The sequence below is a fragment of the Pocillopora verrucosa genome, chromosome 3, assembly GCF_036669915.1.
Source record: "Pocillopora verrucosa isolate sample1 chromosome 3, ASM3666991v2, whole genome shotgun sequence".
Classification (NCBI taxonomy): Eukaryota; Metazoa; Cnidaria; class Anthozoa; order Scleractinia; family Pocilloporidae; genus Pocillopora; species Pocillopora verrucosa.
In genome coordinates this window covers 2,620,702-2,692,577 of record NC_089314.1, presented here as the reverse complement: position 1 = coordinate 2,692,577, position 71,876 = coordinate 2,620,702, and the positions used below count along the sequence as shown (strand labels likewise).

Genomic DNA, 71,876 nt, shown 5'->3' with positions numbered 1-71,876 from the left:
ATGGCAATTATTCCTATATGTATTTTTACGGCATATATCTTTGGGGGCATAGAACTTGGAGCTCTAACAGCCGGCACCTGAAGTCTTTGTAGGACTTTTTCCAATGAAAGTGTTTTAACCTTTGGTTTATCACGGCGACGCACGTTCCACTGGACGCGTTTACAAAATGCATTCACACTTATCCATGACAGATGAGTGGTAGGAGTACCTCATTAAAAAAAAAAAAAAAAAAACACAGCCACTTCAGAGAGCATTAATTCCGCTCTCTTGATTCTTCGTTAAGTGTAAAACACTTCTGAAACTGATTCCGAAATATCCTACAACGTTCTTAGTAGGCGGCTGTTAATTATGTTGTAATCATGATTGCAAATGAAAGCGCCTTTATGGAAAATTATTCATAGAAATAGTTTGGGGAATGTCTTTAAAGGTAATTGCACTCTTTGAAGCGGAACTTTCAATTTTTTTTCTTGCGAACAAGGGCTTTTCTGGTCCTCTTGTAGTTTTTCATAAACGACTGAGCGTCACCTCTAATCAGCTAAAAGCGTTTTATGCTAATTTGTTATGAATTTAGGAAAAAAAATCTTATGTTCGAGGATAGCAAATAAGTTGCTGATTACATCACAGGCATCAGAAAGAGAAACTCAGGGGAAAGTTATTCTGCTTTAGAAGCTGGCTGTTGACAAACGGAAAGTCGAATAAAATTAATTTATTTTCCATTTAACCATCAAGCCCTTGGATCTGAAAAAGCTTTGACGTTATAGATAGAAAAATTTTGAAGAAGCAAAAGGTTATACTGAACGATTTTATCATCGTGTTTGCCATTAGATTACAATCTGGTATTCAAATTCAATTGCAATTCATTGTATTTTCACCGCACGCATGGCAAAATCTATCCAGTTCTTACTCACAACCACACAATTTAGAAGTGAACTGATGCCGTTTTCTCGTGTTCAGCACTAGGCAAGGAGAAGTCACCATAAATAGTTTATAACATTAGACAGCGGGGTCTGATTGATGCGAGCAACACCGCTTTCGACATCCAAGAAGCTTTCTTTGGCAAGCAATAACTAAATTAGCACCTCAAAAGAAACTACTCAAGTCGAGGCCAGTAATTTGATTATTTTATTCAGGTTTGTTTGAAATTTCAAAAGGGCGCCTTGTGCGATATTACTCTCTCTCTCTCTCTCTCTCTCTCTCTCTCTCTCTCTCTCTCTCTCTCTCTCTCTCTCTCTCTCTCTCTCTCTCTCTCTCCCCCACTCTCTTACTACTTTCTCTTTTTTAAGGCGTATATAAATTATCCCACTGGTTCCCCTCGTGTCTGCCTCTTTGAGAAATCTGAGAAAAAAAACAAAACCGACCAAGAGCAAAAAACAGCAAAAAAAAAAACAAAAAAAAAACAAAGCAACCGTAATAAAAAAGATAAAAAAGAATGGAATAACTTTTCCGTCCTGTTTTTAAAAGAGGATGTCTTACTGACACAAATTCACTAGACTCAAAAGTTTGCTTCTTGTTCCTCTCTTTCGACGAGATCGTTACCAGTAAACGCAGCAGCTTTCTTTGGCACAATTCTTGACCTTTCACGGCGGCAACAGAGCAGTTTGCGAAACTCCCTGCGGAACTCATCATTTGTAAAGGCGTAAATAATGGGATTGATTACAGCACTCAGATAAAAGAAAAACATGGCAAGCAATGCTGTAATTCTTGAGCTGGTTTCAGGGGAAAAGCGAAACCAGAGGGCAAGTGCCCACATTGGTATCCAGCAACACACAAATCCCGCTGCCACAAGGAACAACATTCGAGTAAGCTTTATTTCTTTCACTGTGTTGCTTATTGCAGCATTGTCAGTACGGTTCCGTAGTGATGACACTACATTCTGTTGATGCTCATGGGTTTTCAGAAATATCTTATAATAAGAGAAAATGCCGACACTCAACGGTAAAACAAAAAATAATGCGACAGTGATGGAATAATGAACGATTCGACTTACATTAGTAGGGTAATCAAAGGAGCACACTGCGTAGCCTTGAATAAAATCGATTTTAACCCAGTTTGTGACTCGAGCAATCAACAGGTAAAGTGCAAGGGAAAGCCACAAGCAACTCAGCCATATCTTAGATCTGCGGGGCGAAAAAATCCTCTTGTAATGGCTTGTCTTTACAATTTTCACGTAGCGGTTAATTGCTATCAAACCAAGTGTTGCTGGCGTCGCGTGAAAGGTGAACATATCGATAAAGCCTTGAAATTGGCATAAAGCGTCACCAAAGACCCATCTTCCGATGATTAGCGTTGCAGAAGTTGACGTCATTTCTACTGTTCCAAACAGCAGATCGCTGACCGCTAAAGCAGTGATATACAGGTTTGTGGTTGATCGCAGGTTTGTGCTTCTGTATGCTGCTATACAAATCAGACTGTTTCCAATGATGGTTGTGATGTTCAATGAAACGCATGCAAGTGCCTCAGTTATGACAGCAGATAAGCTTCGGCTTGGTAGCTCTAAGTTTGACATAGCACCTTCTGAAAATAGAAGAAATTAAAAAGCAAGTAATTGAGTAAATTAATAAACAAATATGTGAAGAGAGATGAAGATTAACAAAATGAAAATAATGGCTTTTCCCCTTTCCCGGCAAACTACATCACCCGCATCTTTAATTCGCTCTCAGGGTTTGTGAACTGTCGCAATCTACTTGTAATCATCTATCTAGTTATTATTTATATATTCGTTTATTTAGTGGCTTTTTGTCTTTCAACCGCGTGACCCATCTTAGTCTCGTCTTCTCGAATTGTAAGTTTATCCAATGCCAAGCAAGGGAACAGTGAGGTTTATGAAGACGTATGAAGATTAACGGCAGCGTTACAATCACATTACTTCCTGAACATGTAATTGCTTTGAATACTACCATCATATTTCAACCCTAACGACAAGTGAAGAATACACTGAATACAAAACATCATACTGGTAACTCGTATAATACCTACGCATTTCTATCAGCTAAATAATTGTTCCTGATCGAGTGACTGTATTGCTAGAGAATCTCATACTACCTTTTTTTTCTGTTTTTTTATTTCATTTTATTTTTTTCCATTTTTTAGGTAAGATACAGGAGTGTAATTTAGCATGCGTTTCCAATTCTTTTGTATATCCAAATCGCAAGTTAAAGCTCACCGGAAAAAATAATCGTATTTAATATTTCCGTTCGAGTTTTAAACTTGTGCAGTTGTATTGTCTCCCTTTGCAATCAACGGATACTTTTTTTAATCTCCCACAGGTATAAGCTATCCACATACTATGTACATGCAATGAGTATTTTGTTGATGTAGGCGCAAGCAACTTACAATTTATTTAAATTAGAAACAGTGTTGATGACAAGCGAACGTTTGAAGATAAACGTAAGCCGTCAAACCTGTTTTCTCTATTTCTTTGTTCATTTTTTTCTATTTTGTGATTACAATCATAATCATCGTTTTCCTCATCATTGTTAATATTATCATTATTGTCATAATTGTCGTTAACACCAGTCTGCCGAAAAGTTCCACTGGTTCGTTTCCATATTTACTTCTTATGAAGCTTGGATCGAACATATCAGCTGAAGGTGTCAATTCATATTACTTTTAAATTTTTTCCTTATCCTCATATTTTTCCTGTTACAGAGGACGTTAATTTGCATAAATTATTTAAGTTTGAAATTGAAGATCATTTATAAGGCTTCCTTCAAACTTTTTTCGCCTAAATAAATTATTTTAGTAATTGAAAGTTTCGCTTGAATTGAAATCGATCGAAAAATTAGGCTGTCCATGCAAGCTTTCAAGCTAAATTTTGAAAATTCTCCTTTCTTTCAACAAATATTGAACAATGCATATGGGCTCAAAAAGATGTATTTTGACAACGTCTGAATAAATTTGACTCAAGAAAAATAAAATTGGATTATAAACAAGACAGTCATCATTTATTGCCTTCGGTTGGGGTATCATTTAGGGAAGTGTCAAGATATGTCATTCTATTTCTGAAACTCTTTTGCGTTTTCAGTCAACCCTGAATTCAGTGTGAATAGATAGAAACATGAATAAATGAAAGCTTTATTAACCAGTTTAAAGTTAGAAGCAATCTTTTTATTGAATAGTCGTCGTATCTTCCCTTACTTAAAAATGTTTTTAGAGAGGGTCCATGTAACTTCCAGCGTTCATACACAGAATCGAGCGAGATGTTCCTAAAGCCGGTCAGACCGTTGTGTTATCAAGCTTTATAAATAAACGAGGTTGGTCAAAAAGCTATCGTTTATCGCACGGTAACCCAGAGAAATATGAAACAATATGTTTTGTTTTAAGTTTATTTTATAAAAGCAATAAACCACACTTTCTGTCGGTTTACCAGCATAATACCCCACTCGGAACGTTGTGAAAACACTCAAAAAGTTGTTAATCCCAAGTAAGAGGCGAGTGATTCACAATTTTTTCCAGTAACACGGTTCTCGCCATATTTTAAGTTGGTTATTAATTTGGTAAAACGATTGAAAGTGCGGTGTGTTGCTTAATGACTTTCCGCAAAGAAAGAGATAAGATTACTTCACTCCCTGTTTCCCACGCCAAAAATATTTGAAGAAAAATAATCATCTGATAAGGTTACGAATGTGCTGCTGAATTTATTTGTGGCGCCGTTAGTTTTCAACTTTGTCTCACGATAAGAATCAGAGAGCTTGACCAAATTTCTCAAAATCGATTGTGAAGAACTCTAAAGCTCTCATTTTATTTGCTTCAAGGAACAGCTGGCTGCGAGTTAGTCGCGTATTTCGAATTTTCTTATGCGAGGAGTTTGTGACAATTTTGTGTAGTGTCCGCGATCCAAGCAAAAGTTTTTGCCAATTTAAGCATTCAGTGATAATTCTAATTAGACCTAGCGAAAGCTTTACCTTACGCTGAGATTCGATGAAAACAAGTCAGACCACAGAAGAATATGGGACGGTATTTATAATAGCTCAACGCGGTGAAACTTCCTTGCAAGGTTGGAATTATTGTCTCTCTACCAGTCTTTACCCGTCACAGTGCAGAGAGTGTGGCTTTTTTTAGAGCTAAAAATTAGGTTTAAAAAGCGAAAAACGGATTTCTTGAGATATTATCTGTAACTAACCTTAATTGCACAGGAAAATTTCCCCAAGACGGTATTGAAGAGGCTAATTAATACTTGTTTCCAAAGTTCACGATTGCCTAATCCAAATTGAGGCTCTTCTTAGTGCAAAAGGCCTTTTTCCTTTTAAATACCACAATTTCTGTTCATTTCTATAACCTTTCAAAGTAAGAAGGCCTTTCCATGCCTATACCCATTTTGAGGTAACAGCGGAGGGGCCAAGAACGTTTGATGTATTTTTAACTTCCTCATAGTGACGTCTGCAAGACACATAATTACTGAACGAAAGCCCCGAAAACAAATGCGAGAAAGACTGAAACATCTTTATGTTTGACTATGATTTCAAGAAAAAATATTTTTTTATTCTCCCGAATTACATATAAGTTTGCCGTTTTCGAAATACTTCGTCTTTTTCATTGAAAGATAACCCCAGAAAATTACTCTTCCTTGCGTGAGCTTGATTGCGTATTTTCATCAGCATTTTTATTAATTACATATCTGGCCTATTGTCACGTCTAACTTGTAGCAGGTGGTAAGTTGGAAGGCGAGGTATTAAAAACGAATGAATTCTTTATTATTCGGCATAACCCTCAAGCTCTTGAGAAAACTGTCATTTTGCTAGAAAAACACTGAAGTTGTGAAAATTCAGCTGGTCCGACTGATACATGCAAACTATCAACTGCAGTGTTTAACAAAGATTTCTAACTTGAGAAAAACGGTAACTTCATATTTGTAAATAAGGATTATGTATGACTTGACTCAGTCAATTAGCATTTCATCATATGATCATGAATAACTTTTGAATATTTCGAAAAGCTTGTGTTTACTCAAATAGGACGCGAAACCTGGCATGCGCGGGGATTACCACAAAAAAAATATTCTACGATAAAAATTCTTCCTTTCCTTTTTCGAGTCAGAGCAGGAAATTGCGATTCATCGAAGGGCGTGGCTTATTTTCTTATTTCTGCTCACTACTGTCCTTCAGTTTATGTTTTTGTCCGCTTATCTTTCACGAACACGTGAAGTGAAACAAGTTTTCTTCATCTCTATTGTATCAAAGCTGCCAAGGAGTGGCATACTTGTGAAAATGTCATGTATTTGTCAAATTATAAATGCTAATGTTGAGACGATAGTTAAGGTTAGGCGTGCGCCGAATACGAGACTTTTGTGTGTAGGTTATATGTCGTTGGTTATCTCGTAATTTTGTGAATATTAAATTTGCTTGCTTGAACACCGCACCTATCAAGCTTAACAATGTAGAGAACAGCTTAAATATCTTTGTAATCAATCTTCCTTACTAAACGAATTTTATCTAGGTTTGGGGAGACAATTGTGCCATTAAGAATCACGGAAAAATTTCTGATTTACATAATTTTTTTTTCATGAGATAAAATTAGTTCAAGACACAATCTCACTCAATAGAAGCAGCAAAATACCGTCTTATATAGCGTCCTTTGTCATAAAAATGTCCCTAGGTAAAGAAAATTTCATGAGATAAATTTATTTCAAGACCCAAGCTCACACCTAGACAAAATAAGTAGAAGCGGCAACATTTCTCTCAAATAGCGTCCTTTGTCATAAAAATGTCACGGGTAAGGCGGCGCGTCATAATATCAACATTTTCCTGAGTGCGTGAAAGGAGTAATTTTCGTTTTCTGAATCATGACTGAATTGACTTTAAATTTTCTAATGGCCGACGATCCTTGAGGGACTCACAAAAGTTTCCTACGCGTAGCTATCTTTAAAATGGACGCATGAATACTAATACCACATTTTGAGGCTGGTAAAGTGCAACTTAATCATTCTTTTATTTATGTCAAATTACTTATTTCATGTGGAAATTATCCCTTTTAGTATATTTACTTACTCATAGAGCCTCACTATCCGATGGATAGGGGCCAGAGTTTAAAGCAGTTGTCACTCAATGATTTCAAAAGATGCTTGAGGTTCTAATATAACACTTGAAATTTTAACTGCTATTAGGAAATCATGGATAGATTAGTGATAATGATTTTTGGGGAGCCGTTTATTCATTCTAATGATTATGAGTTTATCTACATCTGTCGACTTCAAGTTTAGCACAATGAATTATAAGTCAGCGATGACTTAAATATTATTGAAAGTTCAGTTTCTCAGTTCTCCGTTTCTGAATTTTATCACACTGAATCCCTTTTAATTAAACATTTTTTGCTGGTGTGAATGGGGTCTTAATCAAAGGTGCGCATTCATATATTTTCCTATACGTAGAAATTACCTGGTTCTGTTTTTTTTTCCTATGGGAAGGGAGGGTGTTGGTGGTTTCTGTTCTGATACAGTGTATATAGGATTAAAAATTTTCCTTTGAAGAGATCTGGCATACGAGGAATATACTGTACCAACTTACTGTATTCTGATATGTTTGTACTAATTCGACAATTATGGCGGGAAATATCATGAACATTTCTGCGAAACATTACACAAGTTACGTTCCCTTCTACTTTTAGCGGATAGGATGTTATATCAGAAACTTTGAAAATCTACAAGACTTGTACGTTCGCTTCGCCCTCATGTTTTGCAATTTCCTTTTCATTAATTAAGGCAGCTACATTTCGCAGATCTCTTGCCTTTTCACGGTGACAACGAGCAGGTTCTGAAATTGCTTTCGAAATGCACTTAAATAGTAGAGGAAAGTTGCTAGCAAAACTGCAGTTCTTGCGCAGGTTTCAATGGAAAATCGAAACCAGAGAGAGAGTGCCCACATTGGTATCCAGCAACACAAAAAGCCTGCGTCCACGTGTAACAGTACCCGATTAATGTTAATTTCTTTCAATGGGTTGGTTACTGAACCATTTTCAGTCCTGTTCTGTGGCCACGAGACTACATTATTTTGATGCTCATTGGTTTTGAGAAATATCTTGTAATAACTGAAAATACCGATACTTAATGGTAAAACAAGAAGCAATCCGACAGCGATAAAATAATGAAAGATTTGACTCTCTCTACTTGGGTAAGTAAAGGAGCACATTGCATAACTTCGAATAAATTTTTGCCGAATTTGTGACTCGGGTAATGAACAGGTAAAGTGCTTGGGAAAGCCACAAGCAACTTAACTATATCTTAGATCTGCGGGGCGAAAAAATCTACTTGTAGTGGTTCGTCTTCACAATTTTTACATATACACACACTCTTTATTAATTTCCGATTAAATTTTACAGAAAAGGGCATGCCCGCAACTAGCAAAGGCTAATCTAGGCAGGCCATGCCTTAATAACCGAACTACAAAGATATGTTAAAAACAGAACTAAAAAGTAGAAGGCAAAGAGAAAGTATTAAGTAACAACAAGAAAAAACCGTTACATTGACCTAATTTAAAATATTAAAGGTACAGCTACTGTTTATAAAAATAGTCAGGACAGATCAGGAGAAGTATTACCAGGATTCTACATTTTGTAAAATCTCATATAAATCTTTTTAAGAGTCTTGGGAACCTAATATGTTGAATAAAATTTGTTTGAGTTTTCTTTTAAACGCATTTTTGGAAAGATTTTTTAATGTTTGAGGTATTACATTCCACACTTTTACTCCTATTCGAGATAAGGAATTCGCTTGAACGGATAGCCTAGAGGGTTTGAAATAGAAGTTATTAGAGGCAGAAGAACGTGTATTGTAAGAATGAACATTAGATATATCTTAAAATAGATCTGAAATAGCGAAGAGCTCGTTTCTGCAACTTTAGGAGCTTGTCAAGGTAAGATTTACAAGCCTGATCCCATGCTGTCAGACCGTATGTTGGGTAAGGAGCTAAAGAGCTTGGTATATATTTAAGAGGGTATGCGTTGACAGAAAGTGTCGTAATTTTTCGATTAATCCTACGGTTCTGCTTACTTTAATGATTATCGGTTGAACGCAATCAAACCATGAGTTGCCAGGGTCACGTCAGTGCTAAATATACCAACAAAACCTTGATTTTTGTATACGGAATCGATTAAATTCCACCTTCCAATAATCAGTTACAGAGGCTAAAGGCATTACCGCTGTTTCACACAGCAGATCGCTGACTGCTAAAGCAATGACATAAAGGGTGGTAGTTGATTGCAGTTTTGTGTTTCTGTATGCTACTATACAAACCAGACGGTTTCCAATGATGCTTGTGACGCTCAAAGCAACACATACACTCGCTTCAGTTATGACAGCAGGAAAGCTTCGTATTGGTAGCTGTAGGTCTGACATATTACCAACTGAATACACAAAATAAAACCAACAAAAACAACTAATAAGTAAACATATAAGTGAATTAATGGATTAAGAGTCTGTTCACGTGAGGGCCGGGCAGGCGTGACACATGCCATCACACCGATTTCTTTCAAACTTTCACAGTTTGTGAGGGTCAACGAGTTATTCAAGAATCCAAAGTAGTTCGGGTTCCCGTCTAATCCTTGGAGTATTAGGGCCCCCACATCAAATCACGGGGTATAAGGCTAAAATTAGCTCGAAAAATGCACTTCCATCGAATCTCTCTCACACTAACAGAATGCAATGGATTTTGATCTTCTTAAGTCCAATGGTTATTTGAACGTGAAGTAAATAATTTAAATTTGGGGTAATTAGATTACTTTTGCCAATTTGTCAACGCTGTCTATGAAATTGAAATATGCAGAACATTTTAGTTTGTCCTAGCAGTGGACATGGACACCTTCTAAAGAAAGGACATCTGCATCTCGACCTGAGCCACTGGAGAACGCACTTGAGCAGCGTTTCGACCAGGCAGTTTTCTGTAGGGCCACAAAGACGCGGACGTTGCTTGTCGACCATCACATGACAACGAGCCACCAAGGTCTGGCAGATAAGACACTGCACAGGTGGATGTCAATTTACGCCAGTAACATCAGGCCTCACTTTGCCCAGGAAGAAGAGGACCAATCATTCGTTAAAGATGATGAACAATGTTTCAGGTCCGGGACCGTCAAGAAGCGCTTGACTGAGATTTTTTAGGCAGCAGGGGCGCTTCTTGATAGGAGGGTTATTAAGTATTGCTATTTGTTTCGGGAAGATTATGTGTTAAAACAGCTCCTGATCATAACGCGCCATGAGGTCAGAAACGTCTGCAGGACAGATCTCCACGTTAGGCGCCACGTGGTAGTCTCAAACTACCACGAAACTGTGAAAGTTTTGAAAGTCATGCTGAAGTCATCAGACTTCAGCATGACTTTCAGAGATTAGTGACTTCGTCCGCCTCCGGACGAACAGTGCCAGGGCCTCCCAATTTTCCAGACAGGGTGACTTGCCCTTTGAAAATGACTCCAGTCTAAGCGCTTCACAGGATCGTCACGCAGGCCGTGGGCGATCGCTGAGGCAAGAAAGTATTGCTTTGTTACGGGAAGATAACGTGTTAAAACACATCTTGGCCCAGAAAGGAGAGGTCAGGTGCTATTAAAAAGTTAAAAACTTTTTCCGAAGGAGGCGGGTCTCCAAATAAATCCTGACCTCTACAACCCTCAGTTAGATAGAATTGTACATATAAACTGCTCAATTACAACTTTTATTTATTGTAAATACTGCTGTGGATAGGAGTGTAAATATAATTTAAAAACTTTAATTATTATACCGTTGTATATATGTAAATATCCTGGCAAAAATAATTCGAGCTGGTTACTCGATGATACCCCCAGTAGGTCGAGGAGGTTCATCAGGGATCAAACACGAGCTGGTGTAGCCAACCTCCGGGGAGTGCCCCACGAATACTCTCAGATCTTAGGGTAATACTCTTTTCGTTTGATACGACAAGGGGGAGATCAGGGAACCAAAGCCTCCTTTTTAACCACCTTTAACTTTATATCAATCTATTCAAACTAGGTACCATTTACACGGTTCTTTAGCCAATACATTCGTCAATATCATTTGACACTTTCAACGCAAACGGAGCAAGAACCTCTGAGAAATTTATAGCAAAAGCTGGATCAAATTTCCATAAAAAGTTGTAAAGATATGTGACTCTTCTTTTTTAATCCCCACAGCCAAACTAAATAAAAATTACACCTAAATAAAACCAAAGAGCTTAACTTTGCGCCAATGCGATTTTCATTACAATCATCTTCGTTAAATCGACAAAAAAACCCGCTTAAATATGACTTTCGAATAATAAGCTATAATGGGAAACTGATTCCGAAATATCCTACAAGGTTCTTAGTAGGCGGCTGCTAGTTATGTTGTAATCATGATTGCAAATGAAAGCGCCTATATGGAAAATTATTCATAGAAATAGTTTGGGGAATGTCTCTAAAGGTAATTGCACTCTTTGAACCGGAACTTTCAATGTTTTTCTTGCGAAAGAGGGCTTTTCTGGTCCTCTTGAAGTTTTTCATAAACGACTGAGCGTCACCTCTAATCAACTAAAAGCGTTTTGTGCTAATTTGTTATGAATTTGGAAAAAAATCTTATGTTCGAGGATAGAAAATAAGTTACTGATTACATCACAGGTATCAGAAAGAGAAACTCAGGGGAAAGTTATTCTGCTTTAGAAGCTGGCTGTTAACCAACGGAAAGTCGAATAAAATTAATTTATTTTCCATTTAACCATCAAGCCCTTGGATCTGAAAAAGCTTTGACGTTATAGATAGAAAAATTCTGAAGAAGCAAAAGGTTATACTGAACGATTTTATCATCGTGCTTGCCAAATTCAAATTGCAATTCATTGTATTTTCATCGCACGCATAGCAAAACCTATCCAGTTCTTACTCACAACCCTTCCGCAATTTAGAAGTGAACTGATGTCGTCTTCTCTTGTTCAGCACTAGGCAAGGAGAAGTCACCATAAATAGTTTATAATATTAGACAGCGGGGTCTGATTGATGCGAAAAACACCGCTTTCGACATCTAAGAAGCTTTCTTTGCAAACAATAACTAAATTAGCACCTCAAAAGAAACTACTCAAGTCGAGGCCAGTAATTTGATTTTTTTTATTTAGGTTTGTTTGAAATTTCAAAAAGGCGCCTTCTGCGATATTACTCTCTCTCTCTGTCTCTCTCTCTCTCTTACCACTTTCTCTTTTTTAAGGCGTCTATAAATTATCCAACTGGTTTCCCTCATGTTTGCCTCTCTGAAAAATCTGAGCCCAAGCATAGTAGAAAACAAAACAAAACCGACCAACAGCAAGAAACAGCAATGAAAAAAAGCAACCGTAATAAAAAAGATAAAAAAGAATGGAATAACTTTTCCGTCCTGTTTTTAAAAGAGGATGTTTTATTAACACAAATTCACTAGACTTAAAAGTTTGCTCCTTGTTCCTCTCGTTCGACGAGATCGTTGCTAGTAAACGCAGCAGCTTTCTTTAGCACAATTCTTGACCTTTCACGGCGGCAACAGAGCAGTTTGCGAAACTCCCTGCGGAACTCGCCATTTGTAAAGGCGTAAATGATGGGATTTATTACAGCACTCAGATAAAAGAAAAACATGGCAAGCAATGCTGTAATTCTTGAGCTGGTTTCAGGGGAAAAGCGAAACCAGAGAACAAGTGCCCACATTGGTATCCAGCAACACAAAAATCCCGCTGCCATAAGGATCAACATTCGAGTAAGCTTTATTTCTTTCACTGTGTTGCTTACTGCAGTATTGTCAGTACAGTTCCGTAGCGATGGCACTACATTCTGTTGATGCTCATGGGTTTTCAGAAATATCTTATAATAAGTGAAAATGCCGACACACAACGGAAAAACAAAAAGTAATCCGACAGTGATGGAATAATGAACGATTTGACTTTCATTAGTTGGGTAATTAAAGGAGCACACTGCATAGCTTTGAATAAAATCGATTTTAACCCAATTTGTGGCACGGGCAATCAACAGGTAAAGTGCAAGGGAAAGCCACAAGCAACTCAGCCATATCTTAGATCTGCGGGGCGAAAAAATCCTCTTGTAATGGCTTGTCTTTACAATTTTCACGTAGCGGTTAATTGCTGTCAGACCAAGAGTTGCTGGGGTCACCTGAAAGGCGAACATATCAAAAAAGCCTTGAAATTGGCATAAAGCGTCGCCAAAGTCCCATCTTCCGATGATCAGCGTTGCAGAAGCTAACGTCATGTCTACTGTTCCACACAGTAGATCGCTGACCGCTAAAGCAATGATATACAGGTTTGTGGTTGATCGCAGGTTTGTGTTTCTGTATGCTGCTATACAAACCAGACTGTTTCCAATGATGCTTGTGATGTTCAATGAAACGCATGCAATTGCCTCAGTTATGACAGCAGGTAAGCTTCGGCTTGGTAGCTCTAAGTTTGACATAGCACCTTCTGAAAATAGAAGAAATTAAAAAGCAAGTAATTGAGTAAATTAATAAACAAATATGTGAAGAGAGATGAAGATTAACAAAATGAAAATAATGGCTTTTCCCCTTTCCCGGCAAACTACATCACCCGCATCTTTAATTCGCTCTCAGGGTTTGTGAACTGTCGAAATCTACTTGTAATCATCTATCTAGTTATTATTTATATATTCGTTTATTTAGTGGCTTTTTGTCTTTCAACCGCGTGACCCATCTTAGTCTCGTCTTCTCGAATTGTAAGTTTATCCAATGCCAAGCAAGGGAACAGTGAGGTTTATGAAGACGTATGAAGATTAACGGCAGCGTTACAATCACATTACTTCCTTAACATGTAATTGCTTTGAATACTACCATCATATTTCAACCCTAAAGACAAGTGAAGAATACACTGAATACAAAACATCATACTGGTAACTCGTATAATACCTACGCATTTCTATCAGCTAAATAATCGTTCCTGATCGAGTGACTGTATTGCTAGAGAATCTCATACTACCTTTTTTTTCTGCTTTTTTATTTTATTTTATTTTTTCCATTTTTTAGGTAAAATACAGGAGTGTAATTTAGCATGCGTTTCCAATTCTTGTGTATATCCAAACTGCAAGTTAAAGCTCAACGGAAAAAATAAACGTATTTAATATTTCCGTTCGAGTTTTAAACTTGTGCAGTTGTATTGTCTCCCTTTGCAATCAACGGATACTTTTTTTAATCTCCCACAGGTATAAGCTATCCACATACTCTGTACATGCAATGAGTATTTTGTTGATGTAGGCGCAAGCAACTTACAATTTATTTAAATTAGAAACAGTATTGATGACAAGCGCACGTTTGAAGATAAACGTAAACCGTCAAACCTGTTTTCTCTGTTTCTTTGTTCCTGTTTTGCTATTTTGTGATTACAATCATAATCATCGTTTTCTTTATTATTGTTAATATTATTGTTGTTATTATTGTCGTTAAAACCAGTCTGCCGAAAAGTTCCATTAGTTTGTTTCCACATTTACTTCTGGTGAAGTCTGGATCGAACATAAACTTTTTTTGATATTTCCGTTCGAGTTTTAACCTTGTACCGTTGTATTATCTCCCGTTGTGATCAACGGATACTTCTTTTAATCTCCCACAGATATGAGCTATCCATATACTCAGTACATGCAATGAGCATTTTGTTCATGTTGGCGCAAGCAATTGCTTACAATTTATTCAAATTAGAAACAATATTGATGACAGGCGAACGTTTGAAGATAAACGTAAGCCGTCAAACCCGTTTTCTCTATTTCTTTGTTCCTTTTTTTCTATTTTGTGATTACAATCATAATCATCGTTTTCCCCATCATTGTTAATATTATCATTATTGTCATAATTGTCGTTAACACCAGTCTGCCGAAAAGTTCCACTGGTTCGTTTCCATATTTACTTCTTATGAAGCTTGGATCGAACATATCAGCTGAAGGCGCCAATTCATATTACTTTTATATTTTCTCCGTATCGTTATAATTTTCCTGTTACAAAGGACGTTAATTTGCATAAATAATTTAAGTTTGAAATTGACGATCATTTATAAGGCTTCCTTCAAACTTTTGTCGCCTAGATAAATTATTTTAGTAATTGAAAGTTTCGCTTGAATTGAAATCGATCGAAAAATTAGGCTGTCCATGCAAGCTTTCAAGCTAAATTTTGAAAATTCTCCTTTCTTTCAACAAATCTTGAACAATGCATATGGGCTCAAAAAGATGTATTTTGACAACGTCTGAATAAATTTGACTCAAGAAAAATAAAATTGAATTATAAACAAGACAGTCATCATTTATTGCCTTCGGTTGGGGTATCATTTAGGGAAGTGTCAAGATATGTCATTCTATTTCTGAAACTCTTTTGCGTTTTCAGTCAACCCTGAATTCAGTGTGAATAGATAGAAACATGAATAAATGAAAGCTTTATTAACCAGTTTAAAGTTAGAAGCAATCTTTTTATTGAATATTCGTCGTATCTTCCCTTACTTAGAACTGTTTTTATAGAGGGTCCATTTAACTTCCAGCGTTCATACACAGAATCGAGCGAGATGTTCCTAAAGCCGGTCAGACCGTTGTGTTATCAAGCTTTATAAATAAACGAGGTTGGTCAAAAAGCTATCGTTTATCGCACGGTAACCCAGAGAAATATGAAACAATATGTTTTGTTTTAAGTTTATTTTATAAAAGCAATAAACCACACTTTCTGTCGGTTTACCAGCATAATACCCCACTCGGAACGTTGTGAAAACACTCGAAAAGTTGTTAGTCCCAAGTAAGAGGCGAGTGATTCATAATCTTTTCCAGTAACACGGTTCTCCAAATATTTTAAGTTGGTTATTAATTTCGTAATACGATTGAAAGTGCGGCGTGTTGCTTAATGACTTTCCGCAAAGATGGCGAAAGCAATTGATAAATAAATGTACATGTGGAGTTGTACTTCTCTACTCGAGAAAGAGAGAAGATTACTTCACTCCCTGTTTCCCACGCCAAAAATATTTGAAGAAAAATAATCATCTGATAAGGTCACGAATGTGCTGCTGAATTTATCTGTGGCACCGTTAGTTTTCAACTTTGTCTCACGATAAGAATCAGAGAGCTAGACCAAATTTCTCAAAATCGTTTGTGAAGAACTCTAAAGCTCTCATTTTATTTGCTTCAAGGAACAGCTGGCTGCGAGTCAGTCGCGTATTTCGAATTTTCTTATGCCAGGAGTTTGTGAAAATTTTGTGTAGCGTCCGCGATCCAAGCAAAGGTTTTTGCCAGTTTAAGCATTCACTGATAATTCTAATTAGACCTAGCGAAAGCTTTACCTTACGCTGAGATTCGATGAAAACAAGTCAGACCACAGAAGAATATGGGACGGTATTTATAATAGCTCAACGCGGTGAAACTTCCTTGCAAGGTTGGAATTATTGTCTCTCTACCAGTCTTTACCCGTCACAGTGCAGAGAGTGTGGCTTTTTTTAGAGCAAAAAATTAGGTTTAAAAAGCGAAAAACGGATTACTTGAGATATTATCTGTAACTAACCTTAATTCCACAGGAAAATTTCCCCAAAACGGTATTGAAGATTCTAATTAATACTTGTTTCCAAAGTTCACGATTGCCTAATCCAAATTGAGGCTATTCTTAGTGCAAAAGGCCTTTTTGCTTTTAAATACCACAATTTCTGTTCATTTCTATAACCTTTCAAAGTAAGAAGGCATTTCCATGCCTGTACCCATTTTAAGGTAACAGTGGAGGGGCCAACAGCGTTTGATGTATTTTTAACTTCCTCATAGTGACGTCTGCAAGACACATAATTGCTGAACGAAAGCCCCGAAAAAAAATGCGAGAAAGACTGAAACATCTGTATGTTTGACTATGATTTCAAGAAAAAATATTTTTTTATTCTCCCGAATTACATATAAGTTTGCCGTTTTCGAAATACTTCGTCTTTTTGCATTGAAAGATAACCCCAGAAAATTACTCTTTCCTTGCGTAAGCTTGATTGCGAATTTTCATCAGCATTTTTATTAATTACATATCTGGCCCAATGTCACGTCTAACTTGTAGCAGGCGGTAAGTTGAAAGGTGAGGTAGTAAAAACGAATGAATTGTTTATTATTCGGCATAGCCCTCAAGCTCTTGAAAAAACTGTCATTTTGCTAGAAAAACACTGAAGTTGTGAAAATTCAGCTGGTCCGACTGATAAATGCAAACTGTCATATAAACTGCGGGGTTTAACAAAGATTTCTAACTTGAGAAAAACGGTAACTTCATATTTGTAAATAAGGATTATGTATGACTTGACTCAGTCAATTAGCATTTCATCATATGATCATGAATAACTTTTGAATACTTCGAAAAGCTTGTGTTTACTCAAATAGGACGCGAAGCCTGGCGTGCGCGGGGATAACCACAAAAAAAATATTCGACGATGAAAATTCTTCCTTTCCTTTTTCGAGTCAGAGCAGGAAATTGCGATTCATCGAAGGGCGTGGCTTATTTTCTTATTTCTGCTCACTACTGTCCTTCAGTTTATGTTTTTGTCCGCTTATCTTTCACGAACACGTGAAGTGAAACAAGTTTTCTTCATCTCTATTGTATCATAGCTGTCAAGGAGTGGCATGCTTGTGAAAATGTCATGTATTTGTCAAATTACAAATGCTAATGTTGAGACGATAGTTAAGGTTAGGCGTGCGCCGAATACGAGACTTTTGTGTGAAGGTTATATGTCGTTGGTTATCTCGTAATTTTGTGAATATTAAATTTGCTTGCTTGGACACCGCACCTATCAAGCCTAACAATGTAGAGAACAGCTTAAATATCTTTGTAATCAATCTTCCTTACTAAACGAATTTTATCTAGGTTTGGGGAGACAAAAGCGGTTTTAGAATTGTGCCATTAAGAGTCACGGATAAATTTCTGATTTATTTAATTTTTTTTTCATGAGATAAAATTAGTTCAAGACACAATCTCACTCAATAGAAGCAGCAAAATACCGTCTTATATAGCGTCCTTTGTCATAAAAATGTCCTAAGGTAAAGAAAATTTCATGAGATAAATTTATTTCAAGACCCAAGCTCACACCTAGACAAAATAAGTAGAAGCGGCAACATGTCGTCTCAAATAGCGTCCTTTGTCATAAAAATGTCACGGGTAAGGCGGCGCGTCATAATATCAACATTTTCCTGAGTGCGTGAAAGGAGTAATTTTCTTTTTCTGAATCATGACTGAATTGACTTTAAATTTTCTATTGGCCGACGATCCTTGAGGGACCCACAAAAGTTTCCTACGCGTAGCTATCTTAAAAATGGACGCATGAATGCTAATACCACATTTTGAGGCCGGTAAAGTTCAACTTAATCTTTTATTTATGTCAAATTACTTATTTCATGTGGAAATTATCCCTTTTAGTATATTTACTTACTCATAGAGCCTCACTATCCGATGGATAGGGGCCAGAGTTTAAAGCCCTTGTCACTCAACGATTAAAAAAGATGCTTGAGGTTCTAATATAACACTTGAAATTTTAACTGCTATTAGGAAATCATGATTAGATTAGTGATAATGATTTTTGAGGAGCCGTTTATTCATTCTAATGATTATGAGTTTATTTACATCTGTCGACTTCAAGTTTAGCACAATGAATTATAAGTTAGCGATAACTTAAATATTATTGAGAGTTCAGTTTCTCAGTTCTCCGTTTCTGAATTTCATCACACTGAATCCCTTTTAATAAAACATTTTTTGCTGGTGTGAATGGGGTTTTATCAAAGGTGCGCATTCATATATTTTCCTATACGTAGAAATTAACTGGTTCTGTTTATTTTTCCTATGGGAAGGGAGGGTGTTGGTGGTTTCTGTTCTGATACAGTGTATATAGGATTCAAAATTTTCCTTTGAAGAGATCTGGCATACTAGGAATATAATGTACCAACTTACTGTATTCTGATATGTTTGTACTAATTCGACAATTATAGCTGGAAATATCATGAACATCTCTGCGAAACATTACACAATTTACGTTCCCTTCTACTTTTAGCGGATAGGATGTTATATTAGATACTTTGAAAATCTACAAGACTTGTACGTTCGCTTCGCCCTCATGTTTTGCAATTTCCTTTTCATTAATTAAGGCAGCTACATTTCGCAGATCTCTTGCCTTTTCACGGTGACAACGAGAAGGTTCTGAAATTGCTTTCGAAATGCACTAAAATAGTAGAGGAAAGTTGCTAGCAAAACTGCAATTCTTGCGCAGGTTTCAAAGGAAAATCTAAACCAGAGAGTGAGTGCCCACATTGGTATCCAGCAACACAAACAGTACCCGATTAATGTTTATTTCTTTCAATGAGTTGGTTACTGAACCATTTTCAGTCCTGTTCTGTGGCCACGAGACTACATTATGTTGATGCTCATTGGTTTTGAGAAATATCTTGTAAAAAACTGAAAATACCGATACCTAATGGTAAAACAAGAAGCAATCCGACAGCGATACAATAATGAAAGATTTGACTCTCTCTACTTGGGTAAGTAAAGGAGCACATTGCATAACTTCAAATAAATTTTTGCCGAATTTGTGACTCGGGCAATGAACAGGTAAAGTGCTTGGGAAAGCCACAAGCAACTCAATCATATCTTAGATCTGCGGGGCGAAAAAATCTACTTGTAGTGGTTCGTCTTCACAATTTTTACATATACACACACACTTTATTAATTTCCGATTAAATTTTACAGAAAAGGGCATGCCCGCAACTAGCAAAGGCTAATCTAGGCAGGCCATGCCTTAATAACCGAACTACAAAGATATGTTAAAAACAGAACTAAAAAGTAGAAGGCAAAGAGACAGTATTAAGTAACAACAAGAAAAAACCGTTATATTGACCTAATTTAAAATATTAAAGGTACCGCTACTGGTTATAAAAATAGTCAGGACAGATCAGGAGAAGTATTACCAGGATGTTTGCCTCTCTGAGAAATCTGAGCCCAAGCATAGTAGAAAACAAAACAAAACCGACCAACAGCAAGAAACAGCAATGACAAAAAGCAACCGTAATAAAAAAGATAAAAAAGAATGGAATAACTTTTCCGTACTGTTCTTAAAAGAGGATGTTTTTCTAACACAAATACACTAGACTAGTTTGCTCCTTGTTCCTCTCGTTCGACGAGATCGTTGCTAGTAAACGCAGCAGCTTTCTTTGGCACAATTCTTGACCTTTCACGGCGGCAACAGAGCAGTTTGCGAAACTCCCTGCGGAACTCGCCATTTGTAAAGGCGTAAATGATGGGATTTATTACAGCACTCAGATAAAAGAAAAACATGGCAAGCAATGCTGTAATTCTTGAGCTGGTTTCAGGGGAAAAGCGAAACCAGAGGACAAGTGCCCACATTGGTATCCAGCAACACAAAAATCCCGCTGCCACAAGGATCAACATTCGAGTAAGCTTTATTTCTTTCACTGTGTTGCTTACTGCAGTATTGTCAGTACAGTTCCGTAGCGATGGCACTACATTCTGTTGATGCTCATGGGTTTTCAGAAATATCTTATAATAACTGAAAATGCCGACACACAACGGTAAAACAAAAAGTAATCCGACAGTGATGGAATAATGAACGATTTGACTTTCATTAGTTGGGTAATTAAAGGAGCACACTGCATAGCTTTGACTAAAATCGATTTTAACCCAATTTGTGGCACGGGCAATCAACAGGTAAAGTGCAAGGGAAAGCCACAAGCAACTCAGCCATATCTTAGATCTGCGGGGCGAAAAAATCTTCTTGTAATGGCTTGTCTTTACAATTTTCACGTAGCGGTTAATTGCTGTCAGACCAAGAGTTGCTGGGGTCACCTGAAAGGCGAACATATCAAAAAAGCCTTGAAATTGGCATAAAGCGTTGTCAAAGTCCCATCTTCCGATGATCAGCGTTGCAGAAGCTAACGTCATGTCTACTGTTCCACACAGTAGATCGCTGACCGCTAAAGCAATGATATACAGGTTTGTTGTTGATCGCAGGTTTGTGTTTCTGTATGCTGCTATACAAAGCAGACTGTTTCCAATGATGCTTGTGATGTTCAATGAAACGCATGCAATTGCCTCAGTTATGACAGCAGGTAAGCTTCGGCTTGGTAGCTCTAAGTTTGACATAGCACCTTCTGAAAATATAAGAAATTAGAAAGCAAGTAATTGAGTAAATTAATAAACAAATATGTAAGGAGAGATGAAGATTAACAAAATGAAAATAATGCCTTTTCCCCTTTCGCGGCAAACTACATCACCCGCACCTTTAATTCGCTCTCAGGGTTTGTGAACTGTCGAAATCTACTTGTAATCATCTATCTAGTTATTATTTATATATTCGTTTATTTAGTGGCTTTTTGTCTTCTCGAATTGTAAGTTTATCCAATGCCAAGCAAGGGAACAGTGAGGTTTATGAAGACGTATGAAGATTAACGGCAGCGTTACAATCACATTACTTCCTTAACATATAATTGCTTTGAATACTACACTGAATACAAAACATCATACTGGTAACTCGTATAATACCTACGCATTTCTATCAGCTAAATAATCGTTCCTGATCGAGTGACTGTATTGCTAGAGAATCTCGTACTACCTTTTTTTTTTCTGTTTTTTTTATTTTATTTTATTTTTTTCCATTTTGTAGGTAAAATACAGCTGTGTAATTTAGCATGCGTTTCCAATTCTTTTGTATATCCAAACCGCAAGTTAAGGCTCAACGGAAAAAATAAACATATTTAATATTTCCGTTTGAGTTTTAAACTAGTACAGTTGTATTGTCTCCCTTTGCAATCAACGCATACTTTTTTTTAATCTCCGACAGGTATAAGCTATCCACATACTCTGTACATGCAATGTGTATTTTGTGGATGTAGGCGTAAGCAACTTGCAATTTATTTAAATTAGAAACAGTATTGATGACAAGGGAACGTTTGAAGATAAATGTAAGCCGTCAAACCTGTTTTCTCTATTTCTTTGTTCATTTTTTTCTATTTTGTGATTACAATCATAATCATCGTTTTCTTCATTATTGTTAATATTATCATTCTTATGATTAACGTTAACACCCGTCTGCCGAAAAGTTCCACTAGTTTGTTTCCACATTTACTTCTCAGGAAGCTTGGATCGAACATATCAGCTGAAGGCGCCAATTCATATTACTTTTATATTTTCTCCGTATCGACATAATTTTCCTGTTACAGAGGACGTTAATTTGCATATATAGATTAAGTTTAAAATTGACGAACATTTATAGGGCATCCTTCAAACTGTTATCGCCCAAATAAATTATTTTAGTAATTGAATGTTTTGCTTGAATTGAAATCGATCGAAAACTTAAGCTGTCCATGCAAGCTTTCTGACTAAATTTTGAAAATTCTCCTTTCTCTCAACAAATCTTAAACAATGCATATGGGCTCCAAAAGGTGTATTTTGATAACGTCTGAGTAGAATTGACCTAAGAAAAATAAAATGTTGGATGATACACAAAACGGTAATCATTTATTGCCTTCGGTTGGGGCATCATCAAGGGAAGTGTCAAGATATGTCATTCTATTTCTGAAACTCTTTTGCGTTTTCAGTCTACCCTGAATTCAGTGTTAATAGATAGAAACATGGTAAATGAAGGCTTTATTAATCAGTTTAAAGTTAAAAGTAATCTTTTTATTGAATAGTCGTCGTATCCTCCCTTACTTAAAACTGTTTTCATAGAGGGTCTTTGTAACTTCCAGCGTTCAGACACAGAATTGAGCGAGGTGTTCCTAAAGCCAGTCAAACGTCAGCTTTTCCCCGCCGTCGCAGCACCACAGTTTCTTTGGAAACTTAGGCTCCTTTATAGTTTGCTTTATACTTGTCTTTTCCAATACGTACAAAATCGACGCCTTTTTTTTATTCTTTTCTTACATAAAAAAGTGACAGCTGCAGGTGAGGGGGAAAGCTGTTTGCAATAGGTCTTAAAGACACAACTACTAATGGATTATTGTTTTTGCCTAAGGCCTGAATACATTCATTCATCCAACATTTTTTATTTCAACATTTCCCAGACCGTTGTGTTATCAGGCTTTATAAATAAACGGAATTGGTCAAAAACCTATCGTCATTGCATCGGTAACCCAGAGAAATTTGACACATAATATGTTTTGTTTTAATTTTATTTTATAAAAGCAATAACCCACACTTTCTGTCGGTTTACCAGCGTAATACCCAACTCGGAACGTTGGGAAAACATGCACTCGAAAAGTTGTTAATCACAAGTAATAGTGTGGTGCGGTGCTTAATGACTTTCCACGAAAATGGCGGGAACAATTGATAAATAAATGTACATGTGGTGTTCCACTACTGTACCTGAGAAAGATCGACGATTACGTCACTCCCTGTTTCCCCTGACCAAAAATGTTTGAAGAAAAATAATTATCTTACTTCGGTGATTGATAAAGTCACGAATGTGCCGCTGAATTTATTTGTGGCGCCGTTAGCTTTAAACTTTGTCTCACGATAAGAACTCAGAGAGCTCGACCAAATTTTCCAAAATTGCTAGTAAAGAACTCTAAAGCTCTCATTTTATTTGTTTCAAGGAACAGCTGGCTGCGAGTTAGTTGCGTATTTCGAATTTCTTATGCGAGGAGTTTGTGACAATTATGTGAACTGTCCGCGATCCAAGCGAAAGTTTTTGCCAGTTTAAGCGTTCACTGATAATTCTAATTAGATCTAGCGAAAGCTTTACTTTACGCTGAGATTCGATGAAAACAAGTCAGATCACAGAAGAATATGGGACGGTATTTATAATAGCTCAACGGCGGTCAAACTTCCTTGCAAGGTTGTAGCTATTGTCTTTTTAACTCTACCAGTCTTTACCTGTCACAGTGCAGAGAGTGTGGCTTTTTTTAGAGTTAAAAATTGGGTTTAAAAAGCGAGAAATGGGTTATTAGATGTCATCTGTAACTAACCTTAATTCCACAGGATAATTTCCCCAAAACGGTTTTGAAGTGGCTAATTCATACTTTGTTTTCAAAGTTGTCGATTATCTCACCCAGACTGAGGTTCTTCTTGGTTCAAAATGCCTTTTTTCTTTTAAATACTACAATTTTTGCTCATTTCTATAAACTTTCAGGGTAAGAAAGGCCTTTTTATGCCTATGCCCATCTTTAAGGTAACAGCGGAAGGGCCAAGAGCGTTTGATGTATTTTTAACTTCCTCATAGTGACGTCTGCAAGACACACAATTGCTGAACGAAAGCCTACACAAATGCAATAAAGACTGAAACATCTGTATGTCTGACTATGATTTCAAGAAAAAAAATAAGTAGTTTTTTATTCTGTCGAAGTGCATATAAGTTTGCCGTTTTCGAAATACTTCGTCTTTTTCATTGAAGGTAACCCAAGAAAATTAATCTATACTTGCATAAGCTTGATTGCGAATTTTCATCAGCATTTTTATTAGTTACATATCTGACCTATTGTCACGTGTAACTTGTAGCAGGTGGTAAGTTGAAAGGCGAGTTATTAAAAAGAATGAATTGTCTATTATTCGGCATAGCCCCAAAGCTCTTGAGAAAACTATTATTTTGCTAGAAAAACACTGAAGTTGTGAAAATTCAGCTGGTCCGACTGATAAATACAAACTGTCATATAAACTGCGGTGTTTAACAAAGATTTCTAACCGGAAAAAGCGGCAACTTCATATGTGTAAATTGGGATTCTGTATGACTTGACTCAGTCAATAAGCATTTTATCATATGACCATGAATAACTTTTGAATATTTCGAAAAGTATGTTTTTACTTAAATAGGACGCGATAGGGTGGCGTGCGCGGGAATAACCACACAAAAAGATTATAACATAGCACGTAAATTTGTCTAACAATAGGAAAATGAAGCACGCTCACGCAATTGAATTTCATTGGACAAATTTACTAGCTATATTATAAATTTGCTTGCTTGGACACCGCACCTATCAAGCCTGACAATGAAAAGAACAGCTTAAAGATCTTTGTAATCAATTAATCTTCGTTACTAAACGAATTTTTTCCAGGTTTGGGGAGACAAGAGCGGTTTTACAATTGTGTCATTAGGATTCCCGGATAAATTTCTGATTTACATAATTTTTTTCATGAGATAAATTTAGTTCAAGACACAATCTCACTCGATAGGAGCAGCAACGTACCGTCTTAAATAGCGTCCTTCGTTATAAAAATGTCCCTAGGTAAAGAAAAGTTCATGAGATAAATTTATTTCAAGCCCCAAGCTCACACTTAGACAAAATAAGTAGAAGCGGGAACATGCCGTCTCAAATAGCGTCCTTTGTTATAAAAATGTCCCAGGTAAGGCGGCTCGTCATAATATCAACATTTTCCTGTGTGTGTGAAAGGATTAATTCTTTTTTCTGAATCATAACTGAATTGAGATTGAACTTTCTGATAGCCGACGATCCTTGAGGGACTCACAAAGGTTTCCTTCGCGTAGCTATATATCTAAATTTTGACTAGCTCCCAGTTGGCTTGTTAACTCAATTGGTAGAGCGCTGCACCGGCATCGCAGAGGTCATGTTCCCGTACGGGCCTGAATTTTTTTTTTCAGGTCCTATTTACCATTACTCGTTTCAGTAGTATATATATTTAGATATATGAATTTTCATATATCTAAAATCATCATTAACTTGGATGTTTATTTGGGCCCAATTCATTGATCAGCTTCCAGTTGGCTTGTTAGCTCAATTGGTAGAGCGCTGCACTGGTATCGTAGAGGTCATGGGTTCAATTCCCGTACGAGCCTGAATTTTTTTCAGGTCCTATTTACAACTACTCGTTTTAGTAGTGTTCTTAGCTGTGAGGATCTCTTAATTTCATTGTTAAGATATGTGACTCTTTATTCTTTTACCACCTTAGAAACTAAATAAAAATCACACCTAACTAAAGCCCAATAACTTAACTTTGCGCCAATGTGGTTTTCATTGCAATGCTTTTCGTTAAATCGACAAAAAAACCGCTTAAACATGACTTTCGAATAATAAGTTAAGAAGGGAGAGCGCACCGAAATATCAAAAACTGATATCTCGCACAAAATATGAGGTTAAGAGTAGTACTTTACATTGCACAAATCTTGCCAACTCTTAATTTAGATCCCCATAAAAATTTCACCCCTAACCCTTATACCAGTCCGGAGAAATAATGTCTTAAAGTGGGCGTACTCATTTCACCCTTTTTTTTTAAATATGAAAAATGTATGCAAACGATATGCAAAAATAAAAAAAAAAAATTAATAAATAAATCAACAAATCAAACAAAAAAAAAAAACAAACAACAACAACAACAAAAACGAAAAACACACCATCGTAATCACAAAGACAAGGCAACACTATGATATAAAGTAAATGTGCCTAACCTTAAAAAACGAAACCTTTAGGCCATCTACAGGAGTCCTAAGCAATTATGTTGACGAACGAAATCTCCCTCTAACATGTTTTCCATCTCAAAATCTACTCGGGAACTATTTTGTCGACGTAGAAAGTCTTGCAGGTATCGTTGCGAGCTTTTATTAGCACTGTTACGTCATTGATATTGTCAGGCGCTAATTTTTAACTCTTTGCTGGCTTCTTTTTTCAAATTCTATTTATTTTCTCCACGTATCATAACTTTAAAGCTCTAAATATAAGTTATTTTTTATACCTCTCTTTAGGGAATGTCGCTTAGTCAATGCTCGTATCCTTTTTCCTACTTCAACGTTGTCTATGCTCAAATTTGCCTATGTCGATGTTAGGAGAGCATTTCATTCGTAAATTTATAACCTGGCTGCAGAGCTTTGAACCAGGTGAATCAACTTGTCTACATCAAACTGATATTGATTTATGTTAAGAAAGTCTGTATTTCAGCCCATATAAGTTAGTGTCTTTCTAGAAGTAAAAGGGAATTTTAAAGTCTGGCAAACAAGATATTGTTGAGGACTTGATTTGAATAACAGTTATTCCTATAGGTATTTTTACGGCATACATCTTTAAGGGCATAGAACTTGGAGCTCTAACAGCCGGCATTTGAAGTCTTTGTAGGACATTTTCCGACGAAAATGTTTTAACCTTTGGTTTATCTCGGCGTCCCATGTTCCACTAAAAGCGTTTACAAAATGCATTCACACTTATCCATGACAGATGAGTGGTAGGAGTGCCTCAGTAAAAGAAAAAAAAAGCAATCACCCCAGAGAGCATCAATTCCGTTCTCTTGATTCTTTGTTAAGTGTAAAAGACTTCTGAAACTGATTCCGAAATATCCTATAACGTTCTTAGTAGGCGGCTATTAATTATGCTGTAATCATGGTTGCAAATGAAAGCGCGCATATGAAAAATTATTCATGGAAATGGTTGGGTGAAATATCTCCAAAGGTTATTGCACTCTTTCAACCGCAACTTTCATTTTTTTTCTTTGCGAACTGGGGTTTTTCTGGTCCTCTTGTAGTTTTTCATAAACGACTGGGTGTCACCTCTAATCAACTAAAAGCATTTTGTACCAATTTGTTATGAGTTTAGAAAAAATCTATGTTCGATGATAACGAATAAGTCGCTGATTACATCACAGGCATCAGAAAGAGAAACTCAGGGGAAAGTTATTCTGCTTTAGAAGCTGGCTGTTAACAAACGGAAAGTCGAATAAAATTAATTTATTTTCCTTTTAACCATCATGCCCTTGGATCTGAAACTAATCGGTTAAGGACAAAAGCTTTCACGTTATAAATAAAAAATTTCGAAGAAGCAAAAGGTTACACTGAACGCTGTTATATCGTGTTTGCTATCAGATTATTCAATCTAGTATTCAAATTCAGTTCATTGTATTTTCACCGCACGCATAGCAAAATCTATCCAATTCGTACTCACAACCCTTCCACAATTTAGAAGTGAACTGATATCGTCTTCTCGTGTTCAGCACTAGGCAAGGAGAAGTCACCATAAATGGTTTATAATATTAGACAGCGCGGTCTGATTGGTGCGAGCAACATCGCTTTCGACATCTAAGAAGCTTTCTTTGGCAAACAATAACTAAATCAGCACCTCAAAAAACACTACTCAAGTCGAGGCCAGTAATTTGATTTTTTTATTCAGGTTTGTTTGAAATTTCAAAAAGGCGATATTACTCTCTCTCTCTCTCTCTCTCTCTCTCTCTCTCTCTCTCTCTCTCTCTCTCTCTCTCTCTCTCTCTCTCTCACTCCCTTACCGCTTTCTCTTTTTTAAGGCGTCTATAAATTATCCGACTTGTTTCCCTCGCGTTTGCCTCTCTGAGAAATCTGAGCCCAAGTATAGTAGAAAACAAAACAAAACCGACCAACAGCAAGAAACAGCAATAACAAAAAGCAACAGTAATAAAAGAGATAAAAAAGGATGGAATAACTTTTCTGTACTGTTTTTAAAAGAGGATGTCTTACTCACACAAATTCACTAGAATTAAAAATTTGCTTCTTGTTCCTCTCGTTCGACGTGATCGTTGGTAGTAAACGCAGCAGCTTTCTTTGGCACAATTGTTGACCTTTCACGGCGGCAACAGAGCAGTTTGCGAAACTCCCTGCGGAACTCGCCATTTGTAAAGGCGTAAATAATGGGATTGATTGCAGCACTCAGATAAGAGAAAAAAATAACAAGCATTGCTGTAATTCTTGAGCTGGTTTCAGGGGAAAAGCGAAACCAGAGGACAAGTGCCCACATTGGTATCCAGCAACACAAAAATCCCGCTGCCACAAGGAGCAACATTCGAGTAAGCTTTATTTCTTTCACTGTGTTGCTTATTGCAGTATTGTCAGTACAGTTCCGTAGCGATGACACCACATTCTGTTGATGCTCATGGGTTTTCAGAAATATCTTATAATAAGAGAAAATGCCGACACACAACGGTAAAACAAAAAATAATGCGACAGTGATGGAATAATGAACGATTCGACTTACATTAGTTGGGTAATCAAAGGAGCACACTGCGTAGCCTTGAATAAAATCGATTTTAACCCAGTTTGTGACTCGAGCAATCAACAGGTAAAGTGCAAGGGAAAGCCACAAGCAACTCAGCCATATCTTAGATCTGCGGGGCGAAAAAATCCTCTTGTAATGGCTTGTCTTTACAATTTTCACGTAGCGGTTAATTGCTGTCAAACCAAGTGTTGCTGGCGTCGCGTGAAAGGTGAACATATCGATAAAGCCTTGAAATTGGCATAAAGCGTCGCCAAAGGCCCATCTTCCGATGATCAGCGTTGCAGAAGCTAACGTTATCTCTACCGTTCCACACAGCAGATCGCTGACCGCTAAAGCAATGATATACAGGTTGGTGGTTGATCGCAGGTTTGTGCTTCTGTATGCTGCTATACAAACCAGACTGTTTCCAATGATGGTTGTGATGTTCAATGAAACGCATGCAATTGCCTCAGTTATGACAGCAGGTAAGCTTCGGCTTGGTAGCTCTAAGTTTAACATAGCACCTTCTGAAAATAGAAGAAATTAAAAAGCAAATAATTGAGTAAATGAATAAACAAATTAATGAAGAGAGATGGAGATTAACAAAATGAAAATAGTGCCTTTTCCCCTTTCGCGGCAAACTACATCACCCGCACCTTTAATTCGCTCTCAGGGTTTGTGAACTGTCGAAATATACTTGTAATCATTTATCTATTTATCATTTATATATTCGTTTATTTATTGGCTTTTTTTGTCTTTCAACCGCGTGACCCAACGTAGTCTCGTCCTCTCAAATTGTAAGTTTATCCAATACCAAGCAAGGTAACAGTGAGGTTTATGAAGACGTGTGAAGATTAACGGCAGCGTTACAATCACATTACTTCCTTAACATGTAATTGCTTTGAATACTACCCTAATATTTAAACCCTAACGACAAGTGAAGAATACACTGAATATGAAACATTATACTGGTAACTCGTAAAATGCCTACGCATTTCTATAAGCTGAATAATCGTTCCTGATGGAGTGACTGTATCGCTAGAGAATCTCAAACTACCTTTTTTTTTTTTTTTTTTTTTTTTGATTTTGTAGGTAAAATACAGGTGTGTAATTTAGCATGCGTTTCCAATTCTTTTGTATGTCCAAACCGCAAGTTATTGCTCAACAGAAAAAAATAAACATATTTAATATTTCCGTTCGAGTTTTAAACTTGTACAGTCGTATTGTCTCCCTTTGCAATCAACGGATACTTTTTTTAATCTCCCACAGATATAACCCATCCATAAACTCTGTACATGCAATAAGTATTTTGTTGATGTAGGCGCAAGCAACTACTTACAATTTATTCAAATTAGAAACAGTATTAATGACAAGCGAACGTTTAAAGATAAATGTAAGCTGTCAAACCTGTTTTCTCTGTTTCTTTGTTCCTGTTTTTCTATTTTGTGATTACAATCATAATCATCGTTTGCTTCATCATTGTTAATATTATTATTATTTTTATTGTCGTTAACACCCGTCTGCCGAAAAGTTCCACTAGTTTGTTTCCACATTTACTTCTCATGAAGCTTGGATTGAACATATCAGCTGAAGGCGCCAATTCATATTACTTTTATATTTTCTCCGTATCGTCATAATTTTCCTGTTAAGTTTATAACTGCCTATCATTTATAGGGTTTACTTCACACTTTTGTCGCCTAGCTTTAAACTTTTTCTCACGATAAGAATCAGAGCGCTCGACCAAATTTCTCAAAATTTCTAGTAAAGAACACTAAAGTTCTTATTTTATTTGCTTCAAGGAACAGCTGGCAGCGAGTTAGTTGCGTACTTCGAATTTTCCTATGCGAGGAGTTTGCGACAATTATGTGTACTGTCCGCGATCCAAGCAAAAGTTTTTGCTGGTTTAAGCATTCACCGATGATTCTACTTAGTCCTAGCGAAAGCTTTACCTTACGCTGAGATTCGATGAAAACAAGTCAGATCAAAGAAGAATATGGAACGGTACTTATAATAGCTCAACGCGGTCAAACTTCCTTGCAAGGTTGGAGCTATTGTTTTTCTACCAGTCTTTACCCGTCAAAGTGCAGAGAGAGAGTGGCCTTTTTTTAGAGCTAAAAATCAGGTTTAAAAAGCGAAAAATGTATTACTGGAGATATTATCTGCAACTAACCTTAGTTCCACAGGAAAATTTCCCCAAAACGGTATTGAAGTGGCTAATTTATACTTTGTATCCAAAGTTCACGATAACCTCATCCAAATTGAGGTTCTTCTTAATGCAAAATGCCTTTTTCCTTTTAAATACCACAATTACTGTTCATTTTCTATAAACTTTCAGTGTAAGAAAGGCCTTTCCTTGCCTATGCCCATTTTTAAGGTAACAGCGGAGGGGACAGGAGCGTTTGATGTATTTTTAACTTCCTCATAGTGACGTCTGCAAACACACATTGCTGAACGAAAGCCTAAACAAATGTAATAAAGACTGAAACATCTGTATGTTTGACTATGATTTCAAGAAAAAAAAATTTTTTTATTCTGCCGAATTACATATAAGTTTGCCGTTTTCGAAATACTCCGTCTTTTTCATTGAAAGATAACCCCAAAAAATTACTCTTCACTTGCGTGAGCTTGATTACGAATTTTCATCAGCATTTTTATTAGTTACATATCTGGCCTATTGTCACGTGTAACTTGTAGCAGGTGGTAAGTTGAAATGCGAGGTATTAAAAAGAATGAATAGTCTATTATTCGGCATAGCCCTCAAGCTCTTGAGAAAACTGTCATTTTGCAAGAAAAACACTGAAGCTGGGAAAGTTCAGCTGGTCCGACTGATAAATGCAAATTATCATATAAACTGCAGTGTTTATCAAAGATTTCTAACCTGGGAAAAGCGGTAACTTCATTTGTGTAAATTGGGATTATGTACGACTTGACTCAGTCAATAAGCATTTTATCATATGACATGAACAACTTTTGAATATTTCGAAAAGTTTGTTTTTACTTAAATAGGACGCGATAGGCTGGCGTGCGCGGGGATAACCACTAAACAAGATTTTACGATAAAAATTCTTCCTTTCCTTTTTCGAGCCAGAGCAGGAAATTCCGATTCATCGAAGAGCGTGTCTTATTTTCTCACTTCTGCTCACTACTGTAGGAGGGTCTGGATGGGGGTATCTCGAAAACACTAAACACTAAAATTTTACCTTCTATAACATCAAACATTAAAATTTTGGGCTGTTTAACATCTAACACTAAAAAATTCTCTGAAACACTAAAATTGATACAAATGTAACGAGAAACGGCTAAAAAATGCGCCAGATACTGATAACGATAAACGCGGGCATTCGATATGGAATCAGCTACAATTGATTTACATACTGTGTCATTTTGATTGCAATTTTGTGTTGTTCATTGTTTATGTCTCTATCATGGAAAATCATTGGAGACTATTTCTCTGCAGAAGGGTAGATTATGCTTAACAATTAAAATTTTCCTCTGTCGTTATCACACTTTCGCAAACTTTCATTTGAACAATTTGTTCATTTAATCATCACCATGCTCCTTTTACCTACCGGGAAAAGGCTGTTGCATCCTCACTAGCCATCCTCTTGTTTCTTAGCACATGTATTAGCAGCAAGCAAGCCTTGAATCTAAACTCTCCCTTTCCTTCTTTACGGTTTGTCTCCAAGTCTCTTTAGGTCTACCTCTTCATCGTTTGCTTTCCAGGGTCCAAGGTGGCGCTATTTACGGGTTGTTATGCAATTAACTCTTGATCACAGATTCATCACAAGGTAATGTATATGCGCAGACCCGATAGTTCAAACTCTACAAGTCAAGGCGAAAATGAGCGCGAATGGCGCGCCCGGACCTGGTGAGTGTTGTTGTGTGGGGGTAGGAGTCGTGATCGTCATCATCCACATCGGTGCCTGAGTCGGTGTCGTATTCATCCTCTTGATCTGGCACTTCAACAACAGCAACTATTTCAATAGTGCTATCGTCCACAAACGTGATACTGGGTGCGTGCGAGTCCCCATCGTCATCTATGATATGCGGAGTAATTTGTTCCATTACTTCTCCTTCAACAGTTGGGTCGTTGTGGAACATTACTTTGGTATGAGGAGGTTGAGTGTAATACACTGCTGGTGGGAGAGCTCCGGCTTTGTCTTTTGTGGTTTCACTGCGCACTGTTCTCTGCCTCACGGGACGAAATTTATCCACCAACTCCTTCATCGCTACTTCAATTAGAGGATCTATCCTTGCAGCTGTTGGAGACTTCATCACTTCAACATCTGCCAACTCCATACTAGATGTTGGAACTGGATAAAACGATTTGTCATGTGTAAAGTATTTGGCACTCCATTTTGTTGTTCTTTTTAATGATTCTTTTGCAATTGTTCCAAAGTCTCGAGCATACTGTAAAGCTGTAAAAGTCTCGTTTTTGAAGTGGGAGACTGATTGAAGGTTTTCAACAATAGTGGTCAGTAATGTACGGAGGTCAACGTCACCAACATAATCCTCATTTATGTTCTTCAAGTTATTTTGCAGTCGTGCCATACCTTGTTCAAGGAGTTCTAACGAGACTTGAGTTTTCTTTGACACAGTTCCTTGGGGACCATTTGTTGCTGCTGCTTCTTTCATGTTGTAGTGCTGTTTAACTGTAGCAACTGTGCTTTTAATATATTCGTTCACTGATGAAACATTGTTCACAGCATCTTGAAGGGATAGTGATACTGCGTCTACGGTATGAGCACCAATTCCAAAACTGTCGTACAGCTTCCCAAGGGCTTGAAGAAAGGACACTGTCCCAGTAAGCGGTGAAACTATTTTTACCGTTCCAGTAGCTACGTCCGACACCAATATAGTATTCTGGAAACTGCATATTCCGTGGACTTGCGCAAAGGTACAGGTTTCACCAGTTCCATCATTAGTTCCTTCTTTTCCAGTGCCCATCAATGTTTTAACAGTTGAGGTTTTCGGATCGAAGGTCTTGACTTTCCTATCTACGATGTCAGTGAACAAAATTACGTCGCCATAATGACACAGCCTCTTGATTTCACTGCATGAATCGGACGAATTCTGCAGGAGCTGTTTGACGTTTGAATTTGCCAGGTCACAATCGTATAACCCACCTGCATTACCAGATGCAGCCAAGTATGCGGACCCTCTCCACACACAAAGAGATTCAATACTGGAAACGCCATCGGGATAATGTATTTCTCGCATGCTAGTACCAACGACAGCAACTCCATCGCAGCTTACTTCCAACTGAATAATCCTTTGGTGCTCGTCATCCGCACACAAAAGGATGTCTGTACTCGCCACACAAATTGACGTTGGTTTTACTAAAGGCGTGTTAAGCTGGATGATTTCTGGGTTCTTAACTTGTGCAGCTAAAGCTTTTAAATGTGTCGCGAGTCGCTTCCGAAGAATTGGCACTGTGCCATCCTGTGATAAACTAAAACGACTCAGCTGTGAAAGTAGTTCTGCTCGCGATTTCAGGCCCTCCGGCTTTAAACGTACTTTGCCTTCCAAGTCAATAACACGGATTGCCCCAGATCCTCTTTCAGAAACGAAAACTATACCACTGGTAAAACAAAGGTCCCTTGCATCCTTGAATGTCTCTTTCCGAACGTGAACATCAACTGGTTGATGCAAACGTAATTCCACGAGACGAGCCTCTTGAGATTCGAAGTCATAGTCTAACACAAGCACTTTTCCTTGAGCCCCACTTTCAATCGCAATGGGTCTTTTGCATATCCCACTCTGATTGGATTTCCAAAAGCGATACTTTTCTGGAACTATTGTGTGGACGACCAAACTTATTCCTCTCAGTACCTCTAGTACCGAGGTTCTAGTAAGGCGCACGATAGGTTCTACAGCCATCCGATCTTTATTCCTTACGCAGTCCAGGGTCAGCATTTTTCGTAACTTCTTACGTACATCAGGGCCAGCAGAATCGCGGAGTGTTCGAATTAGAACTAGACTACTCTTCGCGCCCTCAAGATCAATGAACCAGTTGGCCCAGCTGCATTTCATACTCTTGCCAAGATGAACCACATCTGGCAGGGCGACAAGAAGCGAAAGTTCAATAGGTAATGTACCATCTTCGGCCATAGAGTGTAGATTTGACAACGCCTTCTTGTTACACTCTTCACAATCGGTAATTACCGTTGCAGCAAGAAACCTGTTACACTTTAGTCCTTTTTCTAAACACCGGTTACAAGCCCTTAAGGAAGGAATATGTGAGACCTGGCCATTTTGTTTACAGGCTGAGCAAACAGATTTGAGCTTAAGACACTCATCACAGCTGCTAAAGCAAGAGGGCATGTCATTTGATACAATTTGACTTACAGACGCCTGGAGCTTCAAACACATTTGGCAAGTTTGCAAGGTCTTAGCTGTGTCTTGTATAGATTTGAGGATTTCTTCACCAGTTACTGATTTGGGGCGATAGTACACACCAACTGGAATTGATGAGCCGTTGTCCAGTGATGTACCTACGACCACTTCGGCGCTTGTTAAGAGCTTTTTTTTTATTTCCTCAGGATCAGAAATGGAGTTGCTGCTGAAATTATTTTGGTCTATTTGAGTTGTTAGCCCAACCACCATTTTCTGAAGTGAATCATATTCTAGGCCAGGTTTTAATGCAGTTCCATCAATAGCTTGTGACAATGGTATAACGTTCAACTTGTCTGTAGAAACAAGCGCTGGCAAACCAGCTTGTCGATTGAAGGCAAAGGAATACAAGGACAATAGATGCGGTTTTATCACCCCACTGGCTGTAGTATAACCAGCTTGAAAGCGTTTTGACGAATTTGTTGACGGACCGCAAAGATTGAAATCAGAAAATGTGTTGAATTCTTTCAGTCCCCCTCTCCCAGTTCCAAAGAAACCAGGCCCTCTCACAAAATTTCGTGTCCGACTACCTCCGAGATACTTGATAGTGTCAAAAAACTCGCACACATTTCGGTCCCATGTGAAATCTGAAGCAGACTTAGGATCAACTAGAGCGAAAGATGTAGTGTTGTCAATAAATTTGTAGTAGAGACAGTCTTCCGGGATCTTTCCTTTCTCAAGAAGTTGGTTGAGTTTAATAGCAACTGGATGGGCATTCTCCACACACCTAGAAGAATAAACGTACACAAACGTCTAAATGCGCAAAAACCACACACAGACCAATGCTAAAAATTTGTCAGTTCTCATAAATTATAGTGCAACAACATTTCCCCATCACGTAAGCAACCTCAACAAAACTCGCAAGCTTAGAGTTGGAGCCAATAGAAACTACAAGATCAAACACAAATGGACCATCTGTCCTCCATCTTTCTAGTTACATAAACACTCACAAGTTAAAACATGTCAAGTCATCATCCACGTTCGCATCGCTTATCACATGACCCTCCGGATCCTGTGTTGAATCTTTCTGGTCAACATAGCCAGCTTCATCAAAAGCACAATGTGTTTCTTCATCCCATGATTCAATACATGAACTGACAGTCTCATCATGGCTTTGAGACAAGTCTGCGGATTCTTCCAAATCTTCGTTTAGGTAAACACTATCACTGTATAAGGAAATTATCACATACATGTATTATAGTTTTCGCAACATATAGATTCATTTCTGGTCATTGTTCATTGTGTTCACAGTATCAGCCAGTATCAGGAATTTCAAAAGGGGAACAAAGAAGAACATATATAACATTGGGACACTACAAGCAATGGAGAATGCTCCAGATATTAAGCTTTGTAATGGATTTTTGGTATCATGATACAAATGCCAATTGTTTTTAGTAGTTCCACTATTTGCTAACTGCCATGCAATTATATTTTGGCAAAATATGATTTTCTTCTTACACATGAAACACACGTGCAAACATCAATTTGAAAAACATAAACTGCTTTATTTCATTAAGTTCAAAATATCAACAAAAACTATGCATTAAGACTCTATCAGCAGTACTACAAATGCTGGTCAAAGACATTGGTTTTGAGATCTAAGGAAAAAGCTAAACAATCTTTGTGTGTACAACAAATATTATTTATTGGTACATGGTAATGACATGTCTATGCATGAGTTCTATAATAATCTAGATTTTCATCCAAAAAAAAGTTCTTTTATACAACAATATATTCTTCAGTAAGGTTTTTACTTGTCAGAGCCTGTTTCTATGGCATCAGCACCAGTAAAGTCCTCCTGCTCATCTTGTGACATGGAATTGCTGCTTGATGCTGAAGAAAGTCGTTCACAATTTCCTTTTTTACAAAGGCTGTCCAGGGTGTGGTTGTTTTTCACTAAACGCTGTGCTTTCTCGTAATTTCTTTGGCACTTATTGAAATGTGCTACAAAGGACAAATTTTTAGCAAAGGTGAACAGTGTATTCCTAGGTTTACATTTCTCCACCATGGGGATTATTGAAAAAGTGATAAGGGAAGTTCAACTTAATTATAAACATTCATTAGTCTTTTAGAAGATCAGCTGAATACAAAAGACCAGAGTTACTATCACCTAAATACACTCGGAATTATTATTTTTTCTTATTCTGAGTACTGAAACATGTGATCTGCAGTAATGATATTGGTAAATTAAAAATATTTGTTTAAACTTACTGATTTTGAAGTAATTGACCTTCCCTTGGGTGGTTCTGCTGGACTTAGTACTGATAAAATACGGTTTCTTGCAGACTCCACAAGTAAATTTCACTTCATTAAGAGCTGAGCTTCCAGCAAGCTTCCCTAAGTCTAAGCGAGATAAAAGTAAACACATAAGTAAAGGTAAAAGTACAAGTAAAAGAAGAAATTCAAAAACCACCTATTTCATTAAAATTTACCTGCTTGAAGCTCATCTAATTCATGCCTCTGACGCACATTTCTCAACAACTTTATTGTCTCGCAAAATATTTTGAACTAGTTCTTTATCTTCCAGACATTCTTGTCTTCTTTTCCTACTTCTATTTCTCGCAGAATCTGATGCTCCAGGCTCATTGTCTATGATGGCAATTTCTGGATCTTTATCTTCTGAAGAACTTGTTGAAGTACCAAGAGGTTCTTTAGGAGTTTGCTTCACACCCGGTACAAGCACCATTTTCTTGTCTGACCAATTAATTATTTTCTGTACCACATGTACTTAAAAAAGATGAAAAAGAGGAAATTTTACTTTAGTATTTCATACTTATAACCTTCAAAGTAATTATCCTTTTCTAAGATCGAATAAGGATAATTTGTAACCCCCAATTTTCTAATACATATGTTGTGGTTATATTTATCATTAGTTCAAAACTTTTACCTGCACTTTATGAATTCGACAGATCAGTTGTCTACTTACTATTGAGTTCACTTTGGGTTTCGTCAGAAACAAGGAGTGGCACTTCCATCTCCCACTGTTGTTGCGTAAGGATACGTAAATTCTTCGTTTTCCCGTGAGTACTCCTGGCCAGCCGGTACAGTTTCAGCTCGAAATTTCCCATACCCAGCGACGTAGCCATTTGCGAAATACCAAGAAAGTTGATCATATGCTTCCTGGCGTCCGTTAGATTTCTTTGGTCTATACCGATTGGAATTCTACTGCGATGTCTCTCAAAAGCATCTTCCTCGCCACATCTATAAAAGCTGATCAATACTTCCGCAATTCCCGCCGATGCGGACGAGGCGGCCATTTTGCATGCAGAAGTCTGCTGAAAAACCGCTGACCACAGAATGTCTACAGAACTTATGCGCATGAGTACAAAGTATGCATGCTGACCAGTTCGGTTCTGTTAGTTCTGCGCAGACTCTTCTCCTTTTGTTTCTAGTTTGCACGCCTTTATCATAAGAGCTAAGTTTGAACAAATCTTAGTCCTTTTTTCTAATATTATTGCTTTCTCTGTAAAACTTTTATTGACCTTTATTGAGTGAAATCGCTGTTCTAATACCTTTTAACACTTAACACTAAACTTTTTTTAAACGCTTAACATTAAAATTTTACCCATTTTAACACTAAACATTAAAAAAAACGGCCAAATAACACTTGACACAAAACCCCATCCAGACCCTCCTGTAGGTCAGTTTATGTTTTTGTCCGCTTGTCTTTCACGAACACGTGAAGTGAAACAAGTTTTCTTTATCCCTATTGTAGCATAGCTGTCAAGGAGTGGCATACTTATTAAAATGTCATGTGCTTGTCAAACTGCGAATGCTAATGTCGAGACGATAATTAAGGTTAGGCGTGCGCCGAATACAAACCTTGTGTTTGTGGGTTATTCGTCGTTGGTTGTCTCGTAATTTTGTGAATATTAAATTTGCTTGCTTGGACACCGCACCTATGAAGCCTGACAATGTAGAGGACAGCTTAAAGATCTTTGTAATCAATCTTCCTTACTAAACGAATTTTATCTAGGTTTGGGGAGACAAAAGCGGTTTTAGAATTGTGGCATTAAGAGTCACGGATAAATTTCTGATGTACATAATTTTTTTTTCATGAGATAAAATTAGTTCAAGACACAATCTCACTCAATAGAAGCAGCAACATTTCGTCTTAAATAGCGTCCTTCGTCATAAAAATGTCCCGTGGTAAAGAAAATTTCATGAGATAAATTTATTTCAAGACCCAAGCTCACACTTAGACAAAATAATTAGAAGCGGCAACATGTCGTCACAAATAGCGTCCTTTGTTATAAAAATGTCACGGGTAAGGCGGCTCTTCATAATATCAACATTTTCCTGAGTGCGTGAAAGTATAAATTTTCTTTTTCTGAATCATGACTGAATTGACTTTAAATTTTCTGATAGCCGACGATCCTTGAGGGACTCACAAAGGTTTCCTACGCGTTGCTATCTTAAAAATGGACGCCTGAATACTACTAACACATTTTGAGGCTGGTAAAGTGCGACTTAATCTTTTATTTATGTCAAATTACTTATTTCGTGTGGAAATTCCCTTTTAGTATATTTACTTACTCAGAGAGCCTCACTATCCGATGGATAGGGGCCAGAGTTTAAAGCCGTTGCCACTCAACGATTAAAAAAGATGCTTGAGGTTCTAATACTGAACACTTGAAATTTTAACTGCTATTAGAAAATCTTGAATAGATTAGTGATCATGATTTTGAGGAGCCGTTTATTCATTCTAATGAGTATGAGTTTATTTACATCCGTCGACTTCAAGTTTAGCACAATGAATTACAAGACAGCGATAACTTAAATATTATTGAGAGTTCAGTTTTTCAGTTCTCCGTTTCTGAATTTCATCACGCTAAATCTCGTTTACTAAACACTTTTTTCCGGTGCGAATGGGGTCTTAATCGAAGGGGTGCATTCATCTATTTTCCTATACGTAGAAATTACCTGGTTCTGTTTCTTTTCCGATGAGAAGGAAGGGTGTTGGCAGTTTCGGTTCTGATACAGTGTATATATGATTAAAAAGTTATCTTTAGAGAGATCTGGAATACGACTAAGGAATATACTCTGGCAACTTGCTGTATTCTGATATGTTTGCACTAATTTGACAATTATAGCGGGAAATATCATGCACATTTCTGCGAAACATTACACAAGTTACGTTCCCTTCTACTTTTAGCGGATAGGATGTTATATCAGAAACTTTGAAAATCTACAAGACTTGTACGTTCGCTTCGCCCTCCTGTTTTGCAATTTCCTTTTCATTAATTACGGAAGCTATATTTTGCAGATCTTTTGCCTTTTCACGGTGACCACAAAGCAGATTCTGGAAGTGCTTTCGGAATGTGCCATTTGTGAAATTGTAAATAAAGGAATTTACAGAAGCACTAAAATAATAGAGAAAAGTTGCAAGCAAAGCTGCAATTCTTGGGCAGGTTTCAAAGGAAAATCGAAACCAGAGTGTAAGTGCCCACATTGGTATCCAGCAACACAAAAAGCCTGCGGCCACGTACAACAGAACCTAATTAATGTTTATTTCTTTCACTGAGTTGGTTACTGAACCATTTTCAGTCCTGTTCTGTGGCGACTAGACTACATCATATTGATGCTCTTTAGTTTTGAGAAATATCTTGTAATGACTGAAAACACCGATACTTAAGGGTAAAACAAAAAGCAATCCGACAGGGATACAGTAATGAACGATTTGACTCTCTTTACTTGGGTAAGTAAAAGAGCATGACTGGTTAAGAGTATGTCCACGTGAGGACCGGGCAGGCGTGACACATGCCATCTCACCGATTTCTTTCAAACTTAGTAGTAGTTCGGGCTCCCAAAGAAGTAGTAATTTGGTAATCCTTAGGGAAATTAGAGCCCCCACAACAAATTACTAGGGCATAAGACTAACTGATTAGCTCGAATAATGCACTTCCAACGAATCTCTCTCACACATACAGAATGCGATGAATTTTAATCTTATTAAGTCCAACGGTTGTTTGAACGTTAAGGAAACAATTCCTTAAAGTTGGGGTAATTTGATATAACTTCTGCCAATTTGCCAACGTTGTCTATAAAATTGAAATAAACAGAAAATTTTGGCTTGTCAGAGCTTGCTTTCCAAATAGAGTTTGCTATTCTTCCCTTCTCTAAATATTTTTGTCGGTATCTACAGGCGAAAAATTATGTATTTAAAAACACTTCAATAAAGGAACAAAAAAAAAATACACATTAAAAGGTTTTATAAACAAAACCGTTACGGCTTTTTGTCTTCAGTCATGTTGTGATGCAAGCAAATGTCGAAACATTGCGCTCTCTGTCTGAACCTCTTCATTCTTGTGACCATGGTCCGTCTACACTGAATTTCTTCAGTTTGGATACATTATGATCTTCATCAGAATAATACCGTTGAAAACTCAGTTCCATTGACTTCACTTCACTTTTTGCTTTGATTGAAGATAGCAGCTGCTGGCGCCAATTTTTTCGCTTTCGAATTAATTGCCTTCAGTCATATTATCATACAAACAAGTTTCGAAATTCTTACTTGCCTGATATTTTTCCTGTAACAGAAGACGTTGATTTGCATCTGTTATTCAATGCATTTTTACAAAACGCTTGCTATTCGTTGGTTTCGGTCATGGTATCAGAGAAACAAGCGTTGAAGTATATGAAGTTGCATATCTAAAACTCTTAATTCTTGCTGTCATTTCAGCCTGGATTTAGTGTGAATCAACGGATAAATAAAGGTCTTCCTAATCAGTTTCCAAAATACTTAAAAATAAACAATAGTTAAAAGCAATATCTTGAACGAAAAAAATGTGTTATCTCACCTAACCAGTTTTCTTAAAGGGGTTTAAATAATTCCCAGTAGTAACACTCCGAATTGCGCAAAACTTTTCAAAGTCAGTCGATAAGAAATTTTAAAATGGGTGTTGTACATTTGTCTGTGTTAACACGTAAAAAATCAAGGCCTTTTTTATTTTGTTTCTTACAAAGGAACAGCTAACAAAGAAAACTGGTTGCTAGAAGTCTAAACTACGCAGCTACTGATGGCCGGGTTTTTTTTCGGCGGCTTCATACACTCTAAAATCCACCAACGTTTCTTTAGCATTTTCCAGGCCTTTGTTTTAATTCTCGCGAAAGTGACTCAACATGAGCAATTGATAAGTGAATTGATATGTGGAGTTTCATCCATCCCATAAGTGGAATGCAGAAGCTTTTCTGCTTCCATTTTGCTATTGTCGAATGATCTGAAGAAAAATTATAATCTCAATACGATGTTCTAATTAAGAAACTAATGTCGTACAGCTGAGTTTATCCGTCGCGCCATAGGTTTTAAATTTTGTCCCATACACGGCAAAGGTGAAAGATCTTTACCAAATTTCTCAAATTTCTGTTAAAGAAACGAAAGTTTGCAATTCTTTTACTTTAAGGCACTGCTTGCAATGAATAAAAAGGGTATTTATATAATATATAAATTATTCTGAGTCTTTTTTACACGAGGAAGAAAGCCGCACAGTGACTGTAATCAAGAATGCTTCATCTTTTCAGTTAATTAAATTTCGTGTATATGAAGATTCTGTGTATGTCCTCTTTTCCATCACAGTGCAGCTGATTTTAGAATCTTTTAGAGTTATTCATCAGGTTTATAAAGTGGAATTAGAATGATTCTCGTGAAAATTCTGTAATGTCTTTCAATCCAATTAAAAAAGAAAACAAACATAAAAAAACAAAAACAAAAACAAAACAGATTCTTTCTTATACCTGCAGACTTATGCACTTAAGTTAACTAATAAAGGGGCAAACTTATATTTTGATCACGTTTGTTCAAGGTCTCGCCCCTACACTTCGACTTTTCTTGATCGATTTTAATTTAAAGTAAAACCTACATTGCCATCGATGCGCATTTTATTCTGCTATCGGAGGAAATCGACACTTCTTGGTATATTTGAAATATGTTTGTTACCATGCAGTCAGTACCATTTTGCTTTTACAACCAGGTATAGCTTTTACTTCAGAAGCAGGTAAAGGAAAGGCAAACGCTGTGCTTCGGTGATTGGCTTATGAAACGATAAGAAAGCATATCATTTGAAGAAGAATGTAGATTGAAATTAAAAAAAAGGAAAAAGAAGAGAAAAGGAATGGGAAAGGAAAAAGATAGGCATAGTAAATTAACCGTTTTTGAACAATCCTTCAATAAAAGAATGAACAGTCTGTTAATTGGCGTAGCCCACAACCAATACATACAACAATAAATTAATAAAAGCACCGAAGTTGTGCTCAATCAGCTGTGTAGACTGATTTTTCCCACTGTCAGTGTCACTGTTACTAAACATAAAAGTAAATGGGTTTCGTGGTCTTCTCATCCGCCAGACTAGCTTCGAATCCAAAGTCTCTTAAGTCTCCCTCCAAATCTTACACACGTGTTGTTGTGAGCCGTCCGCTGAATAAGAAACGTCCACAAGTAACATTAATCAATTCATTCTTGGGTCTAAAGTCTTTTTGGCCTTTTGCAAATCCATTGCACGAGTTAACCAGAGTCGTCCGCAAGCAGCAGTATGGTATAGAAGCTAGAGGGGATAATTGACAATCAGATATTGGGAGTTAAAGGGCTAAACGGGTACCCGACGTTAGGCCAGGGACTTACATGATATATTTCATTCATTCATGCAAAATATTAATTTATCGATTGCTCCCTGTGGTGATGTACATGCAATTAATGAGCCTAGGTATCTAATTGATAAAGGCATTCTGAAAGCTTCTTGTAAGCTGTTGCCTCATGCGAAGTCGTCCTTTGTTTAACCCAAGCAAAGGTTTTCATGATTCGACGATCAATTTTTCATGCATGTAACAGCTCAACTGTACACGTTATTCGTACGCTGTAAGCTAAACTGCACGCAATATTTATTACACCATTAAAATTTCTTTTATCTATCTGCGTTGTAACTTTTTCGGCCGATTTGCACAATACAGAGCTACACCTTACTTTCTGAGAAGCGGAAAGGGAGTCTCATTTTGACTCGCCAAAGATGGAGTGAAAAAAGGCAAGCACAGCCACCGAACTATTAATAATGCAACAAGTAACGCTATTTAGAACAAAAAACATCACCTACCTTATGGAGTTGTATTCTTAAGTTAGCGGGGTGGTCTGTTTTAGGATCTGCAAGTCTTATAATACTTAAAGTACCCGATAAATCAATCACAAAGCTCTTCACTAACTCCCTTAATTATCAGCCAATTTGATCAGAGTGTCACGAATGTGTCATTCGTCTCAGCATAATAATTTTGACTTATATAATTAAAAACTTTGTCTCATTGCCCACTTTTAAAACTTCACTGAAAACAATTATAGTTTTTCCTTTCAGAGGGGTCTCCTTTATCGACAATGGAACAAGACCAGGCACGATACTCACCAGCTCAATAGCCTTGTTCTAATTTTCTTTTTCAACAGTTGTCACGCATCCCCCTAGTAGGTCTTCGACAAAATTTTACTCCTCAAAGTAAACAGAAATCTTGTTATTCATGTCTGATAAGTTACTTGAAAGTCTCTCCATCGCTAAAAACAGTTCTAGTAGTGACGATTTTGTTCACTCCAGGATTGTTTCCACTCATTGTATCCTGCGCGTGAAAAGATGCCACGATTGCTTCAGTCATCTCAGCGTAAGTTAAAACATGGCTGATTTTGGCTTGTACAATTAAAAATGTCGTCACTTTGGCCACTTTAAAACTTCAAAAACAAAAAATTATAATTAATTTTATCAGGGTTATCACTCTTTTTGGCAGTTGATCAAGACCAGTATACAAATACTCACCAGCTCAATATCATTGTTCTAATTACCTTCCAATAGTTAGTACGCCTTTTCTAAGTAGGTCGTCGAACCACTTTTATTTGACACAATCGACATAAAACTTGTAATTCCAGTCTAGTAAGTTAGTTGAAAGTCCCACCACCTCTTCAAAAAGGTTTGATAAACTAGTGACCATTCTGTTAATTCCAGGTCTTCTTTTTTGGTGATAAACTGGGCCGTCTCACTTGATTCTTGGTGAAAAACTTCCTATATACTGCTAAGATTGGAATGCCGTACTGGCCATTAAAAAATATATCAAATGAATAAATCTAGAATATTTATCAAAAATTATTGAAACGACAAACAATAAAAAGGATAAAAAAAAAGCAGCAATTAGAATAAATTCCTCTTGACCTTTATAAAGGATCTTAGTCTGGAAAAATCTAGAAGACTTAACAGTTCGCTTCTTATTCTTCACCTTCATTGACTTCGTTGTCAGCAATTCTTGCCTTTCGACAGTAGCAAGACAGCAGTTTGCGAAATTCCCTTCGGAACTCACCATTTGTGAAAGCGTAAATAAAAGGATTTACTGAAGCACTCAAATAAAAGCAAAACATTGATAGCATGGCTGCAATTCTTGGGCTAGTTTCGGGAGAAAAACGAAACCAGAGAACAAGTGCCCACATTGGTATCCAGCAACACAAAAATCCCGCGGCCACGAACAATAACACTCGACTAATGTTTGTTTCTTTCACTGAGCTTCTCGCTACACCATTTTCACTTCTGTTCTGTAGCGATGATACCACATTCTGTTGATGCTCGTGGGTTTTAAGATATATCTTATAATAACTGAAAATACCGATAAACAACGGTAAAATAAAAAGCAGTCCCACAGTGATACAGTAATGAACGATTAGACTTTCACTAGTTGGGAAATCAAAAGCGCACACTGCGTAGCTTTGGACAAATTCAATCTGTAACCAATTCGTGAATCGTGCAATGATCAGATAAAGTGCAAAGGTAAGCCACAAGCAAATCAACCACATCTTAGATTTGCGAGTCGAAAACATCTTATTGTAATGGCTTGTCTTCACAATTTTCATGTAACGGTTAAACGCCGTCAAGCCAAGGGTTGCTGGGGTAACGTTAAAGGTGAACACATCAACAAAACCTTGAATCTGGCATACAGCGTCGCCGAAGACCCATTTTCCAATGATCAGTGTTGTAGAAGCTAGCGGCATATCTACTGTTGCACACAGCAAATCGCTAACTGCTATGGCAATGATGTACAGGTTGAAGGTTGATCGCAAGTTTGGATTTCTATATGTTGCTATACAAACAAGACTGTTTCCAATGATGCTTGTGATACTCAATGCAATACAAACACTTGCCTCAGTTATGACAACAGGTAAGCTTCGGCTTGGTAACTCTAGGTTTGACATCTTTTCTCCCTAAAAGTTTAATTAATAATTTAAAATTTAAGAACGTATGAATAAATAAATAGATTGAGTAAATCGATGGACAAGTAATACAATAGCTAAACTGGTGGCTGCGGCCGCAATAAGAAATTTCATTGGGTCATTTTCATAGAAACCTGGTTAAAAATTTCAAAAAATCTAACTCGGTAAAAGGTCGGTTAAGATGAAATAAAGGGAATTTCTTTCGAACGGCGGCACTGAACTAGGTTATGAAGTGGGTGAAATTGACATCATGGGAAACCAAAAAAATGCAGAATTCGAGGGCCACGATATTATTTTCTCGCTTCTTACTTTCTTTTTGATTCCTTTCTCTGCACTCATGTTCTACGTTAACTTCTTGGTTACCGTTAACGCAGCTTCTGTTCGATGAAAAGCCGACAAAAGCGATTGATTTATTAGAAATAACTCGCCTTACTTGTCAAGTGCGGCCGCGAGCAGGGAAAATAACAATCCTTTTTTTCACTACCTAAGTCCATAGCAAGCTCCTTCACCGCTCTCAGGTTTTCGCGAAGCGGCGACGGATTTTTTTTCTTTTCATTATCTATTCTTTTTTCATCGTTTTGCACATTTTATTTCAAACCGGTACGTGATCCACTAGACTTATTGCAAATACGACAGAAGAGTTGTTTAAAGACTCGAACAAAAATCATTATGGCCCTTAATTTCATCGCACAGAGACTTGATGAAACTCGGAAACAGCTAGAGGGTTTTGATGAAAATAAGCAGATTTAAGGAGGTAATTACGAATTTAATAATCAGTTCGCTGGAATTGGTTTCATTATTCGTAACGCTTGTGCTCTTTAGATTGCACCGTATATACTGTGTTATCTAAGCTATTGTGACGAACTGATGAAATCACTGTAACCTACTTTGGGCGGAGTGCGTTTGTTTGACGAAGGCGAGATAAACTAGAAAAGTTCTATTTTTTTATTGTTACGGACCTTAAATGCACATTTGCAATCGAGTATATAGCTTCAGGTCGGTCGTATGTATGATATGAATCACTTACTGTTTTCCCAGGAAAATTTACTCGCCTGCTGAAGTGTTGCCGTCTCGTCGATTCATCGTTCTCTCTTGGCGACAAAATGCAAAGATATATCTCCATTAATCGACGATATCTCGGAGGAATGAACCACGATATTCGGCGATAATCGATTGCATTATTTTTCATACTACTTTAATATCATAAAATACAATGTCGAATATGACCATCTAATTTTGAACTAATTCTTGCTATTTAAAGGTTAGACACTTATATAACCGAAGGTATTCGAGGTAAAAAATCTGAAATAAATTTCGTTAAATTAATGAGTCAGTCAGTCTTGTAGTATACGCATCCTAATACCATCTCAATATTTGAAAATTAAGGGTTCTACAAAAAGAACCTGCGGTACGACAGATATGAAAAACAATTTCAAACAAACCCTCTTTAAATGTGGCCAAAAATATGTAGAGACGTAATAATAAATCTTCACCTTATCTCACCTTATTTTACACTGTATACTTTGAGGTGTCTTAATATTTTTTTTAATGGTAACACCCAGTGTCCGCAAAAGCGTTCCAAAGCCAGTCGACAAATTTAGAGGGAGTGCTGAATGATTCATTATCATTATCTTAAAAAGTGACAGCTGACAAAGAAGGCTGGTTGTAATAATTTTCAATCACGCAACTACCAGCGGATGTTTGTTTCTCTTGGATAGCGGCCAGATTGCATCCGTGTCACCTCCACCTGTGATTATTTTAAATATTTTCCAGGCCTATCCATTGTATGACTAATCAGGCACGCTTCCGCAAAGATGACTGAGAAAATTGATAATTTAATTTATCTATAACGGGCGTCTCAACCAACCCATTCGAGGGAAGATCTTTTTCGCCTCCAATTTCCCACCGGTGAAAGATTTGTCAGTAACGTAAGGTGCTTGGTAAATTTATAAACGTGCAGTTCAACTCATTCTGGTAAAACTCACCATACGTTTCACATTTTGTCCAGGAATAAGAGGGAAAGATTTTGCCTGAAAAAGTTTCTCAAATTATCAGCATAAAAACCGGAGGTACTTTTTGTTTTTTATTTCCTAACATGAAATTCTTGCGATTAAGAAATGATGAGTATCCCAAACTTTTCGCCTAAAAGTATTGGTTTCAAGAGAACGAAAGTTACAACTTGACCGAAATCAACTCAGTAATTTGGAGTTGACGATGATTTTGTTTAGCTTCCAAGATCTAAACCTATAATCGAAAGTTTTTTTTTTCCAAGTTTGATTATTTTTAGCCTTGGGTGTTAATTCCTATGAACCTTTTCGAAAGTTCTCATTTGAGCAGCGACCATGAAATCATCTCACGTTAAAGTAAATGAAATACTTAGTCGACGGTAAAATAGCTCAGTAGCAGTTTAATTCTCTACAAAGGTCTTGTTTTTGTTTTCTTCCTTGACAATGTGCAGGGATAATCAAAGATTAGAGTAAACTTTACACAATCCGAAAAAGACAGATTTCTTTAAACATTCTTTGAACGGGAGTTTGTAGAAAAAGAAAATGTTGCTGTGCTGTTAAATTTTACATAAATCCCTACGGTTTACGAAATAAATCGTTAATTTCGAAAATTTACTCAAGGAAACTATACAATACTGCATTTCTTGTGACTTCCCTCAGCAATTTTTATTAGTGGTGTCATCTAATTATTAAAACATGCATTGGGCTTGACTCGATAAATGTAAAACGAAAATGATCTGCAAATGCAATGCAAGCTATAATAATTTATTATTATATAAATAGATGAAAAATGTAAGCTTTTGGTTTGGAAGTGGGGCTCATGTTTGCTGTTATTATTATTTTTCTCATCTCCTCAAAGTTACATTCTTGGCAAATAAACAGACCCAAAAAACTAGCAACTCATCTTTATACATTTATACACTTATTCATCAGTCACAAAGGAGAAAAATCATGGACATTTCTGGGAAGCATGGAAAGAAAAGTGACGAACAAGCTAAACAGCTGTAAGTTTTACCAAATGCATGAAGCCATTTTCTTAAAATGAATTTAGAGAACAAAAAGAAACAAACAGAGCAATGGAACAAACATAAAAAGTCTGTATAGAAAGATGAACATCTAGTGCTGACGGAACGGAATAGATCGAAAAAGCAACAACGACAACAGCAATAAAAAAATCCACTTAAACCTTAGCAAATAGGATGATATTTCAGACAGTTGGAAAGCCAACTACACTTCGACGTTTGTTTCGCCTGTCCAGTAACCCGTCGCCCTTGTCACCAGCTGAAATGGCTTTGTTTGATGCATTCCATGCCCTTTCGTTGCGGCAACGGAGAAGTTTGCGAAATTGCCTTCTGAACTCGCCATTTGTGAAAGTATAAATAAGTGGATTTACTGAAGCACTCAGGTAAGACAAAAAGACTTCAATCAGTTGCACAACTCTAGGACAGGTTTCTGGGGACAAACGCATCCAGAGTGCAAGTGCCCACATTGGTATCCAGCAACACAAAAAGCCAGCGGCCACGAAGACTCGACTAACGCTTATATCCCTCACTGAGCTGTCGTTCATTCTACTGCTTGGCGAGTTTCTGAAGCGTTAAAACTGTGTTCTGTTTATGCTCATGGATTTTGAAAAATATCTCGTAATAACTGAAAATACCGACAGACAACGGTAAAACAAAAAGCAATCTAATAGTGATGTAATAATGAATTATTCGGCTTTCACATTGTTGGGTAAGCAAATGAGCACAATGCAAAGCTTTGGTTAAATTCTATTCTGATCCAATTTGTGACTCGGACAATCAGTAGGTAAAGAGCAAAGGAGAGCCACAAGCAACTCAGCCATCTTAGATCTGCTTGGCGAAAAATCTTATTATAGTGGTACGTCTTCACAATTTTCATGTAACGGTTAAACGCTGTCAAACCAAGGGTTGCCGGGGTAACATAATTGGCAAATACACCAACTGAGCCTTGAATTTGTTATAAAATGTCGCCAAAGTCCCATCTTCCGATGATCAGCGTTGTAAACGTTAAAGGCATTTCTATTGTTGCACACAACAGATCGCTGACTGCCAATGCAATGATGTACAGGTTGGTGGTTGATCGCAGGTTTGGGTTTCTGTATGCTGCTATACAAGCTAGACTGTTTCCAGTGATGCTTATGACATACAGGACCATACACACACTTGCCTCAGTTATGATAACAAGTAAGCCTCGACTTGGTAAGTCTAAGTTTGACATCGTGTCTACCAAATCAATCAATCAAATCAAATCAATTATTTAGAAATAATAGATATAAATATATATATATATATATATACATACATACATACATACATACATACATACATACATACATACATACATACATACATACATACATACATACATATATATATAAATATTATGAGAGGAAAAAACGACGCAACTACATATCCCGACAAGCCTGTTTCGTGAATCGCTTCACTCTTCAGGGGTTTAATTAATAATGAATCGAGTGAAGCGATTCACGAAACCGGCTTGTCGGGATATGTAGTTGCGTCGTTTTTTTCCTCTCATAATATTTATTCTGCTCTGCTTCAACGTATTGAGCACTGTTCCACGCGAAAATCGACTTGCAGACTTCCTACATATATATATATATATATATATATACATATATGAATAGATAAATATGGAAATTTATGCATAATACATAGACAGATTTATCAGTAATATACAGGTATTAAAATTAAGCACCCAGTGGATACACGAGTCGATGGTGTTCTTTGTTTCATTCATCCGTAAAATGTTCTATTCTCAGTTAAATACATATTATTTCTTAGCAGTTTGTTAAGATTTTGACTAATTTATTGCTTTCAGTTAAGGCCCATGCAGGAATTCTAACTGATCACGTGAAATTAAAGCCTTATACGCTAGCGTAGAAGGAGAAGGAGTGATTGAGCGATAGATGCGAGGAGTGAATTTGAGTCCTAACAACTACTTGGAAATTTGCGTTCAGCCGTTTTCTCAATGAATAATTGTAACAACTTTGCATATATAATGCCACTATGAATGATGGGAATGTTCACGGACGGACTCACGGGCACGATAACAAGGCGTCTACGTTGCCTTGGGCATCGTAGACTCAAAAAGAAGAAGACTGGTAGAAGAAGTTGCTAGCTCACCTTCATTGTTATCAGTGTTCGCGACATCTCGACTAACTTTTTCAATTCACAATTATTTACCTAGATCGAATATATCAACCGTAAGCGCCACGTGATTTCTCTGCTTTGGTACTTTGTACTCGATGTTTCTAATCCATGAAAGAAGCTCATTTGCGTATCACATTTGTTTAAAGCTGACGACCGCTTAATTTCAAGACTTCCTTCTAATAATTTCACTTAAGTTTTCTACATAATTTTATTTTTTTGCAACATACACTGTTGGTAGATTTTCCATAATTTTTCTTCTTTCCAAAGAAGATGATTTTCATAAAATTAAGATTCGCATAAAGTTTACTCAGACTCGAATGCAGGCTGTCTATGTATGATTATTTTAGTTGTTTCTCAACTCACGTAAGCCTAATCTGCCCTTTTTTAAATATTTTGTCTGTCCTTTTTTCCAAGAAAGTGAAATTTTCTTTGCTCCAGAAAAACGAAATTTCAAAAATATATCGAGACATAAGAAAGGTTTTCTTTGAGAGATGCAGTATGTATGTTAGTGTAGGACGAGAAAGAATAAACAGCATTCAGGAAAAGCGGGGTTAAACTCAATGAATAACAATGACATGGCAACCATTCGATTTTTGCATTTCAGTGCTAACATGTTCATTTCAAGAAATACTTTCTTTTTTCCAACCATGCTATTTCAAGGTTGTACGTTTTCGCGAAAACTTGGAATCAATTGTCTCCTTAACGAGAGTTATTATCCTCATCTTTCACCTTATACTTTTACGTTTCCTTTTGCTTATTATTTGCGTACAAACGCGTCTAAAATTTAAAGTTTTGAGTTTAATAATTTAAATCGGCAAACGTAAAGACGTTTCTGTTGCTCTTGTTGGTTTTGACTTTTTATTTTTTCAACAGGGCTCTATCTTGCTGACCGTTTCCCCTGTGTTTGATATGAATCAAGATACAAATAAATATGTTATTTGTATTTGGAAAGATATGCTTCAGAAGAAATTAAAATGAAAAGTCATTTGTTTGATGAAATATTCAACAATTTACTTTGGTCACTAAATAACTGTCTCAACATACCTCACCTTCAGGAACTTTCCTTAAGGGATTCTCGGTTTTGCTAAAAAGCTACGGCGATATCACTTAGAATCGAGTAAAGCGTTTGCATCACAAAACCAGCTGTTTTCTAGGAACAAGCAGTCAATAACAAAAGTATAGAACACATTCGGAATAATTATCGGTCCAACATAAAATCGGCACCTTTTAAATTTTTTTAAATTAGTATTTACGCACACGCGCGTGGAAACATAAAGGGTGCGTGGGTTCCTAAACGAACAAAAATCAAAACAGTTACCTTTTGGGCTTTTTGACTCCTCGTCCTCAAGCAAGGCATTTGCAGCGCAAAACCAATTGTTTATAACCTATGAACTGCCGAACAAGGATCGTCTTCTGAATAATTTATGTTCCAACACGGAATAGACACCTGTCATATTTTTTTGTGATAGATGACAGGAATACTAACTGGTCTCAATGACTGAGGGTGCCAAGGGGCTGAATGCTTTTCAAAATCTTGACCACCTTTATACAGATATTGCTATTTCTACTGATTGATTGATTTTACAAGTGATGTCAAAACTTTGCCAAGCGCATCTTTAATTCATTTACTAGGACGATGGGATTAATGGGACTCATTGAAGCACTTAGATTAAAAAAAAGAAGTAAAAAATGAAAACAACAAGCATTGCTACTCATAGACAGGTTTCCGGGAAAAGTGCGTCCAAAGGACAAGTGCCTACCTTCGTATCCAATAACACAAAATCCCAGCAGCTACGAACAACAACACTCGACTAAAGTTTATTCCCTCATTGAGGTGCTGTTCATTCTATTGTTCATGAATTGTGCATGAATTCGAATCCACCATCGCTTAATTCAACTTTTTCCAGGCGTATGTCTTATACGTCATTACTATTCAAAAAGGAATCGAAAATTAAAATGACGAAAACAATTGAGTGATATGAGGATGCTTTTTTGGAGTTTCACCTCACTGCAGGAAAAAAAGCTGTATCCGCTTCCACTTTCCCATTGTTGAAAGACTTGAAGAAAAATTATCATCTCAAGTCGATGATCAACAAATATCTGACGTGCAGCCGAGCTTATCCGTCTCGCCATGGGTTTTAATTTATATTTGAAGAACTTTACCAAAATGGGGATGAAGAAAAGAAATATATCAATAATTTCAAATCAAGGAACTGATAGCACTGAATTATTTAAAGAGTATTTTGATCTTTTAAGAATTTTTCTAAAAGTCTTTTTACACGAGGACAAAAGCCCCACGGTGACTGCAATCAAAAATGCTTCGCAATTTCATTTAATTTGAGTTCGTAACTGTGCACGTCCTCTTTTTCTCTCGTAATCCGGCTGATTTTAGAAACTTTGTAAGTTACTTACTATGTTTGCAAAATGTAAATAAAAAAATATAGGTAAACAATTCTGTACTAGATTTCAATTCAATGAGACAAGAAAACGAAAGAAAAAAAAAACAAATGGACATCAGACGCTGCCCGAGATCTGCCGACTTCGAGTGCGCGCATACGTTTCTCTGTATGCTAAGAAAAAATATGCGAAAGAATACAGAAAATTGCAATGGGATTAGCTGGTTGATTGAATATGATAGTTAGTTTATAAAATGAAAACAAATTATATGTCACAATAACTAAAAAAGCGATAAAAAAAATCTATATAGTACACAGTCTAAAAATGTTCACACAGTTAACAGTATCCTTGTTTAAAAAGATACGTTCTCAGTTGTTTCTAAAAAATATTTACACTACTTACAGCTCCTAGACTTTCCGGAAGAGAGTTCCATAAAAATGGGGCAGCTACAGAGAAAAGCTCTGTCGCCAGTGGTCTTGGCAGATCTAATTGCCGGGCGAGCTAATAAATTACTAAAAAATTTGATCTTAATATAATTAGAATCGCCTTTGAATGATACAATATCTTTAAGGTATGCTGGCGCTAGGCCATGGAGAGCTTTAAACAAGAGTAACAGGGTGAGGAAGATGTGCCTGTAACATAACTGTTTAAGCATGCCATAAGTAGAATCTTGTGCAGACGGTTGGATGCTTGCACGGTCGTACAGTAACAAACGTTCTCGGCTGGATCGGTTACCGGCCCAATTTCATAATTATGCATAGGGCTACGCTCTGAGTGCTCCACTATGGCTATCAGTAGGTGTGGGGACTAGAAATGTGCGCTTGGAGGAAACCGATAGAACTTTCCATAATATTTCCAAACCTTCCTGTATAACCTTCTTGACGTCGCTCATAAGTGCCTTGAAACAGCTACACAACACAGGCCAGTAGGGAAATATTTAATTATTTATATTTGGTTCAATTATTTTCAGGCCAATTACCATGAAATTTGTGCTCAATATTAAAAATATTACGTTTACATATGAATTAACCATTAAGCGTTTAGTAATTCTATAATGTAAACAAACAAACACACACCCACACACACAATTCAAAACAAAACAAAGAGACCGAACCACGAAGTCAACAAGAAATAGAAAAACAATAAAATAACAATTCCATCCAGCTTTCAAAGGATGAGATTGCTATGACCCGAGTCTGCGAGACATAAAAATTCGCTTAGTGTTCTTCCCATTCCACGCAATCGTTTTTAGTTAACGAATTGGGCCCATTCTTACCCTTTCACGGCAGCAACAGAGCAATTTGCGACATTCCTTCCGGAAACACGCCATTGGTGAAAGCGTAACTAGTGGGATTTACTGAAGCACATAAGAAAAAAGATAAAAATTTTAACCAAAGCTGCCCTTCTTGGGCAGGTTTCAGGGGGAAAACGGAAACCAGAGGACTATTGCCCACATTGGTATCCAGGAACACAAAAATCCCACGGCCACGATGAACAGCATTCGAGTAAGATTGGTTTCTCTCACTTGAAATTATTTAATGCACCATCGTTAGTTTCGGTTTGTAACGAAATGACTACATTCTGTGTGATGCTCATTGGTTTTGAGCAATATGTTATAGTAACTAAAAGTACCGATGCACAACGCGGACAACAAACACGCAAGCCGGAAGGTGAGACAGTAATGAACGATTTTTTTTTTTCGACTTTCAATCACTTGGATAAGAAAAGGCGCACAATGACAACGCTTTGAACGAACTTAATTTTGATCCAATTTGTGACGCGGACAATCAGCAGATACACAAGTGCAAGGAAAAGCCACAAGCAACGCAGCAATATCGCGATATCGGGGTGAAAAAATATTATTGTTAGTGGCTCGTCTTCAAACTTTTCACGTAACGGTTCAACGCTATCAAACTAAGGGTGGCTGGAGTCACGTAATAGGCGAATTCAGCAACAAAGCCTTGACTTTGGGCTAACGCGTTGCCAAAGTCCCATTTTCCAACGATCAGCGTTGAAGAAGTTAGCGCATTTCGTTATGGTTGCAAACTAGCAGGTCACTGACTGCTAAGGCAATGATGTACAGGTTGGTAGTGGATCGCAGGTTAAGGTTTCTGTACGCTGCTATACAAACCAGCCTGTTTCCAATGAGGCTCGTAATCTTTAAAGCAAAGCATATGATTGCATCAATTATAACAACAGCTAAGCTGCGACTTGGTAGCTCTAGGTTTGACACTCTTGGCTACCTGAAAAAGCATAATGAATGACTAAATGAACAACAACGGATTTTCTTTCCAATAATTCAGGCAGTCTAAAAAAACTCAATCTTTTTTACAATTACGGAGTTCAAACGTAGTTTGCAATCAAGCATGCGTTGTCAGGTCGGTCATAATGTATGTTTGAGGCGCGTCACCTACCAATCTTTCATACGCCGTTTCCAGTCGTGCATAAAATTAAAATTAACATAAATTTTAGGCAGCCCATGTATGCTCGCAGCTAAATCTTGTTATAAATATATTATTGGAACGCATCGCCATTGTTGCCATTAAGGGTAGAAAGACAACGTTATGTGCAAATTTATTATGAGTTTAGAAAAACTCTTATGTGCGAGTATCTAAATTTAATTATCTGATTATATTACATGCATCAGAAAGAGAAACCTAAGGGTAAGGGATTATGCTTTCGTGGCTGGCTGTTCAAAAACGGAAAGTCGAACAAAATTCATTTCTAATTAAATTTAACTAACCATTTAGGAAAAAAGCTTTGACGTTCAAATAGAAAATTCTGAAGAAGCAAAAGGAACGATATTTGCATCCCATCAGATTATTCAATTTGGTATTCAAATTAGGTTCCTCGTATTTTCATCGCAGGAATGGTAAAATCTATTCAATTCGTACTCGCAACCCATCCAAAAATTTAAAAGTGAACTGATGGCATCCTCTCAGCATTTGGCAAGTAGACAGTCACCATAAATTTATGATTGATTGGTACGAGCCAACACAGCTTTCGACATCCTAGCAGCTTGCTTTGACAAACAAACAACTAAAGTAGGAAAAAAACTGGAATAACTTTTCCGTCCTGTTTTAAAAGATGATGTTTCAACAGCCCACAAAATTCATGCGAATGAAAAAGTCTGCGTCTTGTTCCTCTCGTTCGGGACGAGATCGTTACCAGCTAAACGCAGCAGCTTTCTTGGGCACAATTCTTGAATTTCACGGTGGCCAACAGAGCAGTTGACGAAATTCCCTTCGAAATTCGCTATTTGTGAAAAGCGTAACTAAGAGGGATGATTGAAGCACTCAAATAAAATAAAAAAAGTGACAAGCAATTCTACAATTCTTGAGTGGGTTTCAGGGAAAAAACGAAAACTAGAGGACAAATACCCCACATTGGTATCCAGCAACACAAAAATCCCGATGCCAAACGGGACAACATTCGAGTAAGCTTTACTTCTCTCACTTCGTTGTTACAGAACCATTGTAACTCCCGTTCTGTAGCGATGAGACTACACTATGCTGATGCTCACTGCGTTTGAGAAATATCTTTTAACAACTGAAAATGCCGACAAACAACGGTAAAACAAAAAGTAATCCGAAAGTGGTGCAATAATGAAAGACTTGACTTTCACTGGTTGAGAACGCCAAAGACGCACACTGCGTGCCTTTGCACAAATTTCAATTCGTAAACCACTTTGTGAATCTCGGACAATGAAGCAAGTTGCAAAGTGCAAGGAAAGCCACAAGCAACCAAACCATATCTGAGATCTTTGGGACGAAAAAAAATCTTCTTGTAGGGCTTGTCTTTACAATTTTCACGTAGCGGTAAACGATGTCAAACCAAGGGTCGCGGGGGTAAAATAATAGGGAAATTCAGTAAAAGCCTTGAGAATTGGCATAAGGCGTCGCACAAGACCTATCTTCCGAGGGATCAGAGTGCCAGAAGCTAACAGCATCTTACTAGTCCACACAGCAGAGCGCTTACGCTTAATCAATGATATACAGGTTGGTGGTGATCGCAGGTTTGAGTTTCTGCGATGTTGCCACACAAATCGACTGTTCCAATGATCCTTGTGATGATCAAGGCAATACACAAAACACTTGCCTTGACAACAAGTAAGCTTCGGCTTGGTGACTCTAGGTTTGACATCTTTTCTACCAAAAAGTTTGATCAATAATTTAAAATTTAAGAACGTGAATAAATAAGTCGATTGAATAAATCGATGGACAAATAACACTACAGCTAAACTGGTGGCTGCAGCCGCAATAAGATAGTTAATTGCGTTATTTTTAGAAACCTGGTTAAAACTTCAAAAATTTAACCCGGTAAAAGGTTGGTAAAGATGAAATAAAGGGGCTTTATTTTTGAAAGGCGGAACTGAACTGGGTTATGAAATGGGAGAACGTGACATCATAGGGAAACCAAAAAAAAAAAAAATGCAGACTTCGAGGGCCACGATGTTATTTTCTTCCTTCTCTCTTTCTTTTCGACTTCTTTCTCTGCAATCACGGATTAGATGATCGTCCTTCCGATTCGTTCTACGTTAACTTCTTGGTTACCGCTAACGCAGATTCCGTTCGATAAAAAGCCGAAAAAAGCGATTGATTTATTAGAAGTAACCCGGTTTACTTGTCAAGTGCGGCCGCGGCCAAGGAAAATAACAATATTTTTTTAACTTTCTAATTCCCTTGCAAGCTCCTTCACCGCTCTCAGGTTTTCGCGAAGCGGCGACGGATTTTTTTCTTTTCATTATTTATTCTTCCATTCATCGTTTTTGCACATTTTGTTTCAAACCGGTACGTGATCCACTAGAGTTATTATAAAATACGACAGAAGGGCTGTTTAAAGACTCGAACAAAAATCCTTATGGCCCTTAATTTCATTGGACAGAGACTTAATGAAACTCGGAAACAGCTAGAGAGTTTTGATGAAATAAGCAATAATAATCCTTTCGCTGAAACTGGTTTCATTATTCGTAACGCTTGTGCTCTTTAGACTGCATATACTTCGTTATCTAAGCTATTGTGATGAACTGGTGAAATCACTGTTACCTACTTTGGGCAAGTGCTTTTGATTGACGAAGGCGAGATGAACTAGAAAAGTTCAATTTTTTTTTTTATTGTTACGGACCTTTAATGCACATTTGCAATCGAGTATATAGCTTTAGGTCGGTCGTATGTATGATATGAATCACTTACTGTTTTCCCAGAAAAATTTACTTGCCTGCTGAAGCGTTGTCGTCTCGTCGATTTATCGTTCTCTCTTGGTGACAAAATGCAAAGATATATCTCCAATAATGGACGATATCTTGGAGGAATGAACCACGATATTCGGCGATAATCGATTGCATTATTTTTCATACTACTGTAATATCATATAATACTATTGTCGAAATATGACCATCTAATTTTGAACTAATTTTTGCTATTTAAAAGGTTAGATACTTATATAACTGAAGGTATTCGCGGTAACAATTGAAATAAATGTTAGTTAAATTAATGAGTCAGTCAGTATTGTAGTATATGCATCCTGATACAATCTTGTTCTACAAAAAGAACCTGTGCTACGCCAGATGTGAAAAAACAATTAAAAAACCCTCTAGTGGCACTTGACACTATATTTTGTCATTTGATCTCTTAATGGAATTTGTTGTCAAAAATATTTTAAAAGTTAAGTTATTTTCAACGCAAATCTATTATGGCAATTCCCAATTCTCTTCAGCGGTATTTTTAATCAAGCTTACTTGGCATGGAAAAAACAAGTGTTTGCTTTATACAGACAGACACCTTTATTTAATCTAAGGCTCAGGTGGTGGTTTCTGTTGCTTGAAGACTATTGTTTCCCGCTTGTCTCTCTCGAGCTAAATTAGTGAAACACAATACTTTTTATCAATCCATCCGTAGGAGCCCTGTTTCCCGCTCGTCTCCATTGAGCTAAATAATAATTTATTTTTTATATAAATAGATAAAAAATGGAAGCTTTTGGTTTGGAAGAGGGCTTATGTCTGCTGTTATTATTATTTTTCTCATCTCCTCAAAGTCACATTCTTTGCAAATAAACAGACCCAGGAAACTAGCAACTCATCTTTATACATTTACATAAGTTTACACTTATTCATCAGTCACAAAGGAGAAAAATCATGGACATTTCTGGGAAGCATGGAATAAAAGTGACGAACAAGCTAAACAGCTGCAAGTTTTACCAAATGCAAGAAGCCATTTTCTTAAAATGAATTTAGAGAACAAAACAGCAATGGAACAAACATAAAAAGTCAGTAGAGAAATATGAATACTAGTGATGACGGAACGGAATAGATCGAAAGAGCAACAATGACAACAGCAATTAAAAAAATCCCACCTAAACCTTAGCAAAAGAGGGTGATATTTCAGACAGCTGGAAAGCCAACTACACCTCGACGTTTGTTTCGCCTGTTCAGTAACCCGTCACCCTTGTCACCAGCTGAACTGGCTTTGTTTTGAATGCATTCCATGCCCTTTCGTTGCGGCAACGGGAGAAGTTTGCGAAATTTCCCTTCTGAACTCGCCATCTTGTGCGAAAGTATCATAAGTGGTTTACTGAAGCACTCAGATAAGGGGGGAAAAAAAAAAGGACCGGGACCCGAAAAAAGTACTTCACAGTTGCACGAACTCTAGGACAGGTTTTCTGGGAAAACGCATCCAGAGTGCAAGTGCCCACATTGGTATACAGGCAACACAAAAAGTCCAGCGGCCACCGAAGAACAATTACTCGACGAACGCTTATATCCCTCACTGGGCTGTCGTTAATTCTCCTGTTTGGCGAGTTCTGAAGCGTTGAAACTGTGTTCTGTTTATGCTCATGGAGTTTGAAAAATATCTCGTAATAACTGAAAATACCTACACACAAAGGTGACAAAAAGCAATCAATAGTGATGCAATAATGAAAGATTCGGCTTTCCACTTGTGGGTAAGGCAAATGAAGCATACTGCAAAAGCTTTGGGTTAAATTCTATTCTGATCCAATTTGTGACTCGGCGATCAGCAGGTAAAGAGTAAGGAAAGCCACAAGCAACTCAGCCATACCTTAGATCTGGCTATGGCGAAAAAATCTTATTGTAGTGGTTCGTCTTCAACAATTTCATGTAACGGTTAACGCTGTCCCAAACCAAGGGTTGCCGAGGTAACCTAATTGGCGAATACACCAACTGAGCCTTGAATTTGGCATAAAGGTGTCGCCAAAGTCCCATCTTCCGATGATCAGCGTTGTAAAACGTTAAAGGCAGTTCTACTTGTTGCGCACAACAGACTCGCTGACCGCTAAATGCAATAATGTAACAAGAGTTGGTGGTTGATCGCAAGGTTTGGGTGTCTGTATGCTGATATACAAACCGACTGTTTCCAGTGATGCTTATGATACAACAAACACATACACACACGTGCCTCATTTATGATAACTGGGACGCCTCGACTTGGTAAGTCTAAGTTTGACATCGTGTCTACCAAAAAGTGTCAAATCAATGATTTAGAATCTAGATATAATATATATATATATGAATAGATGAATACGCAAATTTTATGAATAAATATGTAGACAGATTTATCAGTAGTATACAGGGTAAAAATTAAGCACCCAGGGGATACACGAGTCTCATGGTTTTCTTTGTTTCAATCCATCCGTAAATATATCTAAAAAAGTCGCAGTTAAATAATATCATTTCTAAGCAGGTTGTTAAGATTTTGACCAGTTCCTTAGCTTTCAGTTAAGGCCCATGCAGGAATTTCTAACTGAACACGTGAAAGCCTTATACCCTAGCGTCGAAGGAGAAGGAAGTTGATTGAGGTGATAGATGCGAGGAGTGAATTTTGAGTCCTAACAACTACCTTGGACATTTTTCTTCAGCCGCTTTCTCAAATGAATAATTGTAACAACTTGCATATATAATGCCACTATGAATGATGGGAATGTCACGGACGGACTCACGGGCACGATAACAAGGAGTCTACGATGCCTTGGGCAACGTAGACTCAAAAAGAAGAAGATTGGTAGAAGAAGTTACTTGCTCACCTTCATTGTTATCAGTGTTCGCGACATCTCGACTAACGTTTTCAATTCACAATTATTTACCTAAATCTAAGATATTAGCCGTAAGCACCACGTGATTTCTCTGCTTTGGTACTTTGTACTCGATATTTCTAATCCATGAAAGAAGCTCATTGCGTATCACATTTGTTTAAAGCTGACCACCGCTTAATTTCAAGGCTTTCTTCTAATAATTTCACTTAATCAGTTTCTACATAGTTTTATTTTTTTGCAACATACACTGTTGGTAGATTTTCCATAATTTTTCTTCTTTCCAAACGAGATGATTTTTATAAAATCAAGATTCGCATAAAGTTTACTCAGACTCGAATGCAGGCTGTCTATGTATGATTATTTAGTTGTTTCTCAACTCACGTAAGCCTAATCTTCCCTTTTTTATATATTTGTCTGTCCTTTTTTCCAAAAAGTGAAATTTTCTTTGAATTCTTTGAATCGAATTTCAAAAGTATATCAGAGACATAAGAAAGGTGCTCTTCAAGAGATGCAGTATGTATGTTAGTGTAGGACGAGAAAGAATAAACAGCATTCAGCAAAAGCGGGGTTGCACTCAATGCACAACAATTACATGGCAACCATTCGATTTTGGCATTTCAGTGTTAACATTGTTCATTTTACAAAAATGCGTTCTTTTTTCCAACCATGCCATTTCAAGGTTGTACTTTACGCGAAACTTGGAATCAATTGTCTCCTTAACGAGAGTTATAATCCCATCTTTCACCTTATACTTTTATGTTTCCTTTTGCTTACTATTTGCGTAAAAACGCGTCTAAAGTTTAAAGTTTTGAGTTAATAATTTAAATTGGCCAACGTAAAGACGTTCCTGTTGCTGTTGTTGGTTTTGGCTTTTTATTTTTTTCAAAAGGGCTCTATTTTGCTGATAGTTTCCCCTGTGTTTGATATGAATCAATACACAAATAAATATGTTATTTGTATTTGGAAAGATATGCTTCAGAAGAAATTAAAAAAAAGTCATTTGTTTGATGAAATATTCAACAATGGACTTTGGTCACGAAATAATTGTCTCAACATACCTCACCTTCAAGAACTTTCCTTAAGGAATTCTTTGTTTTGCCAAAAAGCTACGGCGATATCACTTATAATCGAGTAAAGCGTTCGCATCACAAAACCAGCTGTTTATAACCTAGGAACAAGCAATCAATAACAAAGTATAGGTCACATTCGGAATAATTATCGGTCCAACACAAAATCGGCACCTTTAAAAGGCTGTGTTTTCTTGAAAGATTATAGATGCCAAAAAGCTAATTGCATGGAGTCTTTCTAAATTCACAATAATTTACCTCAATAAAATATACAAGCTGTAGACGCCACGTTATCTCGCTATTTTTGTTTCCTTTTTTTTTTTTTTACTTCTCAAAGATTGTTATCATCCCTCATAAAAGGGTTTTAAAATTATCATTCTTCCTTTGTTTAAATTAGTATTTACGCACACGCGCGTGGAAACATAGAGGGTGCGTGGGTTTCCAAAACAAAACAAAAAACTCAAAACAGTGACCTTTTGGACTTTTTGACTCCTCGTCCTCAAGCGAGGTATTTGCAGCACAAAACCAATTGTTTATAACCTATGAGCTGCCGAGCAAGAATCGTCTTCTAAATAATTTATGTTCCAACACAGAATAAGCACCTGTCAAATTTTTTGTGATAGATGACAGGGATAACTGGTCACAATGACTGAGGGTGCCAAGGGGCTGAATGCTTTTCAAAACCTTGACCACAGTTATACAGATATTGCTATTTCTACTGATTGGTTGATTTTACAAGTAATGTCAAAACTTTGCCAAGTGCCTCTTTTAATTCATATATTAAGACGATGGGGATTAATGGGATTCATTGTAGCACTTAGATTAAAAAAGAAGGAAAAAATTAAAACAACAAGCATTGCTACTCATAAACAGGTTTCCGGGAAAAGTGCGTCCAAAGGATGAGTGCTTGCCTTCGTATCCAACAACACAAAATCCCAGCAGCTACGAACAACAACACTCGACTAAAGTTTATTCCCTCATCGAGGTGCTGCTCATTCTATTGTTCATGAATCGTGCATGAATTCGAATCCACCAACGTTTCGTTCAACTTTTTCCAGGCGTATGTCTTATACGTCGTTACTATTAAAAAAGGAATCGAAAATTAAAAGGACGAAAGCAATTGAGTGATAAGTGGAATTTTTTTGGAGTTTCACCTCACTGAAGGAAAAAAAGCTGCATCCGCTTCCAGTTTCCCATTGTTTCAAGACTTGAAGAAAAATTATCATCTCAATTCGATGATCAACAAAATATCTGACTTGCAGCCGAGCTTATATATCCGTCTCGCCATGGGTTTTAATTTATAAGTGAAAGGGCTTTACAAAAATGGGGACAAGGAAAAGAAATATCCCAAAAATTTCAAATCAAGGATCTGAATTATTTAAAGAGTATTTGATCTTTTAAAAATTTCCTAAAAGTCTATTTACACGAGGACAAAAGCCCCACGGTGACTGCAATCAAAAAAGCTTCGCAATTTCATTTAATTTGAGTTCGTAACTGTGAATTCTGTACTGGATTTTAATTCAATGAGACAAGAAAACGACAGAAAAAAAAAACAAATGGACATCAGGCGCTGCCCGAGATCTGCCGACTTCGAGTGCGCGCAAGTTATTTAATTCCGCCTTCAAACTTGAAATACTTTTCATCAATGAATTAAAGATTGTGACTTCCAATTATTTAACATACCAAAATTTATTTTAAATTATGATTTCTGCTAAGTAAACGCCTACCATGCTTTTGTTCATTTTTAAGACCAGCTGATGAACCAGGAACTTTTTTTTTCCATTTTGAACTTCCCCGTAGTGACATTTGCAATTCACTCAGCGGTGGGAAAAAAGCCTGAAAGCATTCAAGACCCTAACATTTCTAAGTCTGATAAGGATTTCAAGGAAAAAAAAATTTTTTTACATTGTTGGAGTGTATTTGAGATGCTGCGTAATTTCCGACAATGAATCTCAGAAAATTACTGCACATTCTGCGGGTTTACGACTTTTCATCGGCACTATTTAATAGGAATATAACGTCCTTTTCAATTAGCATGTATTGTTTCTAGCTATTGCTCCTTCGATGCATTCATGCTGTCATCTACAATATTTGATAGGCAGTTGAAATTACAATGAAAAACTTAAAAAACTAACTGCCATACGTTTCTCTGTATGCTAAGCAAAAATATGCGAAAGAATACAGAAAATTGCAATGGGACTAGCTGGTTGATCAACTTTAAGCCAGAATCATGAGTCATTTGCTGAATTAAGGGGAACCTGGTGGTGTCAATGAGCCCACAATGCAGCTAGTGAGGCATTTATTCCGACCAATCTCGGTTTAGAGTAACTGTTATTGCCGCCCTGTGTAAATTCAGCGCGCGCGTTATGCTGAGTCGTAAGCTAAACAAGAGTAGCTGTTTAAGCATGCCATAAGTAGAATCTTGTGCAGACGGTTGGATGCTTGCACGGTCGTACAGTAACAAACGTTCTCGGCTAGATCGGTTACTGGCCCAATTTCATAAGTATGGGGCTAAGCTCTGAGCGCTCCAATAAGACTATCAGTAGGTATGGGGACTAGAAATGTGCGTTTGGAGGAAACCGATCGGACTTTCTATAATGTTTCCAAACCTTCCTGTATAACCTTCTTGACGTCGCTCGTGAGTGCCTTGAAACAAGCTACACAACACAGGCCAGTAAGGAAAGATTTTATTTGGTTCAATTATTTTCAGGCCAATTACCATGAAATTTGTGGTCAACTTTAAAAATACTACGTTTACATATGAGTTAACCATTAAGCGTTTAGTAATTCTATAACGTAAACAAATAAAACCCCAAAATTACGCAGACACACACCCACACACGCAATTCAATACAAAACAAAGAGACCGAACCACGAAATCAACAAGAAAAAAAATAAAATAAAAATTCTATCGAGCTTTCAAAAGATGATATTGCTCTGACACGAGTCTACGAGACATAAAAATTCGCTCAATGTTCCACGCAATCGTTTTTAGTTACCGATTGGCATCATTCTTACCCTTTCACGGCAGCAACAGAGCAATTTTCGAAATTCCTTCCGGAACACGCCATTAGTGAAAGCGTAAATAATAGGATTTACTGAAGCACTTAAAAAAAAGATAAAATATTAACCAAAGCTGCAATTCTTGGGCAGGTTTCAGGGGAAAAACGAAACCAGAGGACTATTGCCCACATTGGTATCCAGGAACACAAAAATCCCGCGGCCACGATGAACAGCATTCGAGTAAGATTGGTTTCTTTCACTGAGTTGTTTAACGCACCATTGTCAGTTCTGTTTGTAGCGAACTGACCACATTTTGTTGATGCTCGTTGGTTTTGAGAAATATCTTATAATAACTAAAAGTACCGATGCACAGCGGTGCAACAAAAAGCAATCCAACAGTGATACAATAATGAACGATTTGACTTTCATCGCTTGGATAAGAAAAGGCGCACAATGCAAAGCTTTGAACGAAATTAATTGTGATCCAATTTGTGACTCGGACAATCAGCAGGTAAAGTGCAAGGGAAAGCCACAAGCAACTCAGCCATATCTTAGATCTTCGGGGTGAAAAAATCGTATTGTAGTGGTTCGTCTTCACAATTTTGACGTAACGGTTAAACGCTGTCAAACCGAGGGTTGCTGGGGTCACGTAATAGGCGAATTCAGCAACAAAGCCTTGAATTTGGCAGAAAGCGTCGCCAAAGTCCCATTTTCCAACGATCAGCGTTGAAGAAGTCAGAGGTATTTCTATGGTTGCAACTAAAAGATCACTGACTGCTAAGGCAATGATGTACAGGTTGGTAGTGGATCGCAGGTTAAGGTTTCTGTAGGCTGCTACACAAACCAGACTATTTCCAATAAGGCTCGTAATGTTGAGAGCAACGCAAATGCTTGCCTCAATTACAACAACAGCTATGCTTCGACTTGGTAGCTCTAAGTTTGACATCTTGTCTACCTGAAAAAGCGCAATGAATGAATAAGTGAATAAATAACTGATTTTCTTTCCAATACGTTAGGCTGTCTAGAAAAGCTCGTTTCTTTTTTACAATCACGGCATCAAGCATGTGTTTTCCGGTCGGTCCTAATGTATGTTTGAGGCACGTCACCTACCAATCTTTCATAACAGTTTCGAGTCGTGCATAAAGTTAAAATCAACATAAATTTTAGGCAGCCATATATGCTCTTCAGTTAAATCTTGTTATCAATGTATTATTTGAACACATCTCCATCGTTACATATAAGGTTAGAGGACAACGTATTTTGAAAATATCTTTACATAAACAAATAACAACTAAAACGTATTAGATGGTGTGAACATGGACTTCACTGAGTCCAAGCATTTTAGACGTAATTTTCACAGATTGGCATTGTAGTTCAGTAGCTAGATCTTGTAATCACTTCTTCCTGAATTTTGGTTGAATCAACAGAAATATTAAAGAGTATGGTGATGCTCCTCAGTTGCGAAAATAGTTTTTAGCTAAAAGCGAATGGATAAGTAAATAATTTCCATAGCCTACCTCATTAAAAAAAAACTTCTTATATGAATCCACGGGTTCTTTATAATGTTCCGGCAAAAACACTCAGAATCGAACGAGGAGTTTGCTTTGTGATATCAGCACTTAAATTATAAGCTGTACTCGGCCGAGCTCTCAATAATCTTTCCTAATATGTTCAAAACAGACAGAAGGCACCTTTAATTACTTTTAAGGCTCAGGGTGGTCTTTTTCAGCCGCTTGAATACAACCTGCTATCAATAGGAACCCTGGGCGTAGTGACATAGAATTGATTCAATAAGAGCCCTAAGCACGGTAACAGAGAATTGTTTTAATAAAATTTACATAAAAATGAATGTTATATAAAAGTTGAATAAATTGAATGTTACGCAAATGTTACTTAGAATGCACGTTATTTCAGAGTTACAACAGATTAATTTTATATAAACAAATTGCATAAAATCAATGTTTACTCATGCATAAGATTGAAAATTCACTCTTAAAATTAATGACTGAAAATTTTCCTTACCGCAACAACCTCACACTGTATTTCAATAATCTAATGTTGGTCTAATTAGCGATATGTAGACATCACTGACACTCTGAGCTGTGAAATTACTGTTGAGAGCCTAATATGCCTATGTACTTGCTTTCCTTAAAGATCATTTGCCTAACATGACTGCTCCAACTAAGGCGATCATCAAATTCCACGCCTAGATAACCAAACTCGTGAACCCTGTTAAAGCATGCATTCAGTGTTTGAGACATTCAGCATTCAATTTTATACAGTTCTTCACTGAGCCTCTTCTCAATAGCACACACTTCTGTATCACTTGCGCGCGTCGGTCAGTAACCGTGACGAACGCTCGTATAAAATCACTCCAGGGTTTATTTAACCTATTTGTCCTTTCTGAAAAGCCTGTAACCCGAGATCCCAAATTAACCGTCGTTTCTGTCGGGCTTTAGCCATGTCTCGGACGAAGTTACCAATTGTATTCTTGAGTACTGTCTATGCAACAAAAGGCGAAGCTTAGCTCAGTGTTTACTTTTCTCGCTAAGAGCCTGTTTGGTTTGGTGAACAAATTTAGGCCTCAAAGTATCATAACCTCCCGCAGCTTCGGTGGAATAAAATGCTCGCCCAGCTCACTGGTCTCTTCAGGTTCTGGATTGCTCTCACTGCACTGACGATGCTATCGATTCAATTCAAAATCGGCGCGCAGACAATTAAGATGATAGATTCACTTGCAGATCTTACACGCTAAATGAAGATGCTTCTTTGGCATAAATTTTGATAAAAAATGCGCTTCAATGCTTCAGTTTCGAGTTCATTTGTAGGGCCCAGGTTTAGGCTTATATCAATGGACAGCAAATATTCAGCACATATCCATAGATAACCTGATCAAGCTGACGTCAGCTCTTTCCTTCTAACATGGCGGAACTATAGTGGGGATTGAGGCCCAAATTTCGGCATGGGTACTGATGCTTGTCACAAGTAGAAGCAAAAGAATAGAAGAGGTGGTATCAAGTCCGTGTTTAGCGTTTGTAGAAGCGTTTGTAGAAGTTGACAAAATAATTTAAGGTTGAAAGTTATTTGTGAAGTAAATAATTGGCATAGCTTATCTTGTCTTATCTCAAACAACGTTCTTAGACAGAACTCCGCAAAAGTAATGCAAACGATTATTATCGAATATCTCGTTTTGTCATTCCATGTAAAGGCTTTTAATAACTTTCCGACGATAACACTCAGAATCAAACAATGCTTTCTCATTGCAAAATTCAGCATTTTATAGGTTATGCAAAGCCGTTCAATAAGAAAAAGTAGATCGCGCACTGAATAATAATATTTAACAATATGTACAAAATGGACGCATGATTTTCTGTTCTGTGGTTTTTGTATAAAGGCTGCATGGTAAAAAAAAATAGAATGGATCCATAAAACATACGGATAGTGAACTAACCCGAGGCTGAAATAATTTGTCATCTGATGTTAAATAATTTTATAGCTTACCTCATCTATGAAAACCTTCTTCGATGATATGGATCCTCGATCTCTTCATAATTTTCCCGGGAATAACACTTAGAATCGAACAGGGTGCTTGCATAGCAAAACCTTCATGTGATGAGCACAGCTGTTCAATAAGAAAATTGCAGACTGAGAGTTGATTAACATTTTTTTCAAAAAAGCCTTTGTAATTTTTTTTTCTTTTCTTTCTTTTTCTTTTCAATTATTTATGATACGCGACAATTAAAGGATGACTGTTGCCTGTGGCTAGGGATTTAAAAGGAGTTAATAGTTTCTCTCACTGGTTATATACACTCTGATCGGTTATTTTGATGAGTTACGTTAACAATTCTAAATAGCGTTGTTTAACTCATTCAATAAGGTAACAGATGGTTGCATGGGTGAGATTTCCAGGACGTAGAATTGTGTTCAGCGATTTATCGTTTCCTTTAAGCAGATCGCCATTATGAGCTAGCCGCGATAGACCTCAGCATGATCAGTTACTTTTAACAGTTGTGCTAATTTGGCTATATTTTTTATCATTCCTGTCTTGATCTGTTTTGAACACAAAATCACGTATACTATAAGTATTAGCAGTGTTTTATTTATTTGTACCGTAAGTAAGCTTGCAATCTAACTGAGCGTGAAAACCTTCAAAAGTCGGACTATCCCCTTCGTTTTCTCATTGAGGATTTTCGTCTCTGCTCACGATATAACAATGTAAATTGAGGCGCTTGGCATGTTTTCAAACCTTTGTTCGGTTCTTCTGTTGCTACTTAGCGGCTCACTTGTTCCAAAGTTTCACTTTCAATTAACGAAAAAAAGCTAGAGAGAAGTCTATGAAAGGTCGGACATAATATAAAGCGGCAGATGGCGTGACAGCTTCAACTCAGCTCTAAGCTCTGTTCTCTGATCGAGGATGCTCTTTCAACCAATGAAGACGCGCATTACACCCGAACTTTATTATGATATCAATACAAGCAAAATGACAGCTAAACTTAGAATTAGAAAATCTTATAGAGCATATCAAAACCCAAAGATAATACTGTATCGGTTCCAAGGATAGGCCAAGAGTAGCAACGCTTCAACTGAACTCAGCAAATTCAGTTGCATTTTTCAGTTATAATTCGTATCTCGTTAACAAATTGAAGCATCCTCAACGCCTAACCTAATTTCGTCCTTTTTTTAAAAATAAATAGGCATTCTTTAGCAGTCTCCAATAATCTGGAAAATTTTGAAACTGGCGCCTAAACAGAAATCTTAGCAAAACCCAACTTATCCTAGAAACTATGTTTCGTTTCTTAAAAGATACAATAAGGATCAATATTGGTAACGGAATGAATGCTAACCGAAGAAGAATGAAAATAGACTCCTAAAAGTATATTGCGCGCGCTATCAGCTCCACGTGTTCCTGGTTTGGCAAACTTTGCTGTAATTATAAATTGCTTCGTTCATTGATTAAGTTATTAATCTTCGATTTCCATCTTTTTGTTTTCAGTTTTGCTTTTTCTTTCATCCACGCAACCAAACGGGCGAAACACAGCCGATATGTCCAGGAAGCAATGCAAAAACGAAGCCCGAAAATCAATTATTATCATTTCCGTGAATTTGGCACAATACTGAAACTTTTAGCATCAGTCAACACTAAAGGTTGTTATGCTGTATAAATTCATGTAACCTTTACGATATTCGAAATATATGGTTATTTTCAAAAATAAAATCCAGGAAATTACATACTACAGGATGCCTTGTGACTTTTCAACGGCCCAGTAATCTTACAACTGGTCTGTATTATTTCTGTACCTGTACGAAGAGGTGTTAAAATAATTAAAGCATGGAAAATAACATACCATAAAGTATAGATTCTGGCTTTGAGGAAAAAAGGTTTTAAATGTTTTTTTATATATATATATATATATATTGGTTGGCACGTGCATGCCGTGAATATGCTTCTTAATAAAGACTAACACTTGCGACACAAATACCTAATACGAGGATTATTATTACTGATACATATATGACATTAAAAAAATATAAAACAAACAGGTGGATAAGTTTTGGAAATAAATGACTAAGTTAAAAGATAAATAAGAGTCAGTGAATGAATATGAAATAAGCTCTATTTTCTCGCGCGTGGTGATGCGTATGTCGAGCTTGGGAGTTTGACAAAATTACAAGTGTCCAGCAATGAAGTCCTACTTCCAATAGAAGAGGGAGA

At 37.1% G+C, this 71,876-nt stretch overlaps 5 protein-coding genes and 3 pseudogenes across 8 annotated transcripts; all 8 read right to left on the bottom strand.

The window, feature by feature from the left end:
- Positions 1-1,322: 1,322 nt before the first annotated feature.
- Positions 1,323-5,297, bottom strand: LOC136279925 (octopamine receptor beta-1R-like). Its single transcript, XM_066164412.1, has 2 exons — positions 5,123-5,297; positions 1,323-2,514 (listed from the first exon to the last, which is right to left on the bottom strand). The coding sequence occupies exon 2, from the start codon at positions 2,504-2,506 to the stop codon at positions 1,493-1,495; it is 1,014 nt and encodes a 337-aa protein (XP_066020509.1). The 5' UTR covers positions 2,507-2,514; positions 5,123-5,297; the 3' UTR covers positions 1,323-1,492.
- Positions 5,298-7,700: 2,403 nt separating this feature from the next.
- Positions 7,701-9,328, bottom strand: LOC136279333 (melatonin receptor type 1B-B-like; annotated as a pseudogene).
- Positions 9,329-12,298: 2,970 nt separating this feature from the next.
- LOC131799467 (octopamine receptor beta-1R-like) lies at positions 12,299-16,609 on the bottom strand. The gene is made up of 2 exons (XM_066164474.1): positions 16,454-16,609; positions 12,299-13,382 (listed from the first exon to the last, which is right to left on the bottom strand). The coding sequence occupies exon 2, from the start codon at positions 13,372-13,374 to the stop codon at positions 12,361-12,363; it is 1,014 nt and encodes a 337-aa protein (XP_066020571.1). The 5' UTR covers positions 13,375-13,382; positions 16,454-16,609; the 3' UTR covers positions 12,299-12,360.
- Positions 16,610-20,041: 3,432 nt separating this feature from the next.
- LOC131793293 (octopamine receptor beta-1R-like) lies at positions 20,042-24,042 on the bottom strand. The gene is made up of 2 exons (XM_059110699.2): positions 23,872-24,042; positions 20,042-21,060 (listed from the first exon to the last, which is right to left on the bottom strand). The coding sequence occupies exon 2, from the start codon at positions 21,050-21,052 to the stop codon at positions 20,042-20,044; it is 1,011 nt and encodes a 336-aa protein (XP_058966682.2). The 5' UTR covers positions 21,053-21,060; positions 23,872-24,042.
- Positions 24,043-28,347: 4,305 nt separating this feature from the next.
- Positions 28,348-29,361, bottom strand: LOC136279332 (octopamine receptor beta-1R-like). The gene has a single exon (XM_066162963.1). It carries the CDS (start codon positions 29,359-29,361, stop codon positions 28,348-28,350), a length of 1,014 nt encoding a protein of 337 aa, XP_066019060.1.
- A 13,532-nt stretch (positions 29,362-42,893) lies between these two features.
- On the bottom strand, positions 42,894-48,031 carry LOC131780701 (melatonin receptor type 1A-like). Of its 4 annotated transcripts, none has more exons than XR_010717105.1 (3): positions 47,481-47,707; positions 44,619-46,444; positions 42,894-43,648 (listed from the first exon to the last, which is right to left on the bottom strand). XR_010717105.1 is itself a non-coding variant. In XM_066164629.1 (3 exons), the coding sequence occupies exon 3, from the start codon at positions 46,433-46,435 to the stop codon at positions 45,461-45,463; it is 975 nt and encodes a 324-aa protein (XP_066020726.1). In that variant the 5' UTR covers positions 46,436-46,444; positions 47,481-47,544; positions 47,957-48,013; the 3' UTR covers positions 42,894-45,460. The 4 variants fall into 4 exon arrangements, 3 of the variants coding, with proteins under 3 accessions (XP_066020726.1, XP_066020725.1, XP_066020724.1); XM_066164629.1 differs by adding an exon at positions 47,957-48,013 and having other exon boundaries at positions 42,894-46,444; positions 47,481-47,544; XM_066164628.1 differs by lacking the exon at positions 47,481-47,707 and adding an exon at positions 47,957-48,031 and having other exon boundaries at positions 42,894-46,444.
- A 1,635-nt stretch (positions 48,032-49,666) lies between these two features.
- On the bottom strand, positions 49,667-50,697 carry LOC136279331 (histamine H2 receptor-like; annotated as a pseudogene).
- Positions 50,698-66,141: 15,444 nt separating this feature from the next.
- On the bottom strand, positions 66,142-67,109 carry LOC131796504 (melatonin-related receptor-like; annotated as a pseudogene).
- Between the last annotated feature and the right edge of the window lie 4,767 nt (positions 67,110-71,876).

Coding starts and splice junctions, on each gene's coding strand:
- LOC136279925 (XM_066164412.1), bottom strand. CDS start 2,506: ATGTCAAACTTAGAGCTACCAAGCCGAAGCTTATCTGCTGTCATAACT.
- LOC131799467 (XM_066164474.1), bottom strand. CDS start 13,374: ATGTCAAACTTAGAGCTACCAAGCCGAAGCTTACCTGCTGTCATAACT.
- LOC131793293 (XM_059110699.2), bottom strand. CDS start 21,052: ATGTCAAACTTAGAGCTACCAAGCCGAAGCTTACCTGCTGTCATAACT.
- LOC136279332 (XM_066162963.1), bottom strand. CDS start 29,361: ATGTTAAACTTAGAGCTACCAAGCCGAAGCTTACCTGCTGTCATAACT.
- LOC131780701 (XM_066164627.1), bottom strand. CDS start 47,642: ATGAAAAATAATGCAATCGATTATCGCCGAATATCGTGGTTCATTCCT. Junction 46,445..47,480: donor TAAATTTTCCTGGGAAAACA/GTAAGTGATTCA, acceptor TTAAACTTTTAG/GGAGAAAAGATGTCAAACCT.